The sequence below is a fragment of the Musca vetustissima genome, unplaced genomic scaffold (genome assembly GCF_032173495.1).
Source record: "Musca vetustissima isolate MV318-11 ecotype Yass unplaced genomic scaffold, APGP_CSIRO_Mvet_v1 utg9501, whole genome shotgun sequence".
NCBI classification, from domain to species: Eukaryota; Metazoa; Arthropoda; class Insecta; order Diptera; family Muscidae; genus Musca; species Musca vetustissima.
Window position 1 is genome coordinate 56,845 of NW_026874648.1, and position 72,089 is coordinate 128,933.

The 72,089-nt window shown below is 36.7% G+C and overlaps 1 protein-coding gene across 1 annotated transcript; it reads right to left on the reverse strand.

Moving 5' to 3' along the window:
• Positions 1-23,762: 23,762 nt before the first annotated feature.
• On the reverse strand, positions 23,763-25,163 carry LOC133335415 (Krueppel-like factor luna; the record flags this gene model as incomplete). Its single annotated transcript, XM_061543689.1, has 2 exons — positions 23,763-23,935; positions 24,036-25,163. Coding segments are annotated over 2 exons (1,301 nt in total), but the record flags the coding sequence as incomplete, so codon positions are not given.
• Positions 25,164-72,089: the final 46,926 nt, after the last annotated feature.

The following is a 72,089-nucleotide window of genomic DNA, read 5'->3' on the forward strand; positions in this document are numbered from 1 at the left end:
AAATTTACCCAATTTTAGCCAACTTAATCTAATGAGGAAAATTAGCTTTATCAGGGCTTCTAAAATGGTATCATTAGATATTTCTTATTAAATTCAGACAAGATCCTTATAGCAGGTAATCCATGATTTTGTTGTTGACCGTATGAATCATTTCCTTATGGATCTCATTTTTAAATTTTCCGGGCGCTCAATTTTTGTAGATCAATGAGTAAAAGAGCTCGTCCCTACGGTACTCCTGGCTACCTTGGCCTACGATACCGGCTCCATACTAGTTGTTTTTGTAATTTTCCGTTTTCTTGCCGCTCGATTAGAATTTTCGCGATTTTCTCTATAGAAGATTTCCACGCAGCACTCGCCTTTGAGTGTGGGAGACAATGCTAGCCACTATTTTTATCAGGACTTCTATGCGTTGTGTAGTCTCAAATGGTAGCATTAGATATTCCCTTTGATCACTTCGTAACAGAGGTCGTTTCTATATATTCCCATAGATTCTTTTCACTTTTTTTTGGGATGAGGAATATTTTTCTCTGCTAGAGAGGAAATTAAGGGATGGACATCCTTCTGCTTTTCCTTCTTATCTTTCCGACTCAACCTGGCCTTTTTTTTCTTGATCCAAACTTAACAATGTCCTTCCTCAATTTTTCTATTAGTTATGTTGTTCTTACTTTCGTGTTCTGACCCGGAATTTGAGTGCGATTCCCGGCATTTTTCGGAAAGTTGGGCCGAGATTGCCCTTCCTCGGTAGTCATATAATTCCGAAATTAAGGGGTTTCAATGACTATATAACTTCATCATGTTAAATTGAGAATACAAATTTAAATAAAACAGTCAATTTCCCATGCTGTTGTTAACTATCGAAATTGTCATCTTATTTTTTCCCATAACCCTGGGTTCATTCACAGAAATTCTTCTTTCAAAATTTACCGACTAAAATACAAATATTTCATAATTTTCAATACAAGGAGCCATGCAACTATTTCATATTTTATTGTTGTTGCTGTTCGTTTCTTTTTCGAACACCTATGGCCTAAACCATGTCACATAATGTGGTCACATCATTAGGACCAACATATGGAAGAGACAACAAATGTTGTTATTGTTGCTGTGTCGCAGTGTGGCAATGGTGATAATTTTCAGTTGTTTGAAAACAAACAACCCGGTGATAACTTCTAGTTCAACTGGTGACCATTTTCGGCTACTGGCAGAACATTTACTTGTTACAAGGTGAAGAAATAGGTAGGTGGTACAAGTCACCAAGAAGTTACCCGTCGTTATGGTGCCTTCAGGCTGGATGGCTGCAAATAGCATAGCTTCAGGAGTACATCAAAAGAATTCAAGTGGGAATAGTCACCGCTGAGCCAGTCAGCCAGTCACATCTCTCGTTGACATATCGAACAGTCAAAAGTGTTAACAACACATTCAAAGTGATTGAACAACACAAAAGAGCCACACTGGCTGTCAAGACAGACGCTCAGGCTCTGCTGTAGCTCCAAAGACAGCTGATGCAGGCAAATCTGACCATGGTCGCTGCCATACAATAATTGTGGATGCGAATCCTAGCCAATCAACCACACAGTTGCACAAAGGTCTTGGAGTCCAAGCAAAGACATGCTCGACAGCATGACCGCTTGTTAGAATTTCTCAGCGGGTGGGGAAAGTGCCAATGGGACCAAAAATAAACCTCACCAAATATCCTACAAACAATATTTACAAATCAAACATTTCGTTTATTAGGTGGCATAATGTGAGCGAGCGAACGAACGAAGGAGCAAGCGAGCGGGCTTATGAATCGTCCGTATGGTGGATGGTGGTCGTTTTGCCTTTGCAATTCAACACCAATTCAGCAGACACTGTCGTCTCTGGCCCGTCCATAAATGTTTTGTCCGCAACAGTCACCATCACCAATTTTCAATACGATTCAGATTGTTTGGAGTTATTATTCGGAATTCATTATTAGGTTGGCTGCCAATGCAATTTCTGTTCAAATGTCAAAATCTCCCGTTGTTTAATGAAGTAATCGTCCAAATATGTTTGCCCGCTTTGGCAGAAAAAATGAGAAATCGCCTAGCATGCCATATGACCACAGCAAGACATAGCATTCTTGCTGCGGCAGCTAGAAGATTTCCTTTAACCTAGAACAAAATAAATTTAAAAAAATATTTCGATTTATTCTCGTAAATTATATGGCCATCTAAAATGGAACTACTTATTGGCATAGGCTTGGATTTGTGGATTCTCGTATTAATTGATTAAAATATTGGAAATTATTTATATCAGCAGATTCATATTCGCGGGTATGTATATGTATGTTAAAAGTCAGGATATATGAATTTTAAATCTATAAAAAATCAGATACCACGACATACCCTCCTAGTCGAAATGAGTCGGGTAGGAGGAACCAATGCCAAACTAACCGCTGGTGCGGGCTCATAAACCAGATTGCCTTCGCATGGGCATATGGCATTCGCAGACAGCTGAGTAAGCTTAGCTGGGCAATTGAATTGGTTCACCGTGTCCAAATCCACATTCTGAGCATGTGTGAGAACTCGAGCCTTCAATTTGTACACAATACAAAATGTCTGTCTATGTAGATGTTTCTTCACTGCTGCTTTGGATGGTGGATGGTCTCCGATCTGATTGTATCTGCATTAATGCTAAGCCTGTTTACCTTGAGGATCACGCTTGTATCACTGCACAATTGGTTTTGTCGATGAATGGGTATGATATTTGTCTTCTCATGAAGATGATCTACTGGTGTCATGAAGTGCCACTCTGTGTAACGTGACAAAAGTCACATACATACAGCAACATCTACGATCAAACCATTAACCATAGCATCAAATTCACATGACGACCCGCGTCTTCTACACCACCATTTAATTCTCTTTCACGTTGTTATACCGCAAACATAAGTATTCTAGTTTCATCCACTAAGGACAGCTGGTCATTGTACAGGCTTTCGCAATTCTTTTTGGTGCTACCTATTGTACCGACTCCCAACAATCATCGTTCCGATAACCGTTAAATCAATTTTTTTTTTAAATCGATTGACTGCGGTCCATATCGAGCAAGCTTATCAGTTACATCACTTCTCTCAATACCACTATAATCTGGAACCCAACAAAGTCTAACAAAATGCCCGATATTCCACAGAACTAATTTAGAATCATGAACTACCCTAGTTCTTAATTGAAAGTTGTTCAAAGAAAACTCCCTTATTCCATATGCATATATCGACAGACCGCCAAGAGGTGGTGGTCCTCCGCCCCGGACTCTCTGCTTGGTAGGGTTATATTAAATTCCTCAAAATTAAGGTGTGAGGAAATATAATTAGTTGGGAATTCTACTGCGACAGAGTTTATAATCTCACATAAGTTCAGGCTATGTGGGTACCCGAAGTGTGAAGTTCGCCATGTCCCTATATCCTTCGTCCTTAATGTGCCTCAAAAGGAGTTAATAAATAAAGTGACTGAAAACTTTTTATCGCAGTGTTTCTAGGAACTTTTTACAAACTGCTTATTTTGGAAAGCAGCGTTTTCTTCCTCAGTACCTACCATCAGACAAGACATCCATATGTAAGCATGGGAAGAACGACTGCATTGTGTACGATGGGCGTTGAGTCCTTGCAAGAGTACAGTGTTATTTCCTTTTCCACGATAAACGGTGGTCTAGAATGGTATCGAGGTATTTGGCACGCAAAGAGAGTTCCAGAGGTACTCTATCTATTTTATGAAGATAAAGCGTTGGAATTCTGCACTTTTTGGTGAATACCATTCCGTCACGCCCATCCTGACGAGCATACTAGTGGTCAAAGGAGGGGTAGAAGGGTAATCGGTCTGTAGTCTTTCGATAAAGTGTGACTATGTTTTCCCGTCTTAACAATGAATCACAACTTTATTTCTGTCCACAGAATGATAACCTCATACAGGTCAAGAAAATCTCCCACAATGCTATTAAGACATGTTCTGAGGTATTTTGCAATATCGCAGGTCTGGTCTGGTGTTAATAACTCATACCAATTTTGGATAGCTTGTTAGGTCATCAATTAGACCTTCATTTTCCATGGACAAGGTTGAATATGATGCGGCAATTGCTCATCCGTTACCAAGTTTCTGCTCCCTGGAAAATGAGTATCCGATATAAGGTGCGGAATATCTAAACCAGAATTAGTCCACGTGCCATTATTTCTTTTAATTTTACACGATGAATTTTGGGTCCTTCGATATTATATTCCGAAATCTTGTCGCTTCCTTAAATCCCCTTTTCGTCTCAATAAAGCATATACAAATTTCTCCCTTAGCTTTCTTAATTGAAAAACTCCCTATAAGTTTCACAATCTGTACTAAGTTAAGATTTATTTGCTTCGTTATATAATTTCCTCGTGCCTCTTCGTAGAGACAAAAGGTCTTTCGTTCACGAAATTGGTTGTGATTTTTTCCCTAAGTAGGTTTTTTGAAGACTCATAGCTCTGTGTGTTGTTGGCATTGAATTTGTTCCAATTATAAAGCTTCTGTTGAATTCCAAGATTGGAAATTTGGAAATATATAATTCTGTGGTCAGAGAAGGAGAACTCTTCTGATACATTCGAATTTTCAAGTTCAGAACAGTTCATATTTGATAGGGTGATCCTATTTACAAACATAGGATTATCTCCTCTGTTGCAAATTTTTCAATTGTTATCAAGTATAACATTTTAAAACTTCTTTAAGGTCATCTATAAAAATAGCTATCCTGTCGCCTTAAATATAACTTCAATTATTAAGAGTATAGACAACATATTCTCAATCCTTAGAGTGAAATGTTTCCCATCATTTAGCCTCCAACACTTGGAAAGGCTACTACTACCACCAATAACTTCCATAATCACTGACATACACATGTCTGCAATTAATTGATATTAAATACTAACATATTTGTTCGGAAGACTGATACTACTTACTTATATTTACTTATCCATGTTAGCGGGTCTACAGGCTACAGTTTAGGTAACCACCATAAATTGTTACATGTATGGCATGAACTAGGACTGCTGTGAGATAGAACAGAATAAAAAAAAACAAACTCATCGAACATTCTCGACAACGAGACCAAAAAAATAAAACCATGGATATCAACAAAAGTTCTTACGTTTCGTTTGGATTTTTTTTTTTTTTTTTTGAAAAGATTTATGCGATCCTTAAGATTTATTAGTTTACAGTTGTTGTTCTGTTGTTGCTGTTGTACTCTCGCTTACAATAGAATAGAAGAACTCAGTAACGATTTCAATGGACGACGACGACGACAAATAAAAACATAATGATAAATTATCATTAAACGTTAAAATGTTTCCCCAAGACAGGTCGGGCCACAATGCCCCGGCAACAACAACAACTGAATGTCCAAACAAGCCAAAAACGTTCCAAAACGTATCTTGGAGTAGCAGTAGTAGCACAATGGCAACAACAATAAAAGCACAGCAGCCACATGCTGCCAACAACCACCACTCTCTGCTCTAAAATAAAAACATTCGGATATGGCAATGTTTGTGTAATGGAGTTGTGGACATCGAATTGCAATCAAAATGATTGTCATTAGACTAAATGCAAGACAAACTCAGACGGACGGACATATACAAAAAAGAACATAAAATCCATGGCCAGAACAATTGAGATCCATAATATGGATGTATGAAAACAAATTATCTTCAGATAGGTAAGTTATTGAAGACTGAAAGCCACCTTAAATTTCAGAAAGAATGTATGATTAGTCCTGAAGCATCCGAGCAGGTACTGTAACGTAAGCATATTGCTATGATGACGTAAGATATTATTATTCTGCAACATGGTACCTCCTCATGACGCCTCATGAAGAGGGTCCCTTTTGCAGTTCTCAAGTCGGCGTTCTTAATACTTCTCCATTGCGTAACACTAGTAAACCACATTGGTACCGCATAGCTACAGGCCGACATATCATTCATGTGGTGAATAATATTTTCATATTCCTCACGTGATAGAAAGCTGTTAACTCGGAGAGATATGCGTTCAACCTTACACATATGCCTGCATAAGTAACGATCTCGATGTCGTCGGTAGGACGTGGAATACCGGAAAGGTAGAGATTAAACAGTTCCGGAGATATCACTCCACCCTGGGAACTCCCTGTATCACTCTACAGGGTTTGGACTTCTTATTCCGGAACTACACGTACGACTGGCGTCCACACATATAGTTGATTATTCAAACTTTCAAACTTGCCGGAGGGAAGTTTTCTCGTTGTTCTCCAACAGTGAGGCAGATTGACGGTATCAAAGGCTTTTGATAGGTCAAGCGCTACCAACACTGTTCTATGACACGGCCTGTTCTGGTTAAGTCCTCGACATATATGTGTCGAGATGGCATGCAATAGTCTTGCCCACTGTTGACAAACGTGAAATTCCCCTGTAGTATGAACATTTGCTGGTGTCCGTGCCTGGCTGCAGTAGCGGGATCACCCTACCCATTGTCCAGACCTTGGGAACGAACTGGCTGGCTATCGACAAATTGAGGACTTTGGTCAGGTATCCAACTATGGGGTTGTCTAGCTGTTTCAGAATAAACATGGATATTCTGTCCTGAGCCAAAGCTTTAGATTTAACGTTACGGATTACACATGCAACATCACCAATTGTAAACTGTGGTGGTACTCCCTCGTCGGGAAGAGATATTATACGACGTAGTACTATTCTCTTCGCCCTGTCGCTCTCGGAAGCTCGACACACTGTCGGTTAAAATTACTGGCGCATCTTTTCGGATCAGTCACGGTTTCGTCGTTAAATATGACTGAGGTCCTATCACCCTCTAACCAGGGTTCGAGAGTGTCTTACCCGTTGCCCACAGTTTACTTACACCGACTCCGATGTTGCAACTCTTCAGGTGGTCCAACCATTTATTCCCCTTATGCTCCGCGACTAATTTGCAGACCTCCAAAGTGAGTTCCCTGTCTCTGGTATCTGTTGGGTTAGATTGACGGAACTCAACACGTTCATTTGATAGACCAACTGCTTCTGTTGGGAATTTCCTTTTTGCTACCCGTGCATCGGAAGGAATGGAAAGTTCTCTGAAACACTGGTTGGTGAACTCTCTGAATCCTTTGCCAGTTGGCTTTTCTATGGTTAAGGAAAGTGCCGCGCTCAGAGATGATGAAATCGGGAGATCTGTATATCGGGAGAGAAATGATGGGCTGCCAGTTCACGTTATATATCAGATCTGTTAACATTATCAGACCTGGTGACACTTATTCTGGTGGCGGTATCCTCATTTACCGTGAAGAACGTGGAGCTATAAACATGTTCTGCCAGCACTATTCCCATCTGGGCATTACCTAGGAAGGAATGCCACATCTCATAGTGAGATGTGGCATTCGAATCATGTCAGTTGGATTATGAACGGAAAGATCTGAACAACTGGATCAAAAGTAAGAAGATGTGGAAGAAAATGAGATTGTTGAACGATAGAACGGAACATGGCACCGATCATTCCTTTTGCTGTATAGTTCATTTCAAAAAGTTCGTTGAAGTGGTTCGATCTTTTTTGAACTGGGTTATTTATAGTTTATAGTTTATTTTAGTTCAATGGTTCATTGGTACACGCCAGTTAATTCGGCCAAGGAAAGTGTAGATCTAGGTGAATGAATGGAGTAAAAGGAACTAGGTGAAATAAAGAAACAAAAAAGGAAATGAATGAAAGAATCGCACCTCGTACCAATCGTACCATTTCTTCTAGCAATCCATAACGTGTCATTATCTCCAAAATTGCAATTGAATCAAAAGGAACTAGGCCAATTAGAGCAAAGATGAACGTTTGGAGGAAACCGGACCTCGTACCGATTGTTCCTTTTGCGGAATAGTTCCCAATTCAGTTCCGGAACGACCCAACTCTGAACGACGTTAACGTTGTGGTCGTAATTGTCCCCCAATTAGTAATTGGTAGTAGTGTTTAGACTATGCCTGCAGTTCAGGCGCCTCTAGCAATCTGTATAAAAGTTCACCACAACCGAACGTAGCACCCATTTTCATGACATGTTCCACCATCATCATCGTCGTCATAATTTGTTGACCATTAAGTAAATAACAAACGAAACGAAAAAAAAATATGTGAACCAAATATTTGAAATATTTCAATGATGATGAACCTGTCTCATGTAATTCATGTAATGACGCTGATGACAATGATGATATGTGTCACCGGACGACATACAGCTTCTAAATATAACATAACAATCTGCAATTCTTGGAAGAATCCGCAGAGGAACATTGTTGTGTGTGCGCGTTACAAATACGTTTGGCGGAAACTGATCGGCTGTTCGTGATTGGCGTGGTTGTGCGTATTCGATAAACGCCCTCCAAAAGGACATAAAACCATAAAAAGGCAATTCATAATCAAAAGGAATGAAAATAACCATACTTGTGGCATGATTTATTTGCAAAGGCAACAGTGAGAGAGATATTTGGAATCAATTGTGGTTTTAATAAACATGCACAGTGTTTTTGCGGAGATCAGGTCATCGAAATGTTGTATATTTATAGAAAAGTAGAAGTTTGTCTGTATATATAGAAACTTCTTACGTATTGAGCCATAAATTCGTTTTCAGTAGGAATTAATGTTGTTGTATTATCCTGGTCTTAGTTGCGCTAAGCCTACTCATTTATGCCTAGGCAGCTGATTCTTGTCTGGTCTGCGAGTATAGCATTAGTATGGCACTCCTCTACTGCCTGAGCGAATGCATCTGTATAAGTGCTATTCAGACCTGTCTGATAGGCCTATTGATCTACAGGTTCACGCTAGTACCTTTAGACCTCTCTCTCTCTCTCTCGCTTGACGCCGCATAGCTTACCACTGACCGACCTATTGCTTTATAGGAGGTCTCTTTGTCAGCTGTATATGTGCTACTGAGGACCTTGTTCCCACTTCCAAGCTTATCGCAATAAGTAGGGGCTTGTTGACGTTACACCTAATATATGGCGTAATTGGTGGTCAGGATCTGTTCTCCATCGACTTTTATGTTCACCGGTAGTATTATTCCAGCTGTCGAAGTAATGAACAGTTTTGCTTTGGATATTTACTTAGTTATCAGCTATATAGACATGTATTCTTTCACATATGTCATCAATATTGGGACACGAACGCATTATTATACAATGATCCGCAGACATTACGACCTCCACGGTGGTTGTGAAATATAAGAGAAATTACACCACCTTCGGGAACTCCCTGTTTCACTCTATGGGACTTTGACTTCCGTTTCTGAATAGTTTGGCATGGTTGACGGTATCGAAGGTCTCGGATAGGTCAACAGTACTATTCAGTCCTCTACTAATATGTGTGGAAATATCGTACGAAGGTCTCGGATAGGTCAGCAGTACTATTCAGTAATCTACTAATATGTGTGGAAATATCGTACGGTGCATTTGTAGTACCACCTCGACTCTTATACGAAAAATCACACTTCGACATGTGACTGTCGGATGCTGTATGAAGCACTGATGAAAATAAGTTGAGCCCCTCTTCGGGTATGTCGCACTTACGTCGTTAACTGTGACTGTCGCCATTCCTTCCTTTCAGGGTTCTAGTGTGACGATTTTTCGGAAATATGCCTTAGCTACCCTAGGACCTGAGGAGGTGGCAGCTCTCTGAAACCAATAAAATTTTCCATGGTTCTGGAAAACACGAAGTTCGGCTCTCTGAAGCAGGCATTGGAAACCGCTTTGAAGCCAATCAAATTTTCCATGGTTCTGGAAAACACGAAGTTCGTATATTATGAAGACGAGTGGTCTATTAACGGAGACGATGGTATGGTGATGGTTTGATTCGCGGGAAATGACGGTTTGTCATGTTACGTCATTCGTCGGACTTGGAGGCAGGCTTCTCTCATCTTTGGATAAGGGGAGCATACAAAATGTTGTGCTATCAGCTTGCTCGGCCAGCGTTTAAACACTCTGGTCATTACCTACGACGGAATACCATAACTCATTATAGGGAATTGAAATCCCCTAGTTACAACGGCTAGAGTGTTCAGCAATTAACTGTCCTCCGCATTTGATACGATCCTTCCTCATAACGTTCTAACCCTCGTAAAGCAGTAAGCTACAGCTCTCGGTTAGCTTGGATTCATGGACCATAATTCATCTTCCGAAGACAAGTAGGATTAAAGCGATCATTGAAACACATGGGGAGATGGGCTGGGGCAGCATACCGTAACATAACATCTATCACTACACTCCGGACTAATTAAAAACAACTTCTATAATGCCCCAATTTCCCACATCCTTTACGTCTCACGGAAATGGATCTGTTGTAGATGCGGTTCTGACGGACATTACAGAATCAAGAATTGGTATTTTTTCTATCAAGGCAGAGATCAAAAGTGTTCGGAGTATGCATACCACTCCCATGACAAAAATATTTTTTACGAAGTTGTATTTGTTGATGTGAAAGCCAATGATCGAAGTCGTTCTTCGATTTAATCCGGTGCATAGAACTTGCTGCCTTTGGATTACTGGTCGTCTTCTTAACAGACAAGCTGATGGCCCTTTTATAGACGAGCTTGTGGTCATCTTTATAGAGGAGCTGATAGGCATATTTTATTTAGTAAGTTTTCAGAGCTGACATTACAGGATATAATGCTGCTTCCATGATAAAAATATTTTCATCGATGTCTTTAGCAGCATAGAGCCAGCTTTCCTGGGATTACAAACTTATGGTCGTATTTATGGACGAGCTGGTGGTCTTCCTTATAGACAAACTGTTCGTAGACCCCTCTGTCGTGGAAATGAATGGAGAGGTTGGCTTTATAGCCTGTTTAGAGGTCGTCCGTCTCTAGTCGGCCAAGAAGTCGTATCAAAACCCGGTCGTGAGGTTATCTCAATAGACGGCATATAGGTACATAGGCGGTTTAGAGGTCATATCTGTAGATGACCTTGAAGTGGTGTATCTATGCGCCTAGAGGTCATCTCTCTAATCGACCAAGATGTCTCTTGTGTCGTTAGTCGCCTGTGTAGATAACCTTGTGCAGGTGTCTTTAGACAGCCTATAGATGGCCAGCGGGTGGTTTTATATATGGTATACAGGTCGTTTTTATAGACGGACGATTTCTTGTCTCGGGTCGACAGTATATGCCACAATATTTGTATGCGATAGATAGGTCGCCTTTATATCTCCAGGGACAACGGCAAGGTCGCCTAAAAACTTCCAACTCGCATTTAAACAACACTTCCCCGTCGCCATTTCTGTCGAGTGTCATATGCAGTCGTTAATGTCTAATCAAAACAATGTTTAGATTGAAAATATAATCATTTGTTTTTGTTGTTGTGGGTTTTTTTCGCTTACTCTTCGCATTTGTGTTTTTTCTCGCAGCTCCTTAAATGACCTAATGGCAATTAAATGTTTACAAGAATTCTCAACGCTGACAACTGACCACATGATGTCCAGCGACATGTTTATGAATTCATTTTTCGCAAAACAAGGCGTGTGTGTATAGCTGGTTGTTCGTGTTCACTCTCGTGCGCTTAGCTTGTTGCCTTGCTGCCCGGTTTGGCTTATGCGCCGAACGAGGTGAGTCCTCCTCCTCCCAAGCGCTTCACAAACATCACAGATAAAAGATGATTTATGGTCGGTTGGTGTGTTTGGAATTTTAATTTTCAACAATTTCAATTTGAACTCAGTGCTAAACTCTCTATGAGGCGATAGAATATTCACTTAGCTCCGATGCTCGCGCACGAGGACAGACACCACATTTAGACATACTATGGGATTTATATGTATGTTTATGGCTCAGACAAATGGTTTGTAAATCAGTAACAAGAATAGATGGATGGATGGACGACGGATGGTTGGTTGGAATGGATGGACTTATGGATAGATAGATGGATGGCATGGTTCCACAAGAGCTGTGCACACACAATTACTACCCAGATCACACGGGGTGCTTGTTTAGCAGTTTTATCTTTATTTGGGCATTTCTTGTGTGGAATTGTCAAATGAATAAAAAATATGAAGATTTTAATTGAATTAATTGCCCCTGTTTTTTTCTGCTTCTTCTTCAACTACGTTTTGGTTCTTGTTGCAGTTTTGTTGTATTTTGTCTTGGTAGTCCTCATCGTATCTTGCTGTTCTACGCTTTACCATTGCCAATCACTGCTCATAACTCGCCTTGTGTTTTTGCTTGCATTATGATCTTCTATCTTAACCCGGGCTGCGTGAGCTCAACTCGAGCATAATTCTGTTCAGCATATGAAAGTTGCAAAAAAACGACAACGACTCTAAGCACATGAACGTTGCGACTGATGTCGTACAATCCGCAAACGTGTTAATCATCTTCAAGGCCTCATCATCACCCAATTGCAGTGACTGCACTACATTGCTGACTGCCAACCAATGAGCTCCATTCACTTTGCACGTTGGTAACTGCTTCACAGTGATTACAGTGGTGTGCGCTAATAGGTTGGAGCTACGCGGATATACATTTACAGTGGGAAAAATATTCGGATACAACGTTTTAAGAAAGGATCGTACGAAAGGTGGATGCTTAGCATTTATATTGCACCATTCTGTCCAGTGCAAACATATATCGCTTGATCTGGACCCTAGTGACCCCTACATGTGCTCAACGTATACACTCCGCCGTTAAATAGCTGTGCCCTGAGTTACTTGTCTGGCATTAACCATCTTATGAAGGTAATAACTGCCTGGTGCTAGAGTACTTTAATGACAATCATAACTTATGGCATTTCGTCGTGGTTAATGGCTCTGACCGAGCAAGTATATGTACCCGCCAGGATAAGGGAAGACTGCCAAGCTCGACAGACATATCCATTGTGATTAGAACATATCCATCAACTGACTACCAGACTTCATAACCTCTTAACGTCGTACTTACCTTAACCATGTGAAAGCCACTGAAGTAAGGGATAGACGCCAGCAAAGGTGAATCTTAAAGGCCGATCTCCCTTTTGCCTCCAGTAGCTAAGACTACTCCCTAGTAATCGTAAATGATACTAAGGTGATGAAGCAGCTTAGCAGAACAGCAAGGACATAACCACTTGGAATTCAGAAACAGGAAGTCCAAACACCGTAGATTGAAACAAGGAGCTCCCCAAGGAGGGGTTATATCTTCGGAATTGTTTAACCTCTACCTTTCTATAATTCAGCAACCACAGGACGGTTTTACGATCATGGCATCGGGTTCCATCATTGATAATATTTCTGAGAGGTTGAACTTCTACATAGCTGATTTTGTTAATTTCTTCCAACTGAGGAATATGAAAATATCCGACACAAAATCAACAGTCACTCTGTTCACCACGTGGACGGCTTAAATGAAGGTCCCGCTGGATGTAATGGACGATGAGGAGTTGATTCCGATCACAAATTACTCTAAGATTCTGGGAGCAACATTCGATTGCTTTATGCGATAGCTGAGAAGAAAGAAGAAGGTCCTCAAGTCCCTAGCCGGCCGGAATGTGGGCGCTGAAAAAGAAACGTTGTTGACCTCTTATAAAGCAATATGCAAGTCAGTGGTAAGCTGAGCGGCGCCACTGTGGTTAGCGATTGCAAGTAATGCGGAGTGGAAGAATATCCAGACCTGCCAGAATGCTGCCATGAGAACTGCAACTCGGTGTCTATTCTCATGACCCGTCCATCGACACAACTATATATTGTAAGTGCAGCACTTGCTCGTCGGGAATGCCGTCTAGGCACGTCAGGAGAGATCTTCATGATCTGGAGAGAGAGGTCCAAAGATATAAGCGTGGTCATGTAGACCAACAAGCATATCAAGCTGGTCTGAATGACATTCACGCAGATGCAGTCGCTTTGGCAGTACAACAATATCGTGTGAATGCCATAATATGAGATCACCCTGTCATCCATCGCAACAGAGGAGAAGCAGCTGCCTCGAAAAAACGCATCAATTCCTATTGAGCAAGAATTTACGTCTCGTTGCAGCTCTGGTTTCTATAAATCGTCCGCGCATGACCCTGGTTCTCAATTCACTATCCAGCTGTATTTTGGGAGCTGATAAAAAAACTTATTGTGGTCCGCTGTCGTAGGTTCTACACAATAGAGAAATATAAAATCCTTACAGAATGAAGCCATGAGGTATGTTCCTCATGGTTTTAATAGATCACCATGTTCCTCATGGCTTTAAAAGATCATGTGATGAATATCTTTCCTACCTAACCCTACTCTCCTATGAGTATATCCCAACAACCGGAGGGAACTTATCGTTCCAAGACGCAACCAGTACAGGTTACAGGCTTTTTGGACCTAGAGTTAGAAAGCGAGCTTGTTTGACCAGAGAAAAATATAACTTTACCAAATATACCACTGTACATTATGTGCTTTGTTACAATTGCTATAATTGTTTTTCTTAGTTTACTTGTAATTATTTCAAACGTAAATTTAACGTTCATTTCCCACTTTCTGTGCATCAAGATTTACCAAAAAGCATATCGTCATATCTTTTCGTCTCGATCGTCATCTTGTCGTTTGCCACACACAATACATATCAGATTGGAATTATCGCATACATAGTTTGTGTCTTGTGTGGATTTCATTTGAGAGTTGTGGTCGGTCGTTCTGTCGGTCGATGGGTAGAGATAGGCTGGTAGCACCTTTTTGTATGAAAGTTGCATTTACGAAAAAATAAAATAACCAAAGCAATGATTTCCACTAACTAAGCGTGTTAATGCTCACCTTATGTGTCATAATGTCTAGTCTATTCATACATCGATCGATCTGTCTAACCATATACACCTGTATATGAGCACAAACACACACACACTCAGACTTAATGCCACTCTCAAATGTAATTGCTGCAAATGTTTATCTTTATTTTTTTAGTCGTCGTTTCTCCCTGCCACAAAATTTATGTTAAAAAAAGAACTGTAAAATTTTCGATAATTGAAAATTCGTTTTATCTCCATTTTATTTATTGCAAAGTAATAGCTTTTGCAAAACTTTCAAATGTTCACAACAAATGCGATTTATACATTTTAATAACTGTAATATTCTGTATAGTATTGTTTTGAAACGAATATGAAGACAACTAAAAAAAATGCAGCAAATCTGCAATTTCGGGACATTGATAAGAGTTACGTTTATTTGCAAACATCGTACAGCGAAATGCAATCAGACAAACGTCTGGGTAATAACCTAATAAATTGTTGTCGATAATTTATTATTAAATGTGGTAATAAGATTTAAATTCTTTATAATATGTTTTCTATCGATTTGAAATGTATTGTGCTATGTGGCGATGCATTATTGGGGATTTTATTCTATGTGATATTGGTATAACATTGATAGTAAGTTATATGAAGTCGTATAAATTGATTAAATTTTTGATTCGGTATTAAGACAGTGACAGTGATTGTAAAAATTATGAATGTTTAAGCAATGTGTAGTCAGAATTGAATATTTTTTTTATGATTGATCAGAGTATTCAGATTTAGATATAGCACCCATATATATTTTCGTCCGATTTAATGTAAATTGTCCACCAAAGTCCTTATATATCTTTCGATTTGCACGAAATTTAGTATATCGTATTCAATTAAGTCTAGAATGATGTGTGCTAAGTTTCGTGAAAATTGATTCAGATTTAGATATAGCTCCCATATATAGTTTCGTCCGATTTTACGTAAATGGTGCACCAAAGTCCTTATATATCATTCGATTTGCACGAAATTTGGCACAGTGTAATAAATTAGGTCTAGAATGATGTGTGTTAAATTTTCTGAGATCGTTGAAATCGGTTGAGATTTAGATATAGCTTCTATATCTGACCAAATGAAAAAATTAGTATAGGTTGCAAAATGGTACTTTAAAACTGCGACGTCTGTTAGGATTCATCTGTTGAATATACCCAAAGTGGTGAAGGGTATCGTATAGTCGGCCCCGTCCGACTTTACTACTTCCCTTACTGTTTTTTTATATCCTTCACCACACTGTGGTACAGGGTATTATGTCTTTGTGCATATGTTTGTAACAGGCAAAAGGAAACGTGATAGACATATGGTTCCTTTTGAGAATATGCTTAGAATCACTTTTTAAGCCGATTTATGCATGTCCGTCTGTCCGTCCGTCCATGTATTTTTGTTAACAAAGTACAGGTCGCATTTGTGATCCGATTTGGAAGAAATTTGGCACAGTTCACTTATTTGGCCCAAGGACGAACCCTATTGAAATTGAAAAAAATCGGTTCAGATTTAGATATAGCTCCCATAGATATTTTCGTCCGATTTTAGGAAAATAGTGCACCAAAGTCCCTATATATCCTTCGATTTGCACGAAATTTGGATTTATAAGTAAATGAAGAACTCAAATTATGGCCGAATGCAAAAACATACTGAAATAAGTGTAACCTAACATGTGACAAGTTTCGATGTTTATATATCGATATTTTGCTTTAAATTTATTTACATAATTTCTGTTTGTGGTGGTGAAGGGTATCATATAGTCGGTCCCGTCCGACTTTACTACTTTCCTTACTGGTTTTTCTCGAGGAAACCATGATTCGTAAAAGATGCCGCATAGGATTTCCAATCAGTCAAGAGAGTGAAAATGTCACGAAATATTACCCATGTTCGGAATATGGTTCCACTGAAGCATTGAGTTCGGTGGAAGTTGTGTAGGGTATCATAGGGTCGGCTAAAAGGAAACGAGATTGACCCATGGTTAATTTTCAGAATACGCATATTGAAATTGGAGAGAATCGGTTCAGATTTAAATATATAGTTTCGTCCGATTTAATGTAAATGGTGAATATTGGTCCGATTGAGACAAAATTTTGCACAGAGTACTAAACTAGGTCTGGATTCATATCTGCCAAGTTTTTTTGAATTTTTTTAGAAACACAATTGACCAAAGCAAACTTAGCAACTCCCAGCATGCATACATCAAAGGCAAATCAGTGTATATAGCCTTACATGAGGTGGTTGGATGCATCCAGAAGAATGTGGAGTCCTCTGGCTACACTTTGGCAGCATTCCTCGACATTGACAATGTGAAGGTGGAAGCCATCCACTCTGCTCTCGTAAGCACAGGTATCCCCTCACTTCTAACGGACTGGATTGATCGAATGTTGGAAAGCAAAACTATCAACTCATCCTTAGGAGATAGTTCCGTGAGGAAATCTGTCAACAGAGGCACACCACAGGGAGGAGTATTATCTCCCCTTCTGTGGCTTCTGGTGATAAATGAGATACTGCTGAAGTTAGATCATCTTAGGACAAAGGTTGTAGCCTATGCCGATGATGCAGTCCTGCTGGTTGGGGGTAAGTTTGTAATGACAATTATGGATATTTTGTCTAACTGGACATACGTCAAAGGTTTTGGTGTAAACCCCACTAAGACAGAATTGGTACTCTTCACTAGGAAACGTAAGATTCCTAGTTTCCGCCTGCCATCACTGGGAGGAGTGACCCTAACCCTTTCTGAAGAAGCAAAATACCTTGGCACTATCCTTGACCGCAAACTAACGTGGAATAGGAATGTTGAGGAACGCTCTAAGAAAGGACTGCTGGCACTATACTCATGCAAGAACTCCATAGGTAAGAGCTGGGGATTAAGACCCGAGATCATACACTGGCTGTATGTGACGATCATTCTCCCCATTCCTACCTTGTTTGGTGGCAGGGGGTCAACAAAAAGATGCTATTGAAAAAATTAAGTTAGCTTATAGTGATATTGAAGGGAATGCGATGAGACAGCTTGCTCGAGGGGGCTCACAGTCGTCCAATCTTCCGATTGAGAGATCTGTGAAACCACCCATTGGCTACTTCATTGGAAAAATCCGCTTGTTCTACTTCGAGATAGTCGGCAGCAGATGGTGTAGAGAATCTTGTTGCAGAATCTGAAAATCTATCTGGCCTGAATTCTCTCGCGAAAAAAACGTCTTCATTGCTGGCACATAATAAGAGAGAGATCAAAATCATTGTGGGGATCCTAACAGGTCACTGCAAGATTAGATCTCTCACTTCGAAGTGGGACTCCAGCGGGGGGGACTACTGTCATCTATGTGAAGACGAAGAAGAACTAGAAACAATTGAACATATTCTCTGTTAATGTCCATCGCTGATTGTCAGAACACATAAACAGTTTGGAAGATATGAAATTGATAGTCTTCTTCTCTAAAATAGACCCTAACCAGATCCTAGGCTTTGTCAAAAATCTGACATGACTAAAATAACCATTTCTCTGCTCTTCTTCTCTCGCTATCTTTTCTTCTTACTCTTTCACTCTTTCTTTTTTTCTCTTTACAGGTAAAAAGGATGATCACAATGGAAATTAGTCTCCGAATGGACGGTTGTTACTAACAACCGTACATCCATAACCTAGCCTAACCTTTGATGATTTTTTTGCAAATGGAGTTTCGTCCGATTTTTATACCCTTCACCACACTGTGGTACAGGGTATTATGTCTTTGGGCATATGTTTGTAACAGGCAAAAATAATCGAGATAGAGCCATGGTTCCTTTCGAGAATATGCATATAATCACTTTCTGAGTCGATTTATGCATGTCCGTCTGTCCGTCCGTCCATGTATTTTTGTTAACAAACTACAGGTCGCATTTATGATCCGATTTGGATGAAATTTGGCACAGCTCATTTGTTTGGCCCAAGGACGAACCCTATCGAAATTGGAAAAAATCAGTTCAGATTTAGATATAGCTCCCATATATATTTTCGTCCGATTTAATGTAAATGGTGTACCAAAGTCCCTATATATCTTTCGATTTGCACGAAATTTCGCACAGCGTACTGAACTAGGTTTAGAATGATGTGTGAGAGACCAAAACATGTGTGTATGTGTATGTATAAATATATAAACTATGCTAAACTTGGTTTAGAAACAGTTAACAGATTTTTGAGCACCATTCAAATGGTTATTGTCTTGATATGTGTAGTTGCTATCGTTGTTGTTGTTATTATTGTTTTTCGTTTACTTTGTTGTTATTGGTATTGTTATTATTGTTGTCGTTGTCATTGTTATTATTGTGTATTGACGTTGTCGGATGTCGATTGGCCGGCCAGACAAGTAAGTGAGTGAGCGAGTGAGAATTGGTGTTTTATTATCCGCAATCAATTGCAAATTTTTCGTTAATTTAAATTCGAGAAAATAAAAATAAAAAAACTGAGCAACAACACTAACAACAACAAACAAATAAAAATAACAAAAACAATGATCTAGGATGGAATGTTTTATGATTGTTGTTTTGTTTAGTTGGTTGGTTAGTACGTCGGTTGGCTGGTTGGTAGGTTAGTTGGTTTTGTCTGTTTGTTTGATTGTTCGTTTTAGTTGTTTTTGGTTCTCTAATTAAATCTGTATACATTCATACTTAGTATGTTTGTATTTCATGTTGTTGTTGTCGCTGTTATTGTAATAGATATTAGATACCCGATTTAGATAGGTATGAGTACGAGTATAGTATGTACCAGCATTTTCTGTTGGCACATGGCTTTGTTTCAAGTGTAACCACTGACCGCTGGCCACCAGTGACACACACAGGGACAGCGACAGAGAGCAGTGAGCAGGAGATATGTACTTTACTACTTTTTGTTGTTTTTTGTCTATGTACAAAATTGAACTAACTACAAGTACGAACAAATAAAATCGTTACATATAAAAAAATGGTTACTAAATTTAATGGAAAAAAATAAATACGTTACACAAAAAATAAAATTAAAATAATAAAACTAAATCTAAATACAAATACAATTGTACATAAGTATATATTATTTTATTTTTATATATATATATTGTACAAACAATAGATAGAACAATGCATTTACACTATATAAAGAGAAATGGAAGATAGGGAGAGAGAAAACAATAAATATTTTTTTTTTAATTTAAAAACAAGGTGATGATTCTAAAAAGTGTAGCTTAATTATTTTATTTTTCCTAGAATTTTTTGATTTGATTTATTGTGTTATTGTCTAAAAATAATTTAATTATTTTTTGTTCAATTTTTTTTTTAGTTTATAAATGAGAATTTTTTTGCTTAAGGCCTCCTTGAGCATTAAATTGAATAAAATGTATATGTATAATTTAAAATAGACATCCAATTGGCTTTGAGTGACGGTTACAATGACAGACAGGTATGGAAGGAGATCCGTGTAGAAATCAGGAAGCTATACACTTTGTTAAATAAAAAATAAATTTTATTTAAAAATGTTAACAGATAAGAAATCTGAAAATTATATGATTTATAAGTCTTTAAGGAAAATTTTTATGTTTAGATTATGTTTTTGTTTTATGGATTATTAAATTAAGAAAAAAGCAAGCAAAAACATAATGAAATTCGGTCGGACTGACTTTCGGTATTTTTATATATGTATATCGGAGGCTGTACCACAGCAAATTTTTGATAGGAAGATTTGACACCCAATGAGAATGAAATTAAAGCCAATTCTGGCTAAAAACGGGCCCATAATACTAAATACGGCATTTACATTAGAACTTTTTACCGCTTAACCTACTTTATGAGGATTTTTTTGGCATATATTCAAAGGAATTGAAAATTTAAACCCACTGGTTTAACCAAATCCGGTTAAATGTAAACGACCTTTAATATACACAATTATAGTCGGTGCCGTTATGGGGGGCGGCTGTCATAAAAAGTAGACCCATACTGATAATTTGTAATAGAAGATTTGCTACTCAATGTGAATTCCAAATACAATGACATCGGCCGAAAAATGTGCCCATTCTCCACAAAATACTGACATTTAGGAGGTGCCGTTATATGTGGGTTATCGTAAAAATAGAACACATGTTGATACATTTTGGTAGGTAGATTTGCTACCCAATGTAGGTAGATTTGCTTCCCAAAATACGGAATATGTGGGGGTACCTTTATAGGAGGGATATCGTAAAAAGTCGACAAATATTGATATGTTTTGGTAGAAATATGTGTGACCCAAAGAAAACTCAACAAAAGAAATGATAGCCAATTTGATTGCACAAATTCCCAAAATGCCGAACATGGGGGCTGTACCAAAACTTGGACCATTTTTAATACCAAACATTCTAGGTGTAGTAGCAATATATGGCATAAATTTCAAGGGTCTATCTTGAATATTGTGAACTTTATCGTGATTTTAACAGAAGAACGGACATGAATGAATATACATTGACCCCATTCGGCAACAATCAGTCTAGACATTAAGATCAAAAAGTTGTGCTGAGACTATTAAAGTGAAACCGATAATACCAAATCCCCTCCGGCGCTAGGGCACGGATCGGCTGTAAAAACTTGGTACATGGTCCAACAGCTACTTACTTCTTGTGATAACTGTTGTTACACATATGACTCTCAACTGGTCGAAAGGGCAGAACTGGCACAGAGCTGTGACTTTTATTGAAGACCCAGGGACTGACCACGTAAGCGGGGTTGAAAGCAAGACTAATAACAATTTGAACTGGAGAGCAGTACATAAAACCAATTAACAACAAAAAGGTCTTGTATGAATCACTGGTCACAAGGGTCATTGCCAGCTTTTCAAACATTCCAAATCTATTATTGGTAAATGATAATATCATGACTTCAATATTAAGAAAAGTAAAAGACTGAAGTATATGGAGACCAATCTCAAGCTTTTCTAACATTTTTTCGTTCTAGAGCGCACCGCAGGACTTGACTGTCTTAAGTGTATGTCCAACTGTCAGTCACGTTTTGTAGTTAACCGACCCTATTTGCAAACTAAATTAACTTTACACAGGCCCAAGTAAAACATACATCATATCGATTACTGGAAAGTCAGATTAAAAAAAAAACATTTTTTTGCCCAATCTCGGAAAACCCAACATACTATGAAAAGAAAATGAAAACCAAACCCTCTAATGTTGACCCCGCAAACGTATAAAGGATCCTATTATTTGTTATCGCTATTGTATGGATTTTGATTAGAACACTTCAATTTACAGAAATGCATTTGCGTCAAGGACGAACCCTATTTGACCGATTGCGACAAAATTTAGCAAAGCGTACTGAATTAAACCCAATTTGCTGATTATGAAGTTTTGTTTTAATGGCGAGATTTTAATATATAAATCCAGGGAAAATATCTTTGGCTCCACCGTCGGAAAATTCAGCCTCTTTGAAGAAACATCAGACAACGGCATGAGGCTGATTGACATCGCGGCAGCAAAAATCGGTTCAGTTAGCAGCACCAGATAACTCAATTTTCTCGATATACACAAGGAATTTGGATCTCTCCTGATTAAGCAAATAAATCAAATTGATCATGTTGTGATATACGGAAGGCATTCATCCAGTATAAAGGTTTCTACTAGCGAGATAAAGTTGTGGACAGCGTACTGTGCTGCAGCATAGCAAATGGTGTATGCCACGGTTGTTCATCCGTCTTAATGTACCAGCAAAGGTGCGATCTAACACAACACGGAAACTCGACGTCGAAAAGCTGCAAAAGAATTGCCCACTCCCTACAAACTGCAGCAAAAGCAACGCTTCGGTACCAAAAACCACCACCATGAAACCCATGGTACGATCAGGAGTGTCGTAATGCTACTGATGTGAAAACGCAGCAACGATTGTGATGGTCAACAGATGCCACTATGGTCTAAGTAAGCAGTTTAGAAACAAGGCCACCTCCCGCCAGACCAAACTCACACTTTACAAGATATCTATATTGGTCACAAATTTAATTTCGCCCGATTACATTTTAATGGTCCTCCAAAGATGTTATGTCTGTTCTATCTACAGGAAATTGTACATATGAGCATCCCTTGCATATACCCAATGTGGTGAAGGGTATAAAAAGACGGCCCGTCCGACTTTTTAACTTTCCTTACTGGTTTCTATTATTTTTGCAAAGTTTAATAAGTAAAGTATTGACCAAATTTGGATGGGGCTGACTACATCATACGATAACAACTTTTTCAAGTTGACCCTAATTTAATATTTTGAGTTCGATCTGGGTTGATACTAAAATTTATAAATATTGGTCGATATTTATACATATGTATTTTGAAGGACTTAGTTAAACAGCTTCTTCACAGAACATTTTGAATATGAGTTCATGTTTTGTATTTATTTTTAAATTCCTGGCCCAATTTTCTGTATGTGGCATTTCGTTTTATCCTACCATTTACCGCGATATAGCACCAATATAAAAGTCCTACCGAATTTAGGCATTTATTGTTTTAAATCGATCAACAGTTGGGCAGAAATTGGTAACAACTGAATTTCTACTAATTTTTACGGTTTGTAGAATTAATTGCAATATTAATTTGGGTGTTCTTTTCCTCCACCTTTCATCTACCTTCGTATTTTGTAAATCATTGTAACCTTAATTTCACTGATATTTTGCTTATTTTTGAAATTTTTTATAATAAAGATAAAACAGCTCCAAATTTGAAGAAATGTTGAATTTTGCCTCTATTTTTAATTTTTATTTTCGTAAACGTAAACAAATTTGACAACAATCAATTTTTTTCTACAGCATTGCCATATTGAAATTGCTTAATTCAGTACAAAAGTTTGATTTTGTGCATTAACAACACATAAAAATGAGGATAATACAAGTTAAAAAGGCTGTTAATGCAAATTAAGGCTGTCGTCTGTCTAGGCTATAATATAAGAATTAAATATCATATAGTATTGATTAAAAAATTTACAAATTAGAATTGGCTAACTACGAACTGTAGGTTGTAGTTGTTGGTTTAGTATGAACATGAATTGATCTAAATTGTTGTCAACAACAGATTGAAAATTCATTCCCTCAGTGTCGACGCATATGTAAAGATAGGTGATCCGAACGGCTAAATGAACGGGTGCAGAGTTGACAGCGGAAGGGCTTGACGCCGGTGTGTTTGCGATAATGGCGGGTTAATTCATCGGAACGGGCAAAACGCCAAACACAACCTTCCCAGGTGCAGACATAGGGTTTTTCGCCTGGAAATAAAAAAAATAGGATTTAAGAATATGAAAAAAATCAGGGATTGGAATTTTGGAACAAATTAAATCTTTATAGAAGTGATGATTGTGAACATACCTGTATGCGTCCTCTTGTGTGCCTTCAGATGAGAACTTTTCGTATAAACTTTATCACATCCTTCATTGTCACATTTGTGCACCTTACGATTTTTGGCCGCATCATTGCCACAACCATTCGCCGCTGCCCCACTAACTGAACCCGCATCTGTGGACCGACCAAAGGCACTACTCCCACCCGGTACTATACTACTAAAGGTATTCTTACGATCTCCACTGTTTATTGCACTGAACGCCCCCTGGTGGTATGAATGGCTAAATGGCGAACTTTGGTGATGATGCGCCTCGGCCATTAGCTTCCATGGCGATGTGGCCGCCGATGCATTGGCACTTTGGACTTTATGGCTTAAAGCAGCTGCATGGGCGGTGGGACTAAAGGCCGAGGCCGTTAGCGCTGGACTGGCCATTGAAAAGGCCGATGATAGGGCAGCAGCTGCGGCTCCACCACCACTACCAAAGGCGGAGGGTGGTACATGCACAGCAGCCCTACGTTCCATGGTATATTTATAGGGATTCTTAAATAGGCTCAACAAGCTAAACTTGCGATCATAGTCTTGAAAATATGAAGTCGTACTGCTGCCACCGCCGCCATTATTGGCTCCATTCGTTACGCCCGAATTGGCACTGGAAAACGACGAGGTCGAGGAACCAATGGGCGAGTGAGCATGCAGGGAAGATGTCAAAGCCGTTTGCGAGGTTGCAGATGAACTGCCATTACTGTGACCACCACCACCCATATAGGGTAAACCACTGCTACCGCCACCATTGTTCGTGGCCTCATCCTTGAGACGCCGATAGGTGAAAAGAAATGGCGAGGCGGCTAAAAACGGTGGTATGGGCAGTTTTGTAACGGCCGCTGCTGAGGCACTTGAAAATGTCGAATATTGACGATTTAAAGCCATTTGGGCTGACGCTGATGCAGAGGCTGAGGAGAATGGTGAGCTACGGCTATTGTGGTGGTTGTGTGAGTTATTGCTGGTGTATGCGTTGCTGCGAAAAGCACTTGACGAGGATGATGATGATGGTGCCGATGATAAACTGTTGTAATTGCTTTTAATCAGTGCTGTGGTGGCGGCTGATGATGATTGTGTTGATGAAGATGATGATTTGTAGCCTTGGCTGTGAGATCCTGCAAAACAAAACACAAGAAAAGGAAAAGTGGAGATTTATTAGAAAATGTTTGCTTTTTTCCACGACGTCATCATAAAAAAACGACATCGTTTTAGAGCTGCGAATCATTTACAATCTCTTAAATTGGCATATCGCATAACATCACCACCAGTCAGTCAGTCTGTCCACCCAGAGAGTAATGATCACTTCTAATAATTTTGACGGCAAATTATCAATAGTACCAACAGCAACAACAACATCAACAAAAATCTGCAAAACGACTTTATCCGTTTTGTTGTTGTTCTTGCTGTTTCATAGTTTATAAATCATTTTAATGGTTTTATTTTGACCAACAACAAGACTCTGACAAATTATTGCCATAACACTTGTTCATAACGATGATGATGGCGACGCGGACGATGATCAAGCGTTTTTGGGCCTCCCAAAAAGAATTTGCTTCAATTGCCAATACCTCCACAGTATGAAGTCATAGAGGCGCTGATGTCGTTGTTGATATCTGGCAATTAGCATTACATTTGACCAAGTTAGCCATGTTTATTGATGACCCCCCTAAAGGCAGTGGCCGTTTTCAAACGAAATGCAATCAATATCTTGTTGGCCGGCCAAACGGCATGGTGGTTTTCGTAATATCTGTGAAGACATGCTGTGAGCCAGGAAATTTGGTTAATTAATGTATGTAAATATCTAGACTATATAAGTGTGGTGTATTTAAATTTGTAATAAATACTAATATTATCGTGAGAGTATTTATTCCATAACAAGAAAAGGGAATTAGCGTAGATTAAATTGAAAAGAGGGACGATTTACTGCACCACATGTCCAATGGGGGGCATACACATATGACAGTGAAATGGTCCGTTGTGAGCTCTATACTAATTCACTCGCACTCAATCGTGTGAAAATTGGTGCGAGTGAAAATGGGTGCGAGTCAAAAATAATGGTGGAGATGTCCTGTGAGAATACCTGTTAGACTACTGATTTCCTTATTGTTAAACATTAAGATTTGCTAAGTCTTATTTAAATCTGGGTTTCCCCATAAAATCTTGTGGGTCTCTTTCGCTCATGAATCATCCTCTATTCTAAATTCTATAGAATTTTGGAAGCAATGGTCCAACTACTTAATGTAATAATTGGTCGAATTACCATATAGCTCGATATACTGCATGAATTTAAGATATATTTTGTGATATAATTTAAAGCCTTGTTGGTGGTCAGCTAAAAAATATTTTCGGCCAGTTGCTCCACAGTGTCTCAAAAAGTTAAATTCTCTCTCGCCCAATCTCCCAAGTGAGTAAGCAATCATCCTCAAATTGTGCGACAGCAGCTTTTGTTTTGGGTCTCACTTATTTGGCCCAAGGACGAATCCTATGGAATTTGAAGAAAATCGGTTCCGATTTAGATATAGTATCCGTATATAGATTTATCCGATTCCACAATAGTTCACCAAAAATCACACTATCTCACAATATCTTATTTTAGGTCATTCCATGCATGGGTTGCGCTTAATTTAGTCTGTAATTTGGTTTTGTGATGACCAACAGATGCTACTATGGTCTAAGTAAGCAGTTTAGAAACAAGGCCACCTCCCGCCAGACCAAACTCACACTTTACAAGACGCTGATACTACCCATGCTGTTATATGGATCTAAAGCATAGACAGCTCTTGGAGTGTTTGAAAGAAAAATTCTCCGAAAGATCTATGGACCGATCTTCGTCGACAGTGAATATCGGCGTCGAATGAACCACGAGCTCTACAATTTATACGAGGACATCGACATAGTCAGTCCTATTGAGCTGCAGCGACTACGGTGGCTAGGCCATGTTGTGCGAATGAATGAGAATGCCCCAGCTCAAAAGGCATATAAAAGTCTGGGTTCCCGTAGAAGGGAAAGGCCACGAATTAGATGGAAATACCAAGTAGAAAACAACATCTTGGAACGTGGTCTTTCAAATTGGAGGAGATGCGCACGAGACCGACGCGCTTGAAAATCGTTTTTTAAGCTCGGATAATGGAAGAACGGTTCTGTAACAAACCAGCTAAGTAAGTAAGTTATTTGGTATTTAATCTTCTAGTACACAATTCACAATGACATAGTCACCACAAAAAGTTCCCGAAATTTTTAGGAAATGTTTACGGCACATGGTGGAGGAATTGAATTCTTCCTTTCGAAAGGAATTAGAGATAGAGTTCATGTTTGACATATGTTGATATTTCAAGTAATTTCTCAGCTACGTTGTTATACCCTTCATCACACTGTAGTACAGGGTATTAGTCTTTGTGCATATCTTTGTTACAGGCAAAAGGAATCGAGATAGACATATAGTTCCTTTTGAGAATATGCATAGAATCACTTTTTGAGTCGACTTACGCATGTCCGTCTGTCCGCCCGTCCCTCTGTCCGTCCATGTATTTTTGTGAACAAAGTACAGGTCGATTTTTTTGATCCGTATATAGATTCGTCCGATTTTAGGTAAATGGTGCTCCGATTGGGACAAAATTTTGCACAGAGTATAGGATTAGACACTAATTGATGTATGCGAAGTTTTGTTGGAATCGGTTCAGATTTAATTTCGATGACCTTCCTATCGGCAACACTGACTGACATTTGTTTGTTTTCGATGAGTTACAAACGGAAAAACAAAATTAATATACTTTCCATACTATGGTGGAGGGTATAAAAAGGGGGTTATATGGGGACTACCCCTAAAAAGGGGTGAATGTTTATAATTTTTGTTGGGGAGATTTATTACCATATACGACTACAAAATACTAAATTTCAGCGAATTCGGTTGAAAACCGCGTCAAAATACCGAAAATTGGGGGGTACCCTTATATGGGGGCTACCCGAAAAAATTTACCTATATTTATAATTTTTAGTAAAGAGATTTGATACCTAATAAGAACTCAAAGTACCGAATTTCAGCGAATTCGATCGAAAAATGTGATTAAACCCCCAAAATACCGCAAAATTGGGGGTACCTTTATGTGGGGGCTATCCGAAAATATGGACCCATATTTATAATTTTTAGTGGGGAGATTTGCTACCCAATAAGAACTCAAAGTACCAAATTTCAGCGAATTCGATCGAAAAATGTGATCAAACCCCCAAAATACCGCAAAATTGGGGGTACCTTTATGTGGGGGCTATCCGAAAATATGGACCCATATTTATAATTTTTAGTGGGGAGATTTGCTTCCCAATAAGAACTCAATATACCAAATTTTAGCGAATTCAGTTGAAAAAGGCGCTCAAGAACCTCAAAATACCGAAAATTGGGGGGTACCCTTATATTGGAGCTATGCCTAAACGTGGACCGATAAAGCCCATCTTCGCTAGAGTGATTACAACAGACAGACAGACGGACAGATGGGCTTGGCTAAATCGTCATAGAATTTTACGCTGATCAAGAATAAAGACATGTAAATCGAAAATGTTATCTCAATCGGAAACCCGTTGATAATTTGATGCATAATTACCATAAAGTCGGTAAAATATATATGGAAGTTAACATTAGTTGTTTGGTGCACTATTTACCTAAAATCGGAAAAAATATATATGGAAGCTATAACAAAATATAAACCGGTTTCTACATAACATGACAAACATTAAGCTATACTAACATCAGTACGTCTCGAAAAAGTTTATCCCAATTGACCAAATTTCCAATTTATTCTAGAAATCAAAAAGAATACATGTGCTTTTGCACATTACATTGGACGAAAATATTACATTGGACGAAATGATTCTATACATACTCTCAAAAGGAACTATGGGTCTATCTCGTTTCCTTTTGCCAGTTACAAGCATATCCACAAACACATAATACCTTGTACCACAGTGTCGAAAATGATTTAATACAAGGAACTGTATTAAGTTTAATTTTTGCAGGATACTACCTTAGGGTGGATTATGATGCATATAATATGTCATTTGCTCCATTTTACTACTATATATTGGTGGCTACTGTAATGACTTCGTAAGATGCTATATTTCGTCAGTCTCATTTCTCAATTTCAAACATTAATTTTTAATAAAACTCAAATATCCTTTTCACATCCGGCAATCAATATACAACGACTCTTAAACTCTTAATTGTCTTCAACATAGAACAAATTATTTTTACAGCACTGTCCCCGCACATACAAATATGTCAAAACATGGTCAAACATCAAAGTTGATATCGTAAAAATTCTTGACTATATATAACACAAAAATCGCTGTGTGTGTGTGTGTATGTTTGAATGTAGTTCAGTGTTGCTGATGGTGTTATTGTTGTGGTTGTCGTTATTGTCTTGTGGTTGAGTTGTGATGGAGTTTGGAGTTTAAATTCAAGTCACTCACACCTGTTCGGAATTGGTAGCAATGTTTCGTCACTTGTGTTGTATGTTGTGCAATTTACAACCACTTCATCAGTTGTTAATGCCGCCGCTAAATCCAATGAATAACGACAAAACAACAAATGCAACAACAACATCGACAACAATGCAGACTCACATTGAAATCTACAGCAACAACAGCAAAAGAAACACTTTACAACAAATCCGTGCCAGTCGTGATCCATTTAACCTGATCTCAAGCCACTGACTGCATCAAAGCCAACAAAACAAATGGAAATGGATTTGAAATTGGAAATGGAAACGGCAAGACATTTTTTTGCTACCACCAGCACCACCGCCACCTTCGACAAGCGAGCAACCAGCACAAGCATCAATACCACCGTCACAATCTGCCAGCCAAGTGGCAGCCGAAAAAACCCCAAAACAAACTGAAAAAAACATTTCAAGTCGAACTCTTGATTTGCATTTGACTCGGATTGACACTGGGTCAGAGGCAGTGGCACCAGCTAACTGCTGCTGTTTCTGCAACAGCAAATCACTCGATCGCTAAGCATTTGCTTTGTCGCCAAACTTTTCATTCATGAAACGTAATTTAAATTATTCAAGATGTTTATTGTCAGGGGACACGAAGGAACTCCACAAATGATGGCCTTAATAGGAGCAGACATGTCGTCGTTTGCTGGCTTTGCCTCAGAATCGTTATTCTGCCATGAAAGGAATTCGTTTTTCTGATTTTTTTTCGGGGGATTTTCATCGAACGGAAGGAGTTTTTTCGTTAGCAAAGCCACGTTTTATTTACCTTGAGCTCACTTCATTTTCCACTTGTCCTCATGACATCTGTTCTCTCCATGGCTTTTTTGCAATCATTTAACCTGTGGCTATTTTGAGTGGTTCATGCGCGACATGTTTCCACATCATTTAAAGAATTTTAAATATGTTCGGATTTTTTTTGTTTCGTCCGTGGTGGTGATTGTGATGTTTTTAGTTGTATGCGGCTAACGGCTTAAAGGTGCTGGGCCGACTGTTGTATGGATTTAAGAAGCAAATCTGATTTGATATTAAATACATTTTGGTAATTAAGATAAGTGTGTGGATATTATGGACACATTTTATAATTCCATTCGTGGAGATAATAATTGGGGGTAGTTGTACCTAAAATTTAGGTTGTGAAAATAAGTTTAATTGAGATTAATTTCAATTCCGATTAATTGTTGGTCGATTAAGTAAAATTAAATGCAGCTCATATGATTAAAATTAGTAAATTCCAAACCATGACAGGTACTAGTGGGGTAGAATTGAATCCCATCTTTTCCTCGATAAGTACGTTTTTAAATTGAATTGAGGTTGACCAGGGGACATTTTGTTCAGGATTGGGAATTTAAACGGCTTGGCAATTGTGGCCAGAAGCTTAAAACCAAAATACCGAAAAGAGCGATGAACTTTATATGGTGTTTCTTTTTTAGGGACCTGTATTGGAAATATTTTGACAAAACACAATTGGTGGGGCTTGCCAAAAAATTGTTCTGTATAAATCTGTCGGCGAGCAAGTATTTTATCTCCTGTTCAAAATACTTTGAACAGAATTTAATATTATAGAAGATTTGATCGTTGGAGTGTTTTAAGATAAAGAGTCTAAAATCCCACATACAACGTCGATAAGGTTGTTTCTTTTGAGATTAGAACAAATATTTTATTGATAAGTATTTTGTATGTGAGATAAGGCTAAGTAAGAGTAGTTTAAGTAGTACCTAAGAATACATATTTTACAATAAAATCAGTGCCTCACAAACACTCAATTAGAACGGTCGGGAGCACAGCGTCCTATTTTATTTAGAGTACAGACGAGCTGCGGCAGTCTGTATATTTTACATCTCCCGAAAAGGAAGTGACAAATATAGCCAAGTCCGTTGCAGAATTGGACATAAAATAGAATATAATATATCAAATTATCGATAATTGGACTGCATCGGTTGAGAATATGCATAGCATCTCTTTCTGACTCGATTTATGCATGTATGTCCTTACGTCTACCCATATATTTATAATCCGATTTGGATGGAATTAGACACTTATTGGTCTATTGTTATATTTATTTTCGTCGAATTTTACCTAAATGGTACACTAAACTCCCAATATGTGCCCGATTGAGACCAATTGATGTCTCTAAAGTTTTGTTTGTCATAACGTATGGAATTAAGGTAGAGTTTGCTATGTTTCATTGAAATTCGATCAGATACTGAAATAGCTTCTTCCGATTTTATGTAAACGGTGCACCAATTCCCAATTTTTGTCCGATTGTGACGAAATTTGTAATAACGTATGGAATTCCGATTAGAAGAGAGAGTGTATTGAGTTTCATTGATATCGGATCAGATATAGATATAGCTCCCATATATAGTTCGTCCGATTTTATTTAAATGGTGCACCAAACTCCAAAGGTTTGTCCGATTGCGCAGCGTACTAAGTTAGGTCCAGAGAGACGTAGGCGAAGTTTTGTTGAAATTGGTGCAGATTTAGATATAGGTCCCCATGAATCATATAGTCGGCCCAGTCCGACTTTTGAACTTTCCTTACTGGTGCAGTTGCTGCAATACGATATTTATACCCTTCACCACTCTGTGGTACAGGGTATTATGTCTTTGTGCATATGTTTGTAACAGGCAAAAGGAAACGAGATAGACCCATGGTTCATTTTGAGAATATGCATAGAATCACTTTCTGAGTCGATTTATGCATGTCCGTCCGTCCGTCTGTCCGTCCATGTATTTTTGTGAACAAAGTACAGGTCGCATTTATGATCCGCTTTGGATGAAATTTGGCATAGGTCACTTATTTGGCCCAAGGACGAACCCTATTGAAATTGGGAAAAATCGGTTCAGATTTAGATATAGCTCCCTTATATATTATCGATTGATTTTAAGTAACAGACTCACCAAGGGACCAATATATGGCTAATAAGAACAAAACGTACTGAAATTAGTATAACCTAACCTGTGACAAGTTTCGTTGAAATCGGTTCATATTTGGATATAGCTTCCATATATATTTTCGTCCGATTTTAAGTAAATGGTGCATCAAACTCCTCATGTTTGTCAGAATGACATGAAATTTTGCACAACGTACAATATTGAGCATAGATGTACATACATATCCCCACAGATGTCCTATTGATATTTCTTTGAAGTCGATTTACATACTTTTGTCCCAATGTAACAAACGAATGACATGTTTATGGATTGATCTAAGTCGATTCACATTTAGATAACATATCACATATTTTAGTTCATCGAATTTCCTGTTTAATATACCCATAGTGGTGAAAGGTATCATATAGTCGGCCCCGTCCGACTTTACTACTTTCCTTACTGGTTTTAGTTCTGCCTGAACTAAACGTTTCACGACCGAATTGACTCTGATTTTATATTTTAGTTTGTCAATTGGGTAGAAAATCTCCCTACCAACAATTATCAATATGGATTTATTTGTGAGTAAATTCCCTTCAAAGAGGCAGTTATTAAAAAAATTATTTGCCCCAAAAATTTGATGCAGGTTCATCTTTTAACATATAAAGTAGGACGCGAACCAAGTTCGTCATTCTGAATTGGCTTTTTATTCACTGGGAATCCGGAATGCCAAATTATTCCGGATTCCCAGTGAATAAAAAACTTCCTTCCAGAAAGTTTTTACTATATGTTGATGATTTTTACGTCGCTTCCATACAAAAAGCCCGCTTAATTTTCTAGCCCAAGTATCCAACCTGAGTGTCTGCCAGAAAATGGCATAGACGGCATATAAAGTACTCGACCATTTTTTAAGAAATTTTGAATACTATCACATGGTAAAGGGTATAACAAGTTCGATTTGGTCGAACTTTATGAATTTGTTATTTGTTTAAGGGTCATAAACATGTCATTCTGCAACCGATACTAAATTTTTCATTTGTTCTAGAAGCTCTATCTAAAGAAGCTATATCTAAATCTGAACCGATTTCAGGAAATTTAACACACATCATTTTAGACCTAATTCATTACACTGTGCCAAATTTCGTGCAAATCGAGAGATATAAATGGTGCACCAAAGTTCCTATATATCTCTCGATTTACACGAAATTTGGCATAGCGTAATGTATTAAATCGGACGAAAATATATATGGAAGATATATCTAAATCTGAACCGTTTTTTCCTCAATTTCAATAGGGTTCGTCCTTGGGCCAAATAAGTGACATATGCCAAATTTCATCCAAATCGGTGAAGGTTATAAAAATTATTTTTATAATATTATGTCTACGGACAATACCATTTGAACCAAACATTGTACAACCTTTTGCCATAAATCAAGTCCGAATATGGGACCAATTTGTTCACTCCTTTTGGTACCTTTTGGTACAAATGGTCAAGATTTTCAATATTTATAAATCCAATATCAGGCGAATGGAATGTCCGGTTTGAAGTTAACTTTACACAACCTTTAATCTTTACCAAGCCTAGATCAAGTCCGAAGGTGGGAGCCCTCGGTCCTCTTCTTCTGATACCGCACCCAGAAAGGGTCAATATTTTATAAACTTGAAAAATTTAATTAAATTGGAGCGAATTGAATAACCGACTGGATCAATATTAAATCTGAAACTACATTTATAATAAACAAATACCTTATATAAAGCGAATAATAAAACCTGTGTGTATTGTTTTACCATAGGCTGAGGGTATATATCTGTCGGTAACACCGACTTACACTTTTTTAATTGGATTTGACTGATATAAGGTTATTTTCTTTATGCAGCAAAAAAAAAATGATTATCATATCAATTCTGGATACATATTACATCGAAGCGGCATACCTGACAATGTGCCTAAAAACCAATTTCTGAGTCCTTTACGCAATGTATAATCTTGCCGATGCTTCCCTAAAAATTTTCTTAAAAAAGTTACAGCCTAGTAAAAAGTTCAGACATGCAATATAATCCCCTATTTTTCAATACGAACAAAAACCAAAAAATCCAATGAGTGGCATATCCGTAGCACAAAGATTTCGTCGAAATCACTTACTATTAGGCTGGACAAAGATTTTGGTGTGTGTAGCGGTAACTAACTGGCCACACCTTGAGGCTACATGAAATTCAATCTTCTTTACGTCTAATAGTTTAAAAATTGCCGTTGGTCACAGGTGAGTTGTACATACATACAAATAAGCATTTTTAACATGTATGGGTAAGTGGAAAAAAACACAAAAGTACAAATACGCACACATTCGTCCAACGAATGCGAATAGTTAACACGAAATCCAAACGGTATTCAAACCTATGCTGTTAAGGAAATATATTTGCGAATATGTTGGCTTAAACACTCTCTAACAATTGGCCAAAAGCAATTTGTTGATCAGAAATAAAAGAAAAAACGACTCAAAACAAAAGCCATAATGAAATAAGCCAAGTTGATGAAAACTATCAGCTTAGTTTTTGAAAGATCTTTTCCACATCATTCCAGCAGCATTAAGGCATTCAATTCCCAACTTAGCACCCAAGCTTTCGGATAGCGTTCAATGTAACAGTTGTTGTTGTATGATTAAAATAGATGGTGTTTAATTGAACTGGCCATCAACGTCAAAACTATGGCCTAACCAGGATAAATACGTAGTCGTCAGCTGGACTTAAAAACACTTTACAAATCGAGAGACTAAATGGGTGTCTGGTGGGCTGACTGGCACACTAACTGACTGGCCGTCGAATAGTCTAAACGGCTAAATTCATGTTTGGTTAGCCAGGTGAATGAAATGCTTGGCTGACAGACAAAACTATTTGGAAGTTGTCTTGTCTTGGCTGCGAACTTATTTAATCGATATAAAACAACAAAACAAATTTCAATAGATTTGTTGTTTTTTTTTACAAGGAGTACAATCATGATGATGATGATGATGACGATTGTTTGTCGGTCGGTCTGCCTTAATGACCCAACGCATTTAGCATTCATACCAGCAATAGAAGTGGGAACAGCATTCAAGTATTTACGCAGTCACATTTGATGAAGTCCGTTTGGCATAAATGTAGCGTTGATGTTTGGATTTTTTTTTTTTGTGACGAAGTAGTACCAACATTGGCCACTAGAGGACGACAGGTTTCTCCACTTATTGTAAACATTTATAACTGTTGTTCTTCATCTCCATCTCTGAAGACCAATATTTACAACTGCAGCAACAGCAACAGGTGATGCAGCTTAACATACCTTGCCAGCCCGCCAGATAGCCATTCACTGGCGTTTTGTACGCCCGTCTATGTTCACGAAATAATCACCGTTTTAGCTGAATTAATGTCCAACAGCATTGATATTTCTTTCAAATTCTGTGTTTTGATTTTGGTGGAGTTCACACACAACAACACTTGTTGTTGTTGTGGCAAATAAAATGAAAATATTTACCCAGAGTTTAGCAGAGTTCAGTATAAAGTACCTGGCCGGTGAAAATTTATTTTGCACAGTGGCATACACAATTTGTAATATTCTCGAGGGTGGTTGGTATGATTTCCTCACCTTCTATTATTTTAAATACATTTAAATTTTGTATAGAAATTCAGGGCAACCTGTATAGAGCTGTGTAAGACCACATATTGAGATTTAAATAGAGATGTACTTTCTGAGGACTAAACATCCTTTAAAAGATCCATATCTGCAACGCTCGAATAAATGTGACTAACGAATTACATAGTGAAATCTGTTTTACTATTTCAGGCAAATTCGATCGCTCTTCATAATAATTTATTTCTACATAATAATTATAATATACAAAAATGTATAAAAAGGAGATAAAAGCATAATAATAGTTTTATTTATAATAATAGTTTTATTTATTCCTTTAGAGACCTTAGATAAATATCAAAACATTTCAAATGCCAAACATTTTTAGTACCGTCATATAGGGGCTATTCATAAAATGCACTTCAAACCACAAATGTTTGTCCGTTGTTTCGTTGTTGGCTCTAGCATCCAAAATTACCAAGTGTATGAAGGCATTGGAAGGTGTAGTGGAGAGCAATTTGCCATCGATATATTCATAATGACCCCATCTTCAGCAACGAAAAGGAATTCCCTTGGATCAAGAATCATGAGAATCGTCACGAGCGACAATCCTCACAAGCCCACTAGGCAACTTAAGGTCAACCGGATACTCATTTCGGGTACAGTGGCTTCCTCCGTCTTGACATCTATCAACGAAAACTAAATGTCCTTCTTTTCGAAGGACACTCTCTGGAATATTCGATTCCTAAAATTTAATGTTAATACCTTAAAATTGTATGCTTCACCATAAAAGGCTTCAACTGTTTGGTAGACTTGAGATAACTACTCTAACCTTTTTCTGTGAAATTGATCACAACATTCCCAAATGCCCTACAAGGGCCTAAATTATCCTGCGAAGAGAATTAAATCTATATATAACCAGTAAGCGGAACAGTATTGTCGGACGGGGCCAACAATATTATACCATACACAACTACCACTGAACTATGACATTCTGCGGAGTTATATTCCGAGTCTGGCAATATTTTTTCATATTTTCAAATGAAATTTATGAAATTTCATAGTGATTGGTCAATAACTGTGGCCTCTATCGTGTTTACAAGTTATAATGGACAGTCGGATACACATGTCTAGATCGACTCACATAGATCGGTACTTTGAAAGGGTGATCTAGTACCAACATTTTGCGGCGTTACAAACATTTGGGGTCACACAAATCTATAATACCCTTACAGTATAGTTCTACGGCTAAAACCTTAAAAATACCGCCAACGGGGTCAAAAAATGGACCTTTATCGAAATTATTACTGCTGATGGCAATGATTATACCCTTCACCCCACTGTGACACTGGGTATTAAGACTTTGTGCATATGTTTGTAACAGGCAAAAGGAATCAAGATAGAACCATGGTTCCTTTTGAGAATATATCATATCCGTCCGTCCATGTGTTTTTGTGAACAATGTGCAGGTCACATTTATGATAGAATTTGAATGAAATTTGGCAAGGTCGAACCCTATTGAAATTGGAGAAAAAACTACACAGAATACTGAATTAGGTCTAGATTGATGTATGCCATGTTTTGTTGAAATCTGTTCAGATTTAGAAATACCTCCCATATATAGATTCGTTCGATTCTATGTAAATGGAGGACCATATTAATCAATATTTGTTCGATTGAGACACAATTTTGCACAGAACACTGAATTAGGTCCGGATTGATTTATGTTAGAGTTGGGTAGTTCCGGAACGAACTAGTTCATTGGAACTATTCCGAGAAAAGAACGATCGGAACTAATTTCAGCTCTTTAATTAATATAGTTCCTTTTTATGATCTCGTTCCTTTTTGATCTCGTTCTTTTTTCTTTTCCTTTTTTCTCGTTCCTTTTTCTGATCTCCGTATTGTACTATGATGTGAATGAGAATTATTGTGTACTTCAAGGAAATTGTCTGTCGTTTAATGCAATGAAGTTGAAGAACGCAGTTAATGATACCGGCTCAGTTTTAGAGTGAGACGTTATTCACTACTAAATATTGAGGTGGGTTGACATTAACTTGGGTCGTGCATAATGTATGAAACGGTCACGTTACACTCTATTTATTTTACAGATGATTTTTATGTTAACTGTCTTTAATTAAGGATTAATTCCATTACATCAGCAGCATGAAAAACTTTAATCCGTGTTTTTATTCAGTAAGTGTATTTTAGATATAATTAGTTAATATGTGACATCTTCATTTAGAGGTCACCACTGTGCCACCTGTGTCAGTAGTTTGCATGTTTTTCATGGTGACTTTTAAGGCTGCATTTGATGTCTGTCCAAACAAACCGACGGACGGACGACCGGCTTTAAGAATCAACACTTGAAATTCGGTGCTGTCTGAGTGGTGTCATAAAAAAGTGAATGTTGCCCCAGGTTGCTCGATGGTTGGTTGGTTGGCTGGCTGGTCGGTTATCTGGTAGTGTTGTTAGTAGGCCGGTACGCGTATTAGGGAAATATATGACACGAATTGAGCGCATCTTCTTTAACAACAAGTTATTGTCTTAGGCTTAAGCAATGCAGTTGGCATTGTTGTTAGTTTTGTTGTTTCTGGCCATACCTCGAGATACAACATTCTCTGCTCATAAAACTCATAAACATTTCACTTGCTGTTGCATGTGATAGCTCACTTGTTTACTGCAGTGGCTGTGTTGTTGGTTGGTGGTTCAGAGTCATAGTAAATATGAAAGCCAGATGATTGTTGGCCAACAACAAGGAAGGGGTGGTAGTTTATCCAATGAAGGCTTCCACACAAAAAAATAAATAAATTAAAAAAAAAAAAAACGGAAAACAAGTAAACGCACGCTCAAGTGCCAAATAAAATGTTGCAAAAGGAATAAACGCATCGATCGTGGCTTAGCGATAATTATGATGAACCCATACTTTAAACAAGCAAATATTTTCGGTCTATTCCTAGTGAGTAAAACTTAGTCCTAAGTTTTATAATGTGCCACACACAAAAACAAACTCTTAACAAGTGGATTTGCTTATAGTGTGCGCAGTTTATTTAGGGTTACTTCAATTATTAGGGTTACTTCAATTATTAAGGGGAAGATAAGGAATTTTACAGCAGTGCATACAAGTAAATAAAAATATAGCATTTGTATAATGTTTGCAAAATGGTGGTTTCTACCCCTTGCCTAGTGGGATATCTGTACTTTTTCGTTGAAAATTGTTAGCCTGGAAGATCTGATCCTGTTAGAAAAATTTACAAATAAATATATTCAATTTCGGCCGATGATCACTTACTGATGACGTTGTACCACAAAAAATTTATGTTGTGTGGGATTTTATAATGGTAGATCGTCATGTGACTTACAGTGGGATAAAGGCATCTTTAGAAATTTCTTCTATCAATAATCACATCGCTCACAAAATCGCTCTTGTCGATTGTTCGCAGAGGAAGCACTTTGAAGCAATTGGTAGGATGCTTCTACACCAAAGTGGTACACCACAATTTATTTGGCTGAAGCCTTTGGAGAATTCGAAAACCGATAAGAACGCACAATCTGCTCAAACCAGCCCATTTCCGGCCAACATGTGGAATTGATGGGTCATACGATCCATAACTGTAACTTCACTTTAGAAGTTAAGTTGATATTTACTATTTATTCGGGGATCAACTCTTGTCCTCCAAAAATAATAGAGATTCACGTCAGTTAATTGTTACGGGCCCTTGTTCATCCACAACCCTGGAATTCGATATGAGGCAAACATCATTTTATTTCTAATAAGGAAAGTTCTAAAAACCAAAGATCTCGTAACAGCATGGCTGTCTTTCTACTTTGAAATAGAAACAGTGTTGCCGTTCGGGATATTTCGGACCAAATTTGGACCGAAAAACAAATAAATTTATATTTTTAAATATTTTTTTTAAATTTGGTCCCTTGGTTCTTATTTTTTCGAAGGGCAACACTAAATAGGAACATGTTCAGATTTCGATCCCATAAAGAGAAAAAATATACGAAAACCCAGCAACGAACCTTCAATTTAATTGCTTTAGTAGACGACGAGAACAGTTCGAAAAAGCGAAGTTCCATAATCTTTTAAAATGAAAATTCGGAACCGCATGATCGAACTTAAACGGCCATTCACTGTGGTCGATAAGGACATCCGGATAATTGGCATAGTAAACGAAGTGGACTGAGGTCTGTCGATATTTACACCAGTAGAGTGCGACGTGGTGGAAAATATGTATTCAAAAGTTTTCACTTGAGTCTGCGAATACATTTCGGAACATGTTACCATATGATGTAAATAAAAATGTCCTAAATCTTTCGGCACATTTATATGATTATGGAGTCTGCTATTGGTTGTATATGCTCTGAGAAAATTACATACACAAATTTCATTAGTAAGTAATGTTCCTACTTTTTCCATGGAGACTATGACATGGAACGCAATTACAAACACTAAGGTTGGAAAATTAGTTTAGAACATTTAATGTAGCAAGTATTTGCAAACATTGAACTATATTGAAGATTTTCTGTGTATTTTCTTTACCAAGAACCTTGAATGCCAAAATAGTGAAAATATAGAGGGTCTTTAAGTCAAATTATAGAACATCGGCCTAAAATTACCCGTTTTGTGCAGATGTTTGCTAGCCTACAAAGCCCCGAAATGCAAAATTGGAAAATGCGGCTGAACATCAAAATATGGAAAATAGTCGTGACCTTTAAAGGGGGTTATGTCAAAACAAGGACCCTATTTCCAACACCATACTTTTTAGGGGAAATAGCAAATGTAAGTGCAAAATTTCAAAGATCTATCTAAATTACTGCAATCTCTATCGTGATTTCAACAGGCAGACGAACGGAACGGACAAAGAGTCGAACATGACAAAATTTTAAAATTTAATTTTGGTCAAGAATCCATATACTTTATGGGGTATCCAATAAATTTTTCGAGGTGTCGGAAACTGAATGACAAACTGGGATAGGAACTGCAATATACAGAAAATAAAGCTTGACCTTTGTCGACAAATTAAACCTTTTCTGGAGCAAATGGAATACCAATTTACAGCTGTTAGAGGAGCTACCAATATTTATACCCATCACACTCTGTAGTAAAGGGTATAATTTCTTTGTACATATGTTTGTAACAGGCAAAAGGAAACGAGATAAAACCGTGATTCGTTTTGAGAATATGCATAGAATCATTTTATGAGTCGAGTTATCCATGTCCATTCGTCTGTCTGTCCATGTATTCTTGAGACAAAATTTTGCACAGCGTTCTGAATTAAGAACAGATGTGAAGTTTCATTGAAATAATTTAAGATTTAGATATATATTTTCGTCCGATTTTCTGTGGAGGGACCAAACCTCCAAGGTATATCCGATTGAGGCGATTTTTTTCATATCGTATTGAATTGATCCTAGAATAACTTGTGTTAAATTTTGTAGAAATCTATTTAGATTTGTATATAGATCCCATACATACCTTCGTCAGATTTTTGGCAAATGGGGCACCTAACTATCCGATTGAGGCGAACTTTTGCATGTGGTATTTAATTGAGTCAAGAATAACTTGTGTTAAATTTTTTAGAAATATATATTTCCGTCTAATTTTTTATAAATGGCTCACCACTATCCCAATGTTCATCCAATTGAAGTTAAATTTATATATAGCATTGAATTGAATCTAAAATAACTTGTCCGACTTCTGAAGGGGGTTTTTTTAAATATACTCATCATCCATTAAAAATCTTGAGTACCAAAGAACAGCTCATTTGGTGAAGGGTATTTATATACCCTTCATTTCTAGTATTCCCTTATGGCGAACTTCAACTGCATCGAAACCATTTAGGGTTCTAAGTATTATGGACAAGTGACAAAAAGGTAATCTGACTAGTGGTACCAAGATGATTTGAAACCAATATGATTTGTTGAATGAAGTGTCATCATGAGTCAGACAAACTCAATTAGTTCTAAGGGGACAAGTTGGTTGATAAATCTTATTTCATGAACCTTCACTATCTTTCGGAAAATATAGGCTCAAAATAGTACCGATTAATGTGAAACACCCAACAGACTATCATTATGTTACTAAGTACTATGTCAGACATCCTTATCATTGAACATACAGGGGGTTTTTGCTCTATTTACTAGTCAATTAAAAAAGTGAATTCATTAAATAGAGACTACGCCCAAAAATATAATTACAATATATTTGGTTGGAAAATATGCCTTATGGGAGGTAACCTTATATTCATATTCCGCATTATATTGGAGGGTATCGAAATGCAAAATTCACTGAAATAGTTTTCACTGTGATAATCGACATGCTAATTAATCAACCATTCAGTAATATGGATATTTGTACCCTCATAACAATCATGTCCCTAAATTCTTCATTTGTTCAGATATTTACATTTCCCGAACATGTAGTGTTTCATGTAACTCATTTGCGTATACGTTGCGACAGCACTCATACGCCCAATGTACCCGTCACTTTCCAGGTCATAGTATGTCTATTAACCTTCATAAAAATAGTTTGGCATCGTACAATTATTTCTTCCCTTATGCAAACCTAATTTAATTTTCCGCACTATATTTGATTGCCGGTGAGTGGAACTGTGGTCCGGGTGCTTCGAATAACTGACAATAACAGCTACGAAAAATGAAAGAACATGTGTTTTTCCAAAAAAAAAGAAAAAAACTTGGCTTTTTGCCAACGTCATCATCATCGACAAGGCGATGGCGTTGATCTTCATTATTATCATCACCGCCATCATTGCTTTAATGATGATGATCGTCAATAACAACAACAGCAACCGCCACCTCCAAGAAAACCGACAACAACAACAAAATTTACAACGAAGGAACTGCCGTTTTTTTCGAGCCAAACAATATTAACGCTTAAAAATATTCATTTGCTGCTATGCGGATCTCTCATCGTTTGCAAAGCGTTGTAGATGTTTTATTTTTTTTTTCGTACGTTCGCCCGTTCGTTCGTTTAGTTTCAACTGCTGATTGCGGAAAAGTTTAGAAAAACAGAGCAATAAATTACGAAAGTGGTTGATAGGGTTTAATGTGCACTTGGTGCGCGATTGGTTATAATTGACAGTTAGCTGCTGGGAACGTTTGTAGTACGAACGAACGACGACGAACTATTCACTCATATGACTGCCTCTATGCCGCTAATATTTTTTGTTGTTGCTTTGCTTCGTTTTATTGTTGTTGTTAGTGGTTAGTGGAAGCAACGTTTCAACGTCACTCGTCTGCGACGTCGTTACATTTCAGCTATAGCTGCGGCAGGTACTATTACATACCTTCCAACCAACCACCCGACCATTGCTCACAGACTTAATTGCCAACTTTGGTATATTTTATTTTGTTTAGTTTGTAATGTCACATTTAACATATAGATATAAAATATTGTACAAATGTACTCCTCATATATGTCTGTAGGTGTCTATTCTGTCTATTCGTTTAGTTTAGTGATTGTCTATATATATGTCGCTACGACTACTTTCTGTTTAAAGTTCTTCGCAGTGTGATTTAGAATATTTTTTGTTTCGATTTTATTTTACAGTTTAACCGAGATAAATCCATTTAAGATAACAATTAATCGATGCTTAATGTTATTGTTAGGTTGCACGATAAGATACTGTAACAAGGGCGTTTTAAGGTGAATTGTAATGTATGCTGAAATGTTCAATACAATTTTTGTATTTTTTTCTTACATCACTACATACTGAAAAGGAAATTGATCGGGTATTCATTATAGAGGACAATACTAAGAATGCAATTAATTGGATTTTCTTAATTGAAGATCATATAGATTATAATCATATAATTTATCTTTATAATCATATTAAATGGTTTGCTTTCATCTGGTTTAGAGGTATGACGATCTATACTCCAAGGATTATGAGAATAAATTTGTTTACTTAAAAAATTGACTTTATAATCTGAAATTTTATCGAAAATGGTGTCGCAGATATTTTGATCGCAACACCAAGCGAGTCATGGTGAGGTTTTATACTCGACTTCGAAAAAAAAAAAATATTTTCGAAATCTTTCTCAATGTCAATTTTACTGTTTATTAAATGTAGGACTTTCGATGATTGCATTACCAAATCCACCAATTTGACAATTTTTCTATACCAATTGTCATATGGACCAGCGGAATCGATCCGTCTGTCAATTGTAATTAGTAAACACAGTACAGGGCACATACGAAGACGACACCAATTGTAATATTTAGGGGATGAAATGGACCAAATCCATTATTTTTGCCATGACACAAACATCAATAAGGACAAGGAATCTGACCAATCAAATGCTGTAGTAGTACCATTACCATACTAGAGGATGGAAATGTCGCTCTGATCACTTTGAAATTGTACATGAAGTTCTGTTATGGTCAACTTCGACGCCTTTAATGATGATCAGATGATATTAAAAGGATGAAATGGACCGACACAATTATTTTGTCTGTTTATACCCTTCACCACACTGTGGTACAGGGTATTATGTCTTTTGTCTTTGTAAATGGTTCACCGAGGACGGCGCTTTGTGCTGCAGCATACCAAATATGCCACCGTTGCTTAATTAGGTCTAGATTTACATATATACATAATATTCTCGGTTTATACAAATAGTACACCAAAGAATCAAAGTCTCCCCGATTGACATGGAATTTTTCATACATTTCTATGTAGATCACACATTTAATTTCGCCTGATTCCATTTCAAAGGTCCTCTAAAGATGATATGTCTGTTCTATCTACAGGATATTGTATTTATTACTGCCTCTTGTATGTGCCAATAGTGGTGAAGGGTATCATATAGAGGGCCCCGTCCGACTTTCCTTATAGGTTCTAGTTGTTTTAGAGACTACTTTTATAATCTGAACATCAAATATTTTACACGATGTCGTCATCGGGTCTTATAGCAGAGCTGGAGGTCTTGTTATCGAAGACCTGGAGGTTTATTTATTGTAGTGATGCAGGTGTTATCATAGTAGAGCTGGGGGTCTTCTTATAGACGAACTGTAGCTCTTCTTATAGAAGATCTGGAGGTCGTTTTATCGAAGACGTGTAGACCTGAAGGTCTTCATATAGATGAACTGGAGCTCTTCTTATAAAAGAGCTATCGTTTGTCAATATTTTGGGGCTCAAGTGAGCCATTTTTTTTTTGTGTGAAAAATACAATATTTAGATCTTTCCACGTAAATATTTCCCTCCAATCAGACAACAAGCAAAAAGCGAAATATTGCCCATGCTCGGATTATAAATCTGCAGAAAGATATGAAAAAATTGGATCATAGATCATAATAATTATATTGGTGCACATTTTTGTCATCTTGAAGACATTGTATTTTAAAGTTTTAACCTCATTTTCGCCAAAAGTCATTTACCATCCTGAGTTTTTCGAGGCTAATATATATGTATGCAGAAAATTATTAATCTAATTATTATTATTTTTTTGTAATTAAAGTCCTTATTTTTGATGGCGGACATGATAACTCCTAACTGGAACATCGGAATCCGAAAATTTCAACAGCATTCGAAAAAGTTCGTGTATGGTTCTCGTATGTACTAGGGTTATTGACATCGTACAAAAATTAACAAAGTGGAGAACCTTTGATTTTTTAATTAATACGGTAGTCATATACTCGCAGAAAACGTGTCAGAATTTAGAAGCGATTGGATTAGTAGTTTTTTAGTAATCGTTCCCGACTGTTGTAAAAACTGATTTGAGAAAAAAATAATCACTCTTGACGTCACTTGATGCAAATATAATAAAGAGGTTTTATTTTATATTTTAATTCACTTGAAATTTTATAGAAACATTCTTGAATAAGTTCTGAATTAAATCAAAACCATAAGGAAAGTTCAAAAGTTGGACGGAGCCGACTATGTGATACCCTTCACCACTTTCGGTACATACAAGAGATGCTCATCTGTACAATATCCTTTATATAGAATAGACATAATATCTTTGGAGGACCAAAGAAATGGAATCTGATGAAGTTAACTGCCTGAAGTACGTAGACATGTGAACTAAATTAAAACAACTCATTAATTGAATATCAATCTAGGTTCGATTTGGTAAGTTGTGCACTAATTTGTCATAAGCGGACAAACTTTATTTATTTGGTACATAATTTTCATGAAATCGGTTGAACATATATATGAAAGCTATATCTAAACCTGAAATATTGGGAGTATGATGCTCAATTTATCTAAAATCGGACGAAAATATATATGGGAGCTATATTTAAATCTGAACCGATTTCAACAAAATTTCACCGATTTCTATGCATATTCTCAAAAGGATCCATGGGTGTATCTCGATATATTTTGACTGTTACAAACTTTTACACAAGGACATAATACCCTCAAATCACAGTGTGGTAAAAGGTATAGAAAGAATAGGGGTCACCTTAAAGAATTTTTGAGTGCATACCACATGATGGAGATTATAAAAACTCCCACCCGACTTAACAACGTTTTTACTTGTTTAGTGGCCATTAAAACCTAAATGACTAATAACTATCAACGTATAGCCTTCATTACCTAAGTGGTACCATGAAATGGGTGTTATGGCTAAATTTGACCCGAAATTCATATCGGTTGGATATTCACAATTACCGAAAATTAACTAAGTGTACAATCAATACTTTGGGGAAAATGTGATGAACACCTTAAAAATCAAATGGTAACGTTAATTGGGTACAACATTTGTATAATTCGTCTTTGCTACTTAAGAATACTATAGAAAATTTATGGAATCTACAACAAATATTTTGAGGTATATGGATGATAGTTATAAAAATTACAGCGAGTATGTTTCGGAGTTTATTTTCTTTATTATTTCTCTATATTAAAAACGTCGGTTAATAAAATGTTTTTATATCTGGTCAAATTCGTTTTATTTCTCATGGTGGAATAAAGAAAAACCCATAGATTTCCTTTTTGCATTGCATCTCCAATATTCTCTCAAAAAACCTTAATCATTCTATGTTCTTGCAGAACATCAACAACAACCAAAACATCTTAAGGTCAATAAGAAAATCCCAAAGCCATTCTAAAGTGTAAATTTGTTAGACATTTATTTTGACCTGTTGTGTCCTTGTTGCGACTGGTCATAAAGGTTTTGGGAAACAATGCAAAGACGACATCTTCCGTTTTTTTATTCCTTTTTTCAAGATCTTGATATTGTCAATAACTTTTCGCGCCCAACATATGCCACATAACACAAACCAATGTTTAATGTACACACACCTATATTATATTTACGCCACACGATGATGACATGCGTTTACGGCTGCTAAATAAGAAGAAGATAAATAAAAAAAACCAAAAAGTCACACGCAACTGTTTATGGTAATGGTAACTGACTTTATTGCCAATTTGTGCAAAATATTTTTTGTTGTATTTTTGTGCCAATGCATTCCCGGCAGCGTTTGTACGCATTGCTTACGTTTTTGTTGTATGTATGTACGTCTTTTTGGGATACCAAATGTAAGACTTTACTGTGAGAGATTGCACGCATACTCCTATGCATTGCTGTTGTTGGAACTTGAAACAGTTATAGGTTATATAGGAAGCCAAACAAATTGTTGTTGCAATTTCATGCCGTTCAAATGCGTAACATGCAACGGTAGAATTTGTAAAAATGTTCTAGAAATTGTTCGCAAATTGTACTTTTGTTTGAGTTATTTGATTACAATCGTAAATTTTGTATTTTGGGATTTAAATAACGCAAAATGGTGTGTAATATGGGATTACACAGAAAATATGGATCATTGTTGAAAAATGTTTGTTTAAAGATTTAAAAATATTGAGGTCAATGATGTTTATATCCCCAAATAAAGTTTTTGGAATTTAAACCGATAAACCGACTTTTTCAATTTTGCAAAAATAATCATAAAATATTGTTTGAAACAATTATATATTTATTTACCTTTGTCAAGTCGAAGATGAACAGCAACGGTATTTTTATTTTCAACATTTAAGCAAAATTCTAAAATACATAAGCTGGTCAAATATATCTACCATATTGTGTGTGTTCAGCCCCCATACAATGCTCATCAATTATCGGAATATAAAATACCCATACCATTCTGAAATCAATGAAAAATTGCATGTCAAACGAACAGACTTGGATTCTTTGGTGTACCATTTGTATGAAATCGAGTCAAATTATGTATGGAGCTATATATAAACACAGAATTTTGTCCCAATCGGACAAATATTGGGAGTTTGGTGCATCATTCACATAAAATCGGACGACTATATATATGGGAGCTATATCTAAATCTGAACCGATTTTAACTAAATTCCGCAGACATCAATCTGAATATGATTCAATACTCTGTGCAAAATTTTGTTCTCATTTGGACAAATATTGAGAGTATGGTGCATAATTCACAAAAAATCTGACGAAACTATATATGGGAGCTATATCTAAATCTGAACAGATTTTAACAAAACTTAGCAGACATCAGTCTGGACTTAAATCAGTACTCTGTGCAAAATTTTGTCCCAATTGGACAAATATTGGGAGTTTGGTGCATCATTCACATAAAATCGGAGGAAACTATATATGGGAGCTATATCTAACTCTGAACCGATTTTAACAAAACTTCGCAGACATCAGTCTGGACCTAAATCAGAACTCTGTGCAAAATTTTGTCCCAATCGGACAAATATTGGGAGTTTGCATACTTTACATTAAATCGGACGAAACTATATATGGGAGCTATATCTAAATCTGAACCGATTTTTTCCAATTTCAATAAAGTTCCTCCTTGGGCCAAATAAGTGAACTGTGCCAAATTTCATCTAAATCGGAACATAAATGCAACCTGTACATTGTTAAAAAAAAAATACATGGGCGGACGGACAAACGGACATGCGTAAATCGACTCAGAAAGTGATTCTATGCATATTCTGAAAAGAAACCATGGGTCTATCTCGATTCATTTTGCCTGTTACAAACATATGCACAAAGACATAATACCCTGTACAACAGTGAGGTGAAGGGTATAAAAATGGCTAATTGTAAGTATAAAACATTTTCACACGTTTTGGAACCGATATTTCTAAACAATATTTGGTAGTGATATTTGGGCCCAACAAGAATACAATATGTAAAAATAGAGACAAATTTGTTAAAAATCGTGCCCAACCTTCCCAAATATCGTTATATGGGGCGACTTTAAAATGTTGAACATTTTTAGTAGGCTGAGGTGGCTACAGTCAGTTGGGTTTGAAATAGGGTATAAATATTGTTCGATATACAGTGGTGGTCACAGAATTAAAACATTTACTGTGCTAAACATTTTTTGATCGGCCCTCGATTCGTTTGAAGTATTTTTGAAAATTTTTTAATTCAGAACACATCGATATACTGCACTTAAGAGATTTAGTGTGAAAATAGAAAATTTTTGCATGCAATTTTTCCATAAATAACGGTTTTTATGAAAACACATCGACTTTGAAGAGGCCATATAATTAAAACATTGTGTGGGATTTTTTACTTTACTGCATTTTTTGAAAATATTTTTAGAAAATCTCTTTAATTTAGTTAAATTTTGTGAACTAAGCACCGATAAAATCATTTACAGATAAAAATTTTTGAAAAAATCTGTAAAATCTATTAAAATTGCCAACAATTTGTACAGTACACCTTACGTTCAGAAAATCACCCTAATTATAGAAAATAAAGGTCCGAATGCACCAGAAATTGCTAGAATTAGTAGAAAACATTAAATAATTCTCAAATTAAAGAAATATTTGAAATAAAATCTCAAAAAATTGGAATTAACCTAAAGGAACGATTCAATTTCAATAGCCTTTACTGAAGAAGGCCGGAATATTTTTGCAGTATGTGAGAAAAAATCGATTGATATTGTTATTTATTATATCAAATCGACTGTTCGAGTAGTACAGAATATATTTTATCAAAAAATATATCTGTCAGAACATAACGAACAGAGATTAACGCCTAGGTTGACGAGTAAAAGTTTCTGGCACACAGCAGCATGTTTGATGGTCAACTCTTGACCCTTAAAATCTATTGAACATGACAATATTTTTCCAAAATAATATTTTTTGAATCGAATAACTTCCACTTAATCTATTTTAATATCAAGGAAGTAAAAATTTTACAGTTTGAAAAATATTTGAAGTCTTGTGTTGAACATGAAAAATGCTGCTGTATGCCAGAAAGTTTTACTCGTCAACCTAGGCGTTGATCTCTGTTCGTTCTGTTCTGACAGATATATTTTTTGATAAAATATATTCTGTACTACTCGAACAGTCGATTTGATATAATAAATACCAATATCAATCGATTTTTTCTCACATACTGCAAAAATATTCCGGCCTTCTTCAGTAAAGACTATTGAAATTGAATAGTTCCTTTAGGTTAATTTGAGTTTTTATTTCAAATATTTCTTTCATTTGAAAATTATTTATTGTTTTCTACTAATTCTAGCAATTTCTGGTGCATTCGGACCTTTATTTTCTATAATTAGGGTGATTTTCTGAACGTAAGGTGTACTGTACAAATTGTTGGCAATTTTGATAGATTTTACAGATTTTTTCAACAATTTTTTTCTGTAAATGATTTTATCGGTGCTGGGTTCACAAAATTTAACTAAATTAAAGAGATTTTCTAAAAATATTTTCAAAAAATGCAGTAAAGTAAAAAATCCCACACAATGTTTTAATTATATGGCCACTTCAAAGTCGATGTATTTTCATAAAAACCGTTATTTATGGAAAAATTGCATGCAAAAATTTTCTATTTTCACACTAAATCTCTTAAGTGCAGTAAATCGAAGTGTTCTGAAATAAAAAATTTTCAAAAATACTTCAAACGAATCGAGGGCTGATCAATATATGTTTACCACAGTAAATGTTTTAATTCTGTGACCACCACTGTAGGTCTATGTTTTTACAAAGATTTCATAAAAAGGTTCCGATTCATTTTCTTTATTTTAGTGGTTTTAGTTGCGATTTGATATTTATACCCTAAAAAACTTTTTTGGCAGGGTATTATAACTTTGTGTGGCCCCAAGAGTTTATAACGCCGCAAAATATTGGTCTTAGAAGTCCTTTTAGTATACCAATTGTCATACCTTGTCTAGCTGAGTCGATCTAGACATGTGTGCCCTTTCGTCCATACGTCCGTACATTATAATTTGTAAACACGATACAGGCTACAGTTATGGACTTACCGTCAAGATCCATAATGTTTTTGGTAATGATCCGTTAATATTTGTGGTTATGAAATGGACCAAAAACTTTATTTTTGTCTGTTTTTCTGCTCGCTCTAGAGGCCACAAATATGACCCGAACGCCACGAAATTTGACACTAGGATGGTAATCGCCAAAGTAGTAAGCATATATATTTACTCCTGAAGGACATAGACCCGAGAAGTTGATAGTATATCCAAGAGGAGTGTTTGACATTTAAATCGATACGAATTATATAGCTGTATGTACTTGGATGTGGGAATTATACGTAAATACTAAATGTGTCTATGTGTTATGATATTGTTTTGTATTAGCTTTACCTCACTAGAGGGTCGACATGTCGCGCTGATCGCGTCAAGAACGACGCCTATTATTTTTAGTGATGTTGAGATGACATTTAGAGGGTCTATGAACCATTATTATATGCTGAACATCACACATTTTACTCGGTGAACGGGATCTGACCAAATACTTAGAACGGCTGTTTAAATGGGGATCAGTCAATATTCCAAGGCTCAAAACAACCTAAAGTGACCAAATTTTTATTTTTTGGCGTAAAAATTCATCTTGGGAAAACAAGATTTGGAAAATATGCCAGTGTTAGAAAGTGGAGCTTTTGACCAAATCGATCAGGAGGGTGCAAATATCGCGAAATATTACCTAGGCTCAGAATATAGAACTGCATATGGTCGGCCCCGTCCCACTATACGACTCCGCTCGCTGGATTTGGTTTCAATTCGTTAAGGTATTTATACATAAGTGAAAATGACGCTGAACCCTTCAACTTTTAGGGTGCATTCAGAATTTCTTAAAAAATCGGGGCATTTGTATAAATACATATTTAGGATCGGGGAAAATTAAATACTAAATTATAGCCACTAACGTTATAATACCGGACTAGGAACATCAACAAAAGAACATCCCTTAAAATACGTATACGACCCCATAATTTAGTAGAGATACATGAATCTACATTGACAGTAATCTGGAAGACCCAATTACAGTCACATTTGTGGGAACCCCAGATTAAAACTTGAAAATACTTAGAATGAGGCTCGTCTTTTCTATGCTATGTCTCAACCTGTATCTATACCGAATATTTTCTGACATGATGGCGGAATGCCGAATTATTGCCGCTTTGGTGGAAAAGGGGTAACCCCTTCAAAATACTGAAAATGAGCTTTTTTCTGTGAATAAACCAGTTACCTGACAATAACATGGAATCGTAAATTACAGTCACTTAGATGTAACAAATTGACTAAAACCTTTAAAATATTTAACAATAAAATCTATGTCTAGTTCGGCCCGGCCGAACTCCGCCATAAGGATGACATCAAAAAAAAAAAAAAAAAAAAAAGCCCCGAGGAGAAAGCTCATGTTATGATATTACCTTGAACATACCGAAAAAGTCGTGAGAAAATTATTTAAATTCTCAAAATATCTATTAGGGGAATTACCTTTATATGTGGCTAAACCAAAAAGATATAACCACAGATATGTAGAATTGTTGATAGTGAAATTGGACAGTCAATGATAATACAAAATAATAACTGGGCGTACCATAATAAAGGGGCTACCCTGAAACTTGGGTCAATATTAACCAGTAAGGAAAGTAGTAAAGTCGGACGGGGCCGACTATATGATACCCTTCACCACTATGGGTATATTAAACAGGTCTATTAACATAAAATTGGATCAAATAAAATATGTGATATTTATCTAAATGTGAATCTACCTAGATCTATCCATAAACATGTCATTCGTTTGTTACAATGGGACAAAAGTATGTAAATCGACTTCAAACAAATATAAATAGGCCGTTGGGCTATATCTGTACTTCTAGAAAACGCAACTACGTAATTCTATGCTCAATTTTGTAAGTTGTGCAAAATTTGATGTCAATCTGACTACCATGAGCAGTTTGATGCCCAATTTACTTGAAATCGGGCGAAAATATATATGGAAGCTTTATCCAAATATAAAGCGATTTCAAACAAACTTGTCACAAGTTAGGTTACACTAATTTCAGAACGTTTTGTTCCTATTGGTTCCTTGGTGCGTCAATTACTTAAAATCAATCTATAATAAAAGGGAGCTATATCTAAATCTTTGCTGATATTCACGAAACAAGGCAGACATCACTCTAGGCTCAATTCAGTACGTTGTGCCAAATTTAGTGCAAATCGAAGGATATATAGGGACTTTGGTGCACCATTTACATAAAATCGGACGAAACTATATATGGGAGCTATATCTAAATCTGGACCGATTTTCTCGAAACTTGGCAGACATCATTCTAGGCTCAAGTCAGTACGTTATGCCGAATTTCGTGCAAATCGAAAGATATATAGGGATTTTGGTGGACCATTTACATAAAATCGAACGAAACTATATATGGGAGCTATATCTAAATTAGGACCGATTTTCTCGAAACTTGGCAGACATCACTCTAGGCTCAATTCAGTACGTTATGCCAAATTTCGTGCAAATCGAAGGATATATAGGGACTTTGGTGCACCATTTACATGAAATCGGGCGAAACTATATATGGGAGCTATATCTAAATCTGGACCGATTTTCACGAAACTTGGCAGACATCATTCTGGACCAAAATGATTAGGCTGTACCAAATTTCGTGCAAATCGAAAGATATATAGGGACCGTTTACATTAAATCGGATAAATATATATATGGGAGCTATATCTAAATCTGAACCGATTTTTCCCAATTTCAATAGGGTTCGTCCTTGGGCCAAACAAATGAGCTGTGCCAAATTTCATCCAATTCGGATCATAAATGCGACCTGTACTTTGCTCACAAAAATACATGGACAGACGGACGGACGGACATGCATAAATCGACTTAGAAAGTGATTCTATGCATATTCTCAAAAGGAACCATGTGTCTATCTTGTTTCCTTTTGCCTGTTACAAACATATGCACAAAGACATAATACCCTGTACCACAGTGTGGTGAAGGGTATAATAATTTTAGGTAGTGAGATTTGACACTAAATAAGAATACAATATACTAAATTTGTTTGAAAAGCCTGTCCAAAATGCAAATAATTCCGAATACAGGGGGTACCATAATAAGGGGTCAATATTAATACTTGGGCATTATTAATACTTTTTAGTACGAAAATGTACTCTACGATTAGAATTCAAAATGCCAAATATGGGGGCTACACCAAAACGTTGACCGATATATCTAACATCTTAGGAGTATGTAGGAGTATCTGAAATATGACTATCTCTAACGCGATAACAACAGACGGTATCGGTTGGTTAGCAGACATATCTGCGAGAATGTAAACAACACGTAACATCGGCCGGGTAAAATTTTTTCACTATCTACCCTGCCATCAGCTTTGGGACTATATAATTTTTAATTTGTTTCAAAAAGATTGATTTGAAAAAATTATGTACCAAATTATAGTCACACAGGTTAGAAAATCGGGGCTAGGAACATCCGAAAAAGTAAGTGGGTCGGGTGAAAATGTTCAATGTATTTCCAGGGATACATTGAACATTTTCTGGAATAAAGTATTTTATTCATCAGGAATATGGAATTCTATATTCCAAAGTCATAGATTATCGAATGGTATGTCTATGGATTAATTGATGTCGGTTTTTATATATAGGAGAGAGGTGGGCACCTTTGAACACTTTTTCCTTTCAAGCCTCATATATATATATATATATATATATATATTTTATAATTTTTAGTTTTTTATAACTTATACCCAAAGTGGTATAGGTTATCATATAATCGGCCCAAGCCAACGTTGCTCCTCTCCATATAGATTTTTAGACATATAAACGTATTGACAAAATTGATATGACCAATACAGGTTTTAAAATGTTTAAAATTAACAATTAAATTTAATTTTAAATTTATTAATAGGAAATCGTCGGAAAATTTAACTTTACACACAATATTAAGGTGTTCTCAATGAGTATGAAACATTGTTGCCTTGCATTGATTCCCCACTTGATCAGTAGTCTCACATTTACTATCACACACAAGCTATGGCAGCACCATGGGATTCTCCTTGAAAATTTCTTTTGCGTTAATGAAATTTTACAAACGATTTATTTTTTTTCTTTCTTTCATCTCAACATTTGTTTATCTGACTTTCGGTGTCGCTGTTATTGTTGTGCCGATGTTTACACTGTCATACATAAGTATGTACACATGTAGGCATCAGCTGAAATATCTATCTATGTCTGCTATACTGTCCTTGTGTCTAGTATTATTTTCTGGGTACGTACATTTGATGGGGATAAACCCACATGATTTTTTTTCGTTGGATTTCTATTTTTCCTTAACTCTTCATTCTCATCTACTTTTGGATGTGCAAAAAAATAAGCAACACAAACAAACAACAACAACTTTAAAATCTAACTAATAGGCGTTCGTTCAAGTTTACATGCTTCAGGGTTTGATCCAGCTCCAAGCAAATGCATCTTTTTAGGGGGTTTGTACAAAACTGAAAGCTTTCGCGCAAACACACACACTCACATACACATGTATTGAGGCTAGCACACGACTTTTTGTTAAAGATTTGCAAACAATTTTTCCCACAGTTTGACTTAGTTCTTATTTGTTTCTATTCCTGGGTAGACGTTGCTGGTTTTGTGCGACTTTTTTGTTTGAGCTGTGGCGTTTTGTTGTGTTAGTTTTCTTTTTGGATGAAAATCGATTGTTTGGTGCAAATCTTCCCAGGAAAATCCAAATATCCCCAAATGGTATGAAAATATCTGCAAGAGAGTGAGAGACGCACAGGTATTGTAGAAGAAGAAGACGAAAAATATAAAGAACCCGAAGGCAGGCGTAACAAACCAAACAGACATTGAGGCAACATAAAAACAAACAAAAAATATATCAAGAAAGCTTAAGGCACTCACAACCAGAGGCGTTGTGCGTAGGGCCAAATTGATAAATGTGGTTTAAGCAGAGAAAGATTTTATAACGATACCATATAATTAGTATTTGTAAACAATAATACAGGCACCATTAAATTAATACAAATCCGTTGGAATTGAGGTAGCAATTGAGTTAATAGAATCTAACTAAAAATTAAAAAAAAACCATTGGGTTCTAAAATCAGCGAAAGTGACATGTGAGTTCCGATGCTGTTTCTATATGTACCTTATTTGCAAATAGTGGGCGTATCAGTTATGTCATTATTTATGCGCCACATGATATTTCGCTATGTTAACGACCAAAATAAAGTAGTCGATAAGCCATAGCGATTGATATGAATAAGTTAACATAACTTTTACTTTTTTACATAAAAAATCTGTTTTTGATTTTACCAATATATATCCGTAACACAAATAATAGACAAAGACATAGAAACCGTATATACTCGACAAAATGCATTTTGACAAAATTGTTTGTGAAAAAATATCCAGGCTGAAATAGGCATAACAGAGGCATGTTAAGAATAAAACGGTCAATACGCGATAATGCGTGTATAAAAATGATCTGCACTCAGATTATATGTTTTCATGTTAAATGCTTACGACATCGCAGTAAAAAAGAAAAGTCATCTGTTGGAAATTGTCGACGTATCAATTGGCGTATCTTTATACTTTTATGTCTTTGTAATAGTTACAGAATTGCACTTTTTATACTCTAGTATAAAAAGTTCGGCCCAGTCAAGCTTTACGCATTTTTTATTTAAGCAATAACGAAACGATGTCTGGAAGGCGACTAGAAAACCAGAAACCACCAGGGAAGCTTGGTGAATCTGATCCAATGCTTTGAAAAACGCAACAATCGGGTGTGAAATAATTAGCCTTGAAATATAACACATTAGCCTTGAAATTGGACCATTTTAAAAATTGTCGGATTTGAAAAAAGTGTTTATCCACTAAGTCAATGCACCGTGTCAGGAGTATGTGAAAATTTTGGCCTAATCCTTTGATTGGCTTCGAATTGCTTCCAAATCCAGATCTGATCCCAGAGACTATGTCATATTGCTAGATCTTAAAAATCTCTTCACTAGGAAAAACCTATAATCAGTCTTTATTGTTAATGATAGATACCAAGCAACGGCTCTGATTGGGTTTAACATGACAAAGCCCAGACTAAACAAACTCCCCTAGTGGAGAGGATCCGCAAAAACGTATAAAGGACCACAATCTGCGAATTTACACTTGGAATATGCGCACGTTGAACAGAACAGGCGCACTTTTCGCTTTGGCGGATATACTTAATATATTATTGGCATACAGAAAATGCGATGGAGAGGGACACGCATAAGCACTGTATTATAGCTCTCATGAACCGAGACTTGAATTTGGCTGTGAATTTATGGTTAGCAAAAGAAAAACGCCTCGTCTCTAGATTCACTCCAGTAGATGAGCGAATTGCTATAATCTGTATAAAAACGAAGTCCTCCTCCATCAGTCTTATTTTAACCCATGCACCGATGGAAGACAAAGATGGACGGACCAAAGTCTTATTTTTCAAGCGCCTAGTAACAGCATATAACCTCTGCCCTGGCAATGACATTAAAATTCTGCTAGGAGATTCTAATGCAACAATCAGAAGGGAAAACATCCCGGCTTCAGACCTGGAAAATCGACTATAGACGAGGTTTTCACTCTGCGCCAAATCCTAGAAAAGACCCAAGAAAAACATATCGACACATTCCACCTTTTCGTCAACTGCAAAGCAGCATTCGACATCCCAAATTAGAAGTGTTTAAAGTAATGGCTGCGTTCGGCATTCCTGCTAAATTAATACGGCTATGCAGGATAACTTTAACTGGCACAAGGCAGTTAACGTCGGAAAGTACGTCTCGGAACCCTTCAATACCGAACGAGGATAAAGACAAGGTGACAGTTTGTCGTGTGATATTTTGGACATCCTGCTGCAAAAGGTCATATGAGATGAAAAAATTTGCACCAAACAGCACATGTTACACGCCTATGCCGATGACATCGATATAAAGTGTCGAACATTGCGAGCGGTAAAAGCCACCTTTGAACGAATTGAGAAGGAGTCTGCCAAAGTGTGACTGCCAGTAAATGACTGGAAGACCAAGACGCAAGACGTCCAGTAGTCTCGGACCAACTGTGGAACTTACAAACTATAGCTTTGAGGTAGTCAAAAATTGTATATGGAGGTAATAAATAAAACTAATGACATAAGTATTGAAATTCGGGGAATAATAGTGTTGGACAACCGATGCTACTATTGTCTGTGGACAATTCAGGGACATTCGCCAGACCAAAATAAATCTACAAGACACCGATACTATCCATGCTGATCTGAGTCATAAGTACATGCGAAAGCAGATGAGCCAGCTCTTGAAGATCTACGGGCCGATCTGGCCGCCGAAAATCGACGGTTGTATGCAGACGCATCGAGCTGCAGCGACTGCGGTGGCTAGGTCATGTTGAAAATGCCCAAGCTCAAAAAGTGTATAAAAGCGAGCCTACTCATTGTTCACGCGGAAGGGGAAGGAATTCGATAAAATGGAAGATAACATATCGAATCATGGTCTTTCATATTTCATATTTTAAAGCTGCCTGGATATGCTTTTTAAGCATTTTTGAAACAAAAGTTCTGTCTCGAGTCAGCTAAGCAAGCAAAGAAACATTCAAATATATCTAAAATTATACTCTCCTGTTTTCATTGTATATAAGATATATTGAATTTCCTCCCAAGTTTACTTTATACTTATTTTTCTACGCCATTGTTGTGACATTTAAACTCATTACTTTTATATGTGACTATGTGAAGGTGTGCATGGTGGACAGATGAGAATAAACATGCCATATCAACGAGTTTATATGTCTTTTCAAGGTAACAACTTTCAACTAATAATGAACCGCAAAAAACAGTTCAACCTCTTCTTCTGTTGTGCTAATACTCAATTTCATTTCTCCATTTTTGGAGAGGTTCTCTCTAATCAAGAAGAGCAACCCACTGCACCTGATGTCAAGTATAGCGGCATATATGTACTATACCATAAAATTTAGAAAACTGAGGATCGTCCTCCTGTTCTTGGGTTTATCTTACCATATATTGTGTGCCGACATTAACATCCATCTGAATTTAGTTCAACAGCAACTAGCAGCCCACCAACATTTCAGCCATATGTGTTTCTTCTTCTTATACTACTACTTATTTTTATTCTTGTTGCTGTTGTTGTTGTGACACAATATAAACTCGCTAATTCAAAGTTTCATACCTAACTAAGCCATGAATGAATGAAATAGTCCCGCAAAGTGCTCTGTCATTGTCTGAAAAAAAAAAACGGCAGACGTTCACAATGCAATGAAACCCCAGCACAAGGCAACACGTTTGGCTCTGTTCGCAAAACTGAACAAACAGCACTGCCATAGTTTATTTGTTTTTTACGAGCAAATTGTGCAAATCTCTGTGAAACTTAAGAATTGACAAGAAGATAAATTCAAATTAATTTCGTTTTCATAACAGTTTTGCATTCATTTGTGAGGTTTTATCGCCTGCTACCACCAACCATCACCACAAGCACCACCACCAGCACCAAATGGCTGAGCTCAAAGGAGAGTATTTTGTTAAATCGTTAACATAAATTGTGCCCATATTCACAGCCAAATTGTGGTCATCCATTTGTTTGGTTGGCTTTGGTTGGTGGACAGACGAGCCTCTAACCAATCTACTTAACAGCGGTGACCACTTGACAATCTCACAATTGCCGGTTGTTTCGTTTTTTCTCTCTTTGCCAAAATACCGACCAACTGTTGACCAAATCGTTGAACGATCGTCTAACTTTTCCATGTGGCATGAAATTGGTGTGCGACTAAAGTTGGTGGCGGATTTAAATCAGTTGCGTCGTCGTCATTGTTTTGTTCGAATACATTGTCACCATGAATGGTCAGCATGATTTAGCAGTGTTTCTCGGCTGGACAAGTGTTTATCGTCTCAATTGAGATACGGTCTTGTGATCATGTGTGAAATGTTTGATAGGAGATTTTTTTTGTGGGTTTCATTCGAAATTGTTTGGCAGAGTTTTCATGATAAGAAACTATAAGAAATAACAGTCAAGGAAAATAATGGGAATGTATGCTTCTACGAACTAAACTAAGACTCCGTATCTGCGGCATTGGAGTTTTAAAACGGGAGTTAATGAGAACCGTCCTCGAATTGGCATACTCACTTAGTACCACATACATTATAGACGACCTTGGGAATCTTGAAAATTCATGGGAGTTACAAAGGAGGTTCTAAGTGGTTCCTACCCAATGTTTCGGATACTCCACCAATGATTGTTATACCCTTCTAAATAAGTGTATTTGAGTTTATACAATTTGTACATTTTGAAAAATGTTTTAAGTCCTTGGAGAATAACTTACATCATATACTTAAATATTATATATTTAAATATTTAAATATATTTAAATTTGGTATAAGGGTTTCCCATATATCTAGGAGGTTAGTTTCTCGACTATTCTCTGCATATGTACCAATTTCCAAATAGGAGGTGGGAACCAAACAGAGCTTACCGAGCCCCACGCGTACTGCCGCCAGGTTACTACCCTTCCAATGGGTTAGTACCTAAATAAGGTAGTCAGCAGACTTCTTTTTCTCGTACCCTATATAGGGGTAGACTGCAACATTTTATGGTCCACCTCGTGCTTTAGAAAAAAGGTTTTCAGATGACAGTCGAGTATTTACCAATGACTCGCACTGATCAGTCCATCGGTATCAATCTTGTAAATGATGGTCACTTTTTAGATTATCTGGGGTAACTTGTTAAGCTGCCGTCTCATTCCGTTTTGCTGATTAAATTGAATGATCCACTTGCACCGACATTGGTCTTTCCGGTGGAAGTCTTCACAATTTTCTTCTTGGCCGTCGCCGAAGCATACAAGGCAGACGATTTGCAGCAACAATGGTTTCCGTCTACCCTATCCTCTTCATTGCCAAGGTCTTTACTGAAGTTTTAGCTGCCGACAGAACAGCTTCCACTGACGGTGTGATTGTTTTGCAAACTAATTGCCGGCCTTCTGACACGATATGCCAGATTTTTTGAGCGAGTTTATCAAAGTTTCTTTGGAGTTTCCATTATTGACTACTATGTCGTCTGTGGTAATTTGCCTCTGAGTTCTTGGCCCATCGACTATTGCAGACGCTGAAAAAGAAACATTCGCAGTAGAAAGGTCGGTATCCTTTTGTGTCATAACAACAACCCCTTCTTCCTTGGAGGTGAGACTGTGTTATTATTACGAAATGGTTTCCTGGCTATGGCGAAAATTGCCGCATTCCTTAACCAGTAAGGAAAGTTCAAAAGTCGGACGGGGGACAGGGGACAGGGGACAGGGTAAAAAACAAATGTGATCTACATAGATATATGAACCAATAAAAAACCATACACATGCCATTATGAAATCTATAAAAATTGCCCGATTGACAGACTTGAGTTGTTGGTGTAACATTTGTATGAAATCCGGAAAAAATGTTTTTGGGACATTCATGTAAATCTGAACCAATTTCAACAAAACTACACACACTGGATTTAATACAGTATGCTGTGCAAAATTTTCACTTAATCTGACCAATATTGGTAGTTTGGTGCACCATTTCCCTAAAATCGAACAAATATATATATAACATATCTATATCTGGACCGATTTCAACAAAACTTCACAGATGTCAAACTGGACTAAATTCCGTACGCTGCGTAAAATTTTGTCCCAATCAGGCAAATATTTACTGTTTGGTGCACAATTTACATAAAATCGGACGAAACTATATATGGGAGCTATATCTAAATCTGAACCGATTCCAACAAAACGTCGCATACATAAATTTGGACCTAATTCAGCACTCCGTGTAAAATATTGTCTCACTCGGGCCAATATTGGCAGTATGGTGCTCTATTTACATAAAATCGGACGAAACTATATATGGGAGCTATATCTAAATCTGAACCGATTTCAACAAAACTTAGGACATATCAATCTGGACCTAAATCAGTACTCTGTGCAAAATGTTGTCTCAATCGGAACAATATTGACAGTATGGTGCTCCATTTACATAAAATAGGACGAAACTATATATGAGAGCTATATCTAAATCTGAACACAATTTCAATAGGGTTCGTCCTTGGGTCAATTAAGTGACATGTGCAAAATTTCATCCAAATCGGATCATAAATGCCACCTGTACTTTGTTCAGAAAATACATAAATCGACTCAGAATGTGATTCTATGCATATTCTCTGTCTTTGTGCAAATGCACAAAGACATAATACCCTGTACCACAGTGTGGTGAAAGGTATAATAAGGATAGGGAGTGCTTTACTTTGTCTAGGACAGTATTGAAGTTGTCCCCACCTGCAATTGAAGTTCATTGCGTTAAGGCAGAGTCCGAGTTTCTTTTTTTTTTCATTTGTAACTATGCTCTTACGGCTTTGGAGACCTAATGTGCTACGCAATTGCACCTGTTTCAGTCGAAGAGTTTTTTTTTTTTTTTGAGGATGGTATGTCGACCAGTAGCATAACCTCCTCATTATTACAAAGACTTGGTAACCTGAGGCAGGTATCAACCATGCTGCTGCACCCTGACTGTCGCTTAATACACCAGCGTTAGGGAGTCATCCTTCAGGGAATGAGACTATTATGACTGAATGAAAAGTCCGAGTTTAGATTTTTAATTTTAAATTTGGTCCTATGGATTTAAGGCTGAAGGTGCCAAAGCGGCCAATTCTTTTTCAGTTGAAGCTTTTTAGGGTTATTTTTAAGTAAGGAGGTATAACCTACTTATCATGGCAAGGACTTAGTAACCTTGGTATCCCAATACTGATTGAGGCGCCCAGATATCAACCAGCCTACTTATCATGGCAAGGACTTAGTAACCTTGGTATCCTAATACTGATTGAGACGCCCAGATATCAACCAACCTCTGTTCGAATACAATTGGTACCCTGACTGTCGCTTAACGTCCCAGCGTTAGGAAGTCATACTTCATTGACACTAAATCATCTGATGTCCCTCTCTGATGTCAACTGTTTCAGTGGAAGATTTTGGGGACTTTTAGGTATGTCGGGCATGGAAAGCCTCCTTATCATGACAACGGCTTGTTAATCCAATGCTGATTGAAGAACCAAGGTTTAGGGAGTCATCCCTCAGGGGAGAGGTAAAGGCGGTCGAGACAGAGACCTGATGTGATTAGCACATTTTCCCTAGAGGTCCAGACAATTCGGAAGAAATATTATAAAATTGAAATTATTAAACCCATGCCCTTTTCATACCCACACAACAAGTTTGAGTTTATATAAAATGTGTATTCCATTTGCAACAAACCGTCTATTGAAATTCGATAGAGTGGCAATATTTAAAATGGAGATTTGAACATCTCCTGCGATGTTTGATAATGAGAATGATGATTTATCGGTCGACGTTTTGGTATAGCCTCCATGTAATTATACCCCCAATAACCCCTATATAATAGAAACCTTAATTTAGGGAATTTTCAACAAAATTGACTCTGAACCACAAGAAATTATATATCGGTCGATTTTTGGGTATAGCCTCCATATTAGTATTTTACCCTTTTATTAGTGTCGAAGTGTCTGTATGTCAGCATTAAGATGTGACCGTAATTTGGCATTCTGGACCGTTTTGGGTAAAAATCTTTTCACCGATAGTTTTTTATATAATTTCACGTTTCTACATACGACAGTTACTCAACATTTCCGGTATGTTGAAAGTCATGCCTTATTTATCCAACCTGAGTGGCAGTATTTTTGTACTTGTTTAGGTACTTTGATTGTTCCCTAAATGGTGGAGTATATAAAAAGTTCGACCTCGACAATGTTTTCTTGTTAGATTTTCACGTTCCATTTACCTTATGTTCATACCAAACAACCTACATGCAATTGTATAAAAAAATTACTTCGCGAACTTGTTTGTCTAACAATTATGTTCATTTAACTAAACCTTTTATTGACTTATCTCAAAATTGATTGTGTACAGATATCATTCGAAAACACCTGGTAGTGGTTGGCATTTAAACTTACATATCTAATAATGCAAAACAAATATTCATTTGCATTATTATCAAATGGCCATTCAAATCTAGTCTATCTATACCAGTGTGACTTTGACAACATAATCAGTAGCAAAACGGCTTTGCTCTGTTAAACACTTAACGGTTTTTACTGATAACAACCCTTTCAACGTTCAATTGGCATTTGTAATGAGGCGGAATCTGGGGGGTTAACAAGTTTATTTAAAAAAATTCTGAAATTTGTTGTTACATATTCAATAAGTTAAATTCCACTAGGATTTCTGTGTGGTCAAGTCGATGTGATGTGTGGGAATTTTTTTCAGGGCATGCACTTTAACAAGTTGTTGGTTATTTGTACATTAAGAACTTTGATCCTTTTGATATTCATCAAAATTCCGGCATATCACAATTTCATATCGAAACATACAAAGAATCTTGTACCTTATTATAAATACATGCATCTCTAAAACCAGTAAAATATAAAGTCACAAATTACCCTTCACCACTATGGGTACATTAAACAGGACTATTAACATGAAATTGGATGAAATAAAATATGTGATATTTATCTAAATGTGAATCTACCTAGATTTGTCCATAAAGTGTGAATCGACTTCAAACAAATATAAATAGGTCATCCGGTTGACTATGTCAGTACTTCTAGAAAACGCAACTACGTAATTCTATGCTCAATTTTGTACGTTGTGCAAAATTTGATGTCAATCTGACTAACATGAGGAGTATGATGCCCAATTTGCTTGATATCGCAAAAAATATATGTAAGCTATATCCACATATTAAGCGATTTCAAACAAACTTGTCACAGGTTAGGTTATACTAACTTTAGAACGTTTTGTTCCTATTGGTTCCTTGGTGCGTCAATTACATAAAATCAATCTATAATAAAATGGAGCTATATCTAAATCTGGACCGATTTTCACGAAACAAGGCAGACATCACTCTAGGCTCAATTCAGTACGTTATGCCAAATTTCGTGCAAATCGAAAGATATATAGCGACTTTGGTGAACCATTTACATGAAATCGGACGAAACTATATGTGGGAGCTATATAGAAATATGGACCGATTTTATCGAAACTTGGCAGACATCACTCTAGGCTCAATTCAGTACGTTGTGCAAAATTTCGGGCAAATCGAAAGATATATATGGATGTTGGTGCACAATTTACATGAAATCGGACGAAACTATATATGGGAGCTATATCTAAATCTGGACTGATTTTTACGAAACTTGGCAGACATAACTCTAGGCTCAATTCAGTACGTTATGCCAAATTTCGTGCAAATCGAAAGATATATATGGATTTTGGTCACAATTTACATGAAATCGGACGAAACTATATATGGTAGCTATATCTAAATCTTGACCGATTTTCACGGAGCTTGGCGGACATCATTCTAGACCTAAATGATTAGGCTGTACCAAATTTCGTGCTAATCGAAAGATATATAGGGACTTTGGGGCCCCATTTACATTAAATCGGACGAAACTATATATGTGAGCTATATCTAAATCGGGACCGATTTTCATGAAACTTGGCAGACATCATTCTAGGCCCAATTAAGTACGTTATGCCAAATTTCGTGCAAATCGAAGGATATATAGGGACTTTGGGGCACCATTTACATGAAATCGGACGAAACTATATATGGGAGCTATATCTAAATCTGGACCGATTTTCTTGAAACTGGGCAGACACCATTCTAGACTCAATTCAGTACGTTATGCCAAATTTCGTGCAAATCAAAAGATATATAGAGACTTTGGGGCACCATTTACATGAAATCGGACGAAACTATATATGGGAGCTATATCTAAATCTGGACCGATTTTCACGAAACTTGGTAGACATCACTCTAGGCTTAATTCAGTACGTTATGCCAAATTTCGTGCAAATCAAAAGATATATAGGGACTTTGGGGCACCATTTACATGAAATCGGACGAAACTATATATGGGAGCTATATCTAAATCTGGACCGATTTTCACGAAACTTGGCAGACATCATTCTAGACCTAAATGATTAGGCTGTACTAAATTTCGTGCAAATCGAAAGTTATATAGGGACTGTTTACATTAAATCGGTTAAATATATATATGGGAGCTATATCTAAATCTGAACCGATTTTTCCCAATTTCAATAGGGTTCGTCCTTGGGCCAAATAAGTGACCTATGCCAAATTTCATCCAATTCGGATCATAAATGCGACCTGTACTTTGTTTACAATTTAACATGGACAGACGGACGGACGGACGGACGGACAGACGGACATGCGTAAATCGACTCAGAAAGTGATTCTATGCATATTCTCAAAAGGAACCATGGGTCTATCTCGATTATTTTTGCCTGTTACAAACATATGCACAAAGACATAATACCCTGTACCACAGTGTGGTGAAGGGTATAAATATTCACAAATTTCCCTTATCTGATGTGTAATACGCCTCTATATATTTGCAGTACTCTCAAGCACTTCCATAAAATTATTTATGGCTGCTGCCATTTCATCCATAATCAGTAAATATATTCATGATATGCTCTACTGATTTAAACGGCAATTTTACGAGAGAAAATCCTGTCGATATTTATCTCGAGGTGTGTTTAGCAAAATGTGAAGCAGCAGCAGCAACATCAGCCAACAAATTAGCATCATCATTACAAGCAGTTACATGGACAAGGTGTGATAAAAATCGTTTCGTTTTTTTTTTCTTCGTTTTGTGGAGCACATTGTTGTCATTGTGCGAATGCTGTTACAAATGTCTGTGTATCAGATCAGATACACAAACCACAAATCTACCTACATAGATGGACATTAATGCGTAGACTGGACTGGTGTTGTAGAGAATGTGTGTGAGTAGAATATTTTTTAAACTGCATTCATGGGACTACTTATTGTAGCATGTTGAAGGTGAATATTTATGATTTTTCAAGGGGTGACCAAATTGGGGATATTGTTTAGCCGTTTTAGCTATGAGTGTTAACCAACAGATCGATTCAAATTAACACTTATCCGTGGCCTAAATCTGGAGTTATTACCAAATGGAAGGAATTTCTATGCATGTATTCAATAGAAGTATAATTTCTACTCCGCAAAAATCTGACCAGGCGAAAATATCGGTTTATAAAATAATACATTTAGACATTGATATAACTTGTAGTGCTGTATGTCCTCGAATAACCTTCATTGACAAATAATCTCTATGTCAATGTACGACCTCTGCATTTAATTAAAATATTGAAATAAATACAAACTCTGTTTTTGTTGCGATCTGAAGAACACGAAGTTGGATACGTGGGTCGAATTGAATTAGAATTAATACACACTGAAAACTGGTCCAAGGATCTTGTCTATATATGAAACAAATGTCACTTCATTTATTCATTGATATAAATATTCGAGGACCCTTCATTGCCTACACGTACATTTTGTGGTGTAGTCGTCATATAAGCGTACCGCAAGATCTAGGTATTTAATTTATAATTTTGGAGAAAAAAAATAATGTGGAGGTATTTTGGGCACGTTTTTAAGCGACGCAATTTTGGTTCTCATTGGGTAATAAGCAAGTCTTCCTTTCAAAAATGATCAATATAGGTCCACTTTTTAGGTTAGCTCCATGAGCAAATACAAAAACTAATACTAAAAAAACAAATGGCTTTATGTTTATTCTTAAGATTTTGAGTACAACTTTCAAAGATGTTGGTTCTAATTAGATACGTTGTGTTCTCATTGGTATTAAACCATCCATTCAAAAACGATTCCCCTAGATATTTATTATTATGAGAATTTCTGTAGCACCAAGGTCCTAGCCCAGTTTACCGATCTTAGGGTCGTTATCAGGGACGTACGCGTATTTTTTTTTCACCGTAAATTTATGTTTGCAACAGCGAATTTTTTCATTTTGTACTACCGGGCCCCCCCGAAATGAAATCCTGTGTACGTTGCTGGTCGTTATATTGATATTTCGATTTCCTCTGGAAGCAAATTACCATTACATAGCACGATTGTAGTTTTTTTTCTTATATTTTAAATTTTGGGAAGAAATCTCATGTTTGTTCAGAGTTCTTTTGCACCGTATTTTGCAAGAAGGGTTATAACGACCAGTTAACACAAAAACTCCAGCCGATCGGTCACCATTGGACGTCACTATTTCGAAAATGAGGTTTGACCAACAGGTTTATGTATTGTTCTATACACGAGACTATGAGCAACGTACGTAACAGAACAATTGCTCTGTCAAGAAAGGTAAATTTTTTAACATAGACCTCAGACAAACATAGACCTCCATTCCGGGTTCTTGGAAGTTAGGAAACATTTTTTGCAGAACTATTTGATATAGATCCCTGTTTTCACTTATCCCACCTGTTTCCGGTATTTTGCAAGTTTTAGGCGAGTAGCAGAAATTTAGCATATCGCGCCCTCAAGTTGAAAAACATCTTTCCAGAATATTTTTATATAAGTATATATATTATGACATACCCCCATATAACTTGGATAAGTCTCATGTTCAGTATTTTGAAGCTCTAAGCCGCGTTTTTTAGATACTGCAACAACACATCGCTCATTTGCTGCAACACCGGCATAAATCAAAAAATCAATTTTGCAGAAAATACTTTTTAGGTTTTCAATTTACTCACACCTTTCAAGGAACAGAAGAAGTTCTACAGCTTCTCAATCAGTGTGTGAAATAGATATTCATCTGAATTGATATAGCGAACAATTCTGCACCATTAACTCAAAAATTGCGATTTTTGATTTATGACGGTAATGCGGAGACATTGTATGTATTCATAAAGAGTACTGATATTTGTAAAAAGATTAATATAAAGTTCGGAACTGTCGGATAAGGTACCGCATATTTTTAAAAAAATGACTTTAAAAAAAATTGGTCTTTGTCAAGCCACTACTTAGTGCCTAAAAACAAAAATGTTAAAAATTTCACCGCATTACAAGTTTGTTGATAGACATTTAAAAAAATTACGCTTATTATAATTTCCTGAAATATATTTTTATTAAATACAGCCCTGGCTGCGTATGATTTGTGTCACTATTCATACGCCCACTATTATATTTATAACATCCACCATAAGGTAGAGTGTATACCTAAGTTGTAATTCCGTTTCCAACACCTCGAAATATTCACCTGAGACCCCATAAGGCATATATAATCAGTTTTATTTTCTAGTCGAGATTAATGATCAAAATTTTGCAAGGAAAAGGAAAGCCATGGGAAGAACGTACGCACCCACCATTATGTAACCCGTTTCACCGTTGGTTAAGCGACTCATCTGGCTATGTGGCATTACAAAGTCCGTATGTTGATTACTTGTATTTATGTTGCTGTTAATGCGAACTTGCACCTGCGAATTAAATTAAATTGTATCAAGGTCCATCATTTGTCTTCACTGTCCTTTTCAAAGCAGATTTTTACGTCGATTTTTCGCAATAGGGCTCGCAATATTTAAGATAGAGCTTTGAAATTATATTACTTCTAGGATGTTTGGCATTGAAATGGCATATATCGATCAAAATTTTGGCATAGTCACGATATAACGGTACCCCCAAATATCCCGTATTTTAATTATTTTTCATCACGTTTTTCCTAATTGTCTGGTATTTTGAGTTTCTATTGGGCGTCAAACCTTCCAACTGAAAATGATCAATTTGTGTCCAATTTTTTGGTACCCTCACTGTAGTTTTATTTTTTGGCTTCTAATTAAGTAGAAAATATCGCTCTCAAAAGTTATCAATATTAGCCCATTATTCGGTATTTTGGGTGGCTTTGTGTGTTTTTCAATCAAATTGCCTCTAATTTGATTTTTCAGGTTCTCTTGGGGTGTCAAATCATCCCTTTTTGGTATATCTCCCATATAAATATACCGAACAATTTTCGGCATATTAAAATATTTTCCCGAATTTTCCTGCCGATGTTATTATAGATGGTATAGAGGGTTCTTGAAGGCTGACGTATATTTATATATTTAAAATGATCAATAAAGGTCCCATTCAAGAGTAGCGCCCCATTGTCAGTATTCTGAATTTGGCATTTGGGATAAAACAAATGTTGTTGCAAGATGAAGGTCTAGCCCCATGTTCTGTATTAATACATTATTAAGAGCCTGCGAATAATAAAGTACCTGCGAAATATCATGCAAACAGACTATCCAATTTGAGCCACACTTTGCATAACCTAACCGATTCAATTCGCTTAATAGATCAATATTAAATATGAAACCTCTTTGATACAAAATATATCCTAAAATAAAGCGAATAATAAAACATGTGTGTAATTTCGAAGACCTCCACAAACCATAGGCTGAGGGTATATATCTGTCGCCAACAACGACTGAAACTTTTTTACTTGTTAACATCATCTCTTCAAAGAACAAAAAATTGATCATAAGATAATCAAAGAGTATATAAAATTTCCGACCGATTTTAGGTATTTTGAACGCACAGCACGTTGTGGATAGTATAAGAAGTTCGGCCAGGACATACTTAACGACATTTCTACTTGTTTCATGTCATCCACTTTTCTACAATGTCAATTCCCCGGAGCTGGTCACCTCTTCTTTCAAATTCTTCACACTATGTTGGTGATAGTCCAAGGTATGCTGTGTGTGTGTTTTTTAACAACTCCCATAAATGGAATATTGACAATCACAACAATGCTGTTCGCGCATAGATTTATCTGAAAAGATTGAACTCGCATTTCACACCTTGCTGAAGTGCTGCCGTCCACACATGGTAAGCGGTTAACGAATGCATGCAGCAATGAATTTAAATTGGCTATAAATGCGTAACGCTAGTAGTTGTTGTACAAAAAATAGGTATAATATGTAAAACTACTTATGGGACAGAATTTTAAAAATTATTGCAATTTGTTGTTACAAACAAAAAATATCTTTTTTGGAAGAAAATATTTCTGAGAAAATATTTGTAAAACCCTTTGTTATATTGGCCCAAAAATTGTGATTACCTCATAGGGCCAGTCGATCATAATTCAGGTGTTAAATAACCTTCAATTGTTTTGTCGTTGGAGGTAATATTTCAATTTTTTTACTTGAATGCAATCTCAATTGGCCGTCAGGTTGCCTGGCCATTTGGATGTTTGACTGGCTACCTATTGTCATCCAGTCAACTGGACAAACACCAGCAACAGCAGCTGGCTGGCCAGCTGACGGGCTGGGATGTTGTTGGTCGCATTGTCAACATTCCATTGTTGCAACCATAAATTCATCCTAAAGTGTATTATGAAGGTGTGAACAGATAGAGAGATATAACAAAAAAAGCTGTGACAACAACAAAGTTTGCCATGGAATGCGCAAAACAATTGGTATTCGTTTTGGACGGATGGCTCGATGGTTGTTGCATGCTGCAATTAACTTTTTTCTCCTACTTTTTGTAATGTGCACTTCCAAGGTGTTGTTGCAATTGAAGTTCTTTTCGTATATTGTCATTACAACAAATGGTTGATGTGTTGGTGTGGCATGCATTCACACTTTTTGGTTGCTTGGTCCGCCTGTCGGTCTATCAGTCAATTTAGCGACAACTTGTGTGGTAAGACGTAATTGTTTGATGGATGGTGATCGTTGCAACAAAAAAGACAAAAAAAAAACAGACTATGAATACCACAAGTATGGATCGCTGCAACTGATGGAGTGCAACAACTATTTAGTACAAATATGTCATTCTTGGTTGATGTAACTCCTTAATTAGAAGTTCGCAACATTTAAATCTTTTGATTGATTTTGAAATGGGTGCGTGTGAATTGACTTAACTG